Source organism: Camellia sinensis, chromosome 12, assembly GCF_055761805.1.
Source record: "Camellia sinensis isolate YWXY chromosome 12, ASM5576180v1, whole genome shotgun sequence".
Taxonomy (NCBI): Eukaryota; Viridiplantae; Streptophyta; class Magnoliopsida; order Ericales; family Theaceae; genus Camellia; species Camellia sinensis.
Genome location: NC_138972.1, coordinates 149,939,534 through 150,000,481, shown reverse-complemented (window position 1 = coordinate 150,000,481; position 60,948 = coordinate 149,939,534). Strand labels below are relative to the sequence as shown.

General features: G+C 34.7%; 6 protein-coding genes across 11 annotated transcripts; 3 read left to right on the top strand and 3 right to left on the bottom strand.

Moving 5' to 3' along the window:
* The first annotated feature begins 3,184 nt into the window (after positions 1-3,184).
* On the top strand, positions 3,185-8,169 carry LOC114268151 (magnesium transporter MRS2-F). Of its 2 annotated transcripts, XM_028209270.2 has the most exons (6): positions 3,186-4,005; positions 4,707-4,889; positions 5,873-6,001; positions 6,195-6,340; positions 6,679-6,808; positions 7,637-8,169. In XM_028209270.2, the coding sequence occupies exons 1-6, from the start codon at positions 3,643-3,645 to the stop codon at positions 7,916-7,918; spliced, it is 1,233 nt and encodes a 410-aa protein (XP_028065071.2). In that variant the 5' UTR covers positions 3,186-3,642; the 3' UTR covers positions 7,919-8,169. The 2 variants fall into 2 exon arrangements, with proteins under 2 accessions (XP_082756280.1, XP_028065071.2); XM_082900154.1 differs by lacking the exon at positions 4,707-4,889 and having other exon boundaries at positions 3,185-4,005.
* Positions 8,170-10,111: 1,942 nt separating this feature from the next.
* LOC114268153 (kinetochore protein NUF2 homolog) lies at positions 10,112-42,368 on the bottom strand. Of its 2 annotated transcripts, XM_082900156.1 has the most exons (5): positions 41,781-42,368; positions 41,271-41,505; positions 41,037-41,194; positions 40,831-40,926; positions 10,112-10,508 (listed from the first exon to the last, which is right to left on the bottom strand). In XM_082900156.1, exons 2-5 carry the CDS (start codon positions 41,317-41,319, stop codon positions 10,419-10,421), a joined length of 393 nt encoding a protein of 130 aa, XP_082756282.1. In that variant the 5' UTR covers positions 41,320-41,505; positions 41,781-42,368; the 3' UTR covers positions 10,112-10,418. The 2 variants fall into 2 exon arrangements, with proteins under 2 accessions (XP_082756282.1, XP_028065076.1); XM_028209275.2 differs by lacking the exon at positions 41,781-42,368 and having other exon boundaries at positions 41,271-41,748.
* LOC145804863 (protein FAR1-RELATED SEQUENCE 5-like) lies at positions 16,047-28,278 on the top strand. 2 transcript variants are annotated; one of them, XM_082900149.1, is made up of 6 exons: positions 16,047-16,255; positions 22,102-22,201; positions 22,934-23,012; positions 25,163-27,281; positions 27,381-27,679; positions 27,985-28,278. In XM_082900149.1, exons 4-6 carry the CDS (start codon positions 25,168-25,170, stop codon positions 28,005-28,007), a joined length of 2,436 nt encoding a protein of 811 aa, XP_082756275.1. In that variant the 5' UTR covers positions 16,047-16,255; positions 22,102-22,201; positions 22,934-23,012; positions 25,163-25,167; the 3' UTR covers positions 28,008-28,278. The 2 variants fall into 2 exon arrangements, with proteins under 2 accessions (XP_082756275.1, XP_082756277.1); XM_082900151.1 differs by lacking the exons at positions 16,047-16,255; positions 22,102-22,201 and adding an exon at positions 22,207-22,264.
* LOC114271711 (ubiquitin-like-specific protease 1A) lies at positions 29,541-31,495 on the bottom strand. 2 transcript variants are annotated; one of them, XM_082900148.1, is made up of 9 exons: positions 31,230-31,495; positions 31,054-31,153; positions 30,859-30,954; positions 30,683-30,784; positions 30,428-30,565; positions 30,235-30,344; positions 30,068-30,134; positions 29,864-29,960; positions 29,541-29,725 (listed from the first exon to the last, which is right to left on the bottom strand). In XM_082900148.1, the coding sequence occupies exons 1-9, from the start codon at positions 31,340-31,342 to the stop codon at positions 29,691-29,693; spliced, it is 858 nt and encodes a 285-aa protein (XP_082756274.1). In that variant the 5' UTR covers positions 31,343-31,495; the 3' UTR covers positions 29,541-29,690. The 2 variants fall into 2 exon arrangements, 1 of the variants encoding a protein (XP_082756274.1); XR_014347490.1 differs by having other exon boundaries at positions 29,864-30,134.
* LOC145804862 (uncharacterized) lies at positions 31,505-35,652 on the bottom strand. Of its 2 annotated transcripts, XM_082900146.1 has the most exons (6): positions 35,195-35,652; positions 33,740-33,814; positions 33,607-33,658; positions 32,785-33,513; positions 32,538-32,681; positions 31,505-32,446 (listed from the first exon to the last, which is right to left on the bottom strand). In XM_082900146.1, the coding sequence occupies exons 2-6, from the start codon at positions 33,793-33,795 to the stop codon at positions 31,559-31,561; spliced, it is 1,869 nt and encodes a 622-aa protein (XP_082756272.1). In that variant the 5' UTR covers positions 33,796-33,814; positions 35,195-35,652; the 3' UTR covers positions 31,505-31,558. The 2 variants fall into 2 exon arrangements, with proteins under 2 accessions (XP_082756272.1, XP_082756273.1); XM_082900147.1 differs by lacking the exon at positions 35,195-35,652 and having other exon boundaries at positions 33,740-34,706.
* A 2,996-nt stretch (positions 42,369-45,364) lies between the features above and the next one.
* LOC114268162 (uncharacterized) lies at positions 45,365-46,440 on the top strand. Its single transcript, XM_082897375.1, has 3 exons — positions 45,365-45,422; positions 45,515-45,672; positions 46,348-46,440. The coding sequence occupies exons 1-3, from the start codon at positions 45,365-45,367 to the stop codon at positions 46,438-46,440; spliced, it is 309 nt and encodes a 102-aa protein (XP_082753501.1).
* Positions 46,441-60,948: the final 14,508 nt, after the last annotated feature.

Genomic DNA, 60,948 nt, shown 5'->3' with positions numbered 1-60,948 from the left:
TGTGTTAAGAAGATAATTTTTTAGACCCAGTAATGTGTCAAGAAGATGATTAGTTATCATTTTCTTGACACTGAATCTAAAAAATGAGTCTAAAAGGTAAACTTATATATCATTTTTCTTATTATTTATTTGTTTATTGAACTAGGCTATAGATGTATTGTATGTCCTCATTGATCCACCAAATCTCACTATAAAATAACATTTTTATACAAATATTGAAATAATACCTTTCAAACAAATATATATATATATATATATTATGTTGTGTATTTGATTTTAATTTTCTGAAAATTGAGTTTTTTTTTTCGTGTTTTTTTTTTTATTTTTAGTGAATATTTTTTAAATTTTAAGCAAATTTTTTATTTTTTTTAAATGTACCTTACTTATATATATCTAAATAGTAAATTATTTGTGAAAAAATATTTTAAAAAATTAATAAATACACAAAAATATGAAAAATGTACTTTTCTTTTATTTTATTTTATTTTTGGTATTTAGTGAATTTTTTAAGGTTTTCTTTTTCACAAATATTATACTTTCTAAGTATATTTATGTTAGGTGTGTTTAAAAATTAAAAAAAATTATTTAAAATATTAAAAAAAATTTAGTGAAAACAAAAAAATACAAAAAAATAAAATTTTTTAAAAAATAAATTCTAAAAATTAGAAACAAACAGAGTGATAATGTTTTTATTATAATATTTCGTTCAGTTTTCGTTTATATTATAAAAATAACATATCTAGTATAATATACTCATCATTAGTTGACAAAAGTCTTAACTTCAAAATTATTTAGGATGTTTTCTAGTCTGAGATTAGATTAGAGTGTATTGGCCCTGTATGGTAGGGCTTATTTTTAACTTATTTCAGCTTTTAACTTAATTTAAGTTATTTTGATGTATTTAGTTCAGTTTAACAATACAGCTTATAGCTTTTTATAAGTCAAAAAATCAACTTATTCTTTGAGTGGGGAAGGAGAAACTTAATTTGTAAGTAAAAAATCAACTTATATTCATAGTTATAAGCTATAAGCTGTTAGGTTATAAGTTATAATCACTTTCTCACAGTTTTACCAAACGGGGCCATTGTTAGGTTCGTAGGATTTACAGTGAGTCTAATTTTGATAATACAAATAATTCAATGTGTAAAACTCGTCAATTATTTTATTCTTATAAAAAGTCAAGTTAATCGGACATCGATAGACACTTGGTCATATCATTTTTTTTATTAATAGTAAATATGATTTTAAAAATAAATTGTTGACAAAAATATGTAATGATCAAGTAGCTATCAATATCTGATCTACTTGATTTTTCACAGGAATGAAATTCTTGATGATATTTACACATTAAACGGTTCAAATTATCAAAGTTGCACCCATGATAGACCCCACACACTCAAATAATACTGTCTAATTCACAAAATTGACTAGAGACAATCTGTGTCCATTATTTACATCATAATACATAGCACTGTTTTTTTTATATGAAGATTGTAAAGAATGGACTTTGTAACCCATGAATGATTAGGAAATAAATGATTACTTGATTATATATAGTAAGAAAAACATTTTTTTATGAATTCCCATCTAAAAATTAAATAAAAAAAAAACTATTATGCATAATTGAACATCTAAAAGTCGTTGGAGTCATTTATAAATTAAATTTTGTATGATATCAACAAATATTTGAATTTTAACTTTTAATTAAAAAAAAATCTCTCTTCTATATTTTTATGTAAGTTTCACTTTCACTGATAAAATTTCAAGAAAATTTAAGTGCACAGAAAATTTTCACAAAATAAATACATACTACATGTGAACTCATGAATCTCTCACTTTTGACAATTCTCTATGTTTCTTGAATGAGAAATATTATGTTATATACTCGTTCAAAGTTGTGTATTATATATATTTTATAATTTAAAAAAATATCATAATTTTATATTTTCTGAGTCATAACTAAAAAAAAAATGTTATAACTAAAGAACTCATGAGTCATAATTAAAATAATATCATAATTGAAGAAGAAAATTGGTCACAATTAAAAAAGAAAATGACATAATTAAAAATACATATAGTACAACTTTGAAAGCGGTGTGTATGCTAGAATTTCCATGCTTGAATAGTTGTAAAAATTCTAGATGCGCCTGATTCAAATTAAAACAAGGGCGAATTAGACTAACAGTTTGTTTCAGACTTTTTAATTGTAACACATTTGACTCTGAATTTTGAATCTTATTCTAAATAAAGACAATTAAAGATATCATTGCTTAATTTCAAGGGCAATATCGTCAATTTGATAAAATATAAACTATTTTGACAAAAAAAAATGTCAAAAAATATTTTTTAATTTTTAAAAATTTTTCTACCCACCAAATATAAAATTATGTAAAATTGATAAATCTTTTAGACATTTATTTATTTTACCAAATTAATTTTTATTATATGTTTGGATGATGATCATATAATGGGTACTTGTTAAGCTTTTAATATTTAATATATGAAATGTTTTTAGTTTTAAATTTTTTGATTTAATGGATTGGTTTAATAATGATATCAAAGTTGTCATCATATTTGACTTTTGGAAAAATAAAAATTAATTTAACGAAAACAAAAACAACCACCCATTACATGGTTATCATTCAAGCACATAACAAAAATTAATTTGGTAAAATAAATAAATAAATGTCTAAAAGATTTATCAATTTTACATAAATTTATCTTTAGTGGATAAAAACAATTTTTAAAAATTCAAAAATATTTTTTTTGACATTTACTTTTGTTAAATTAGTTTATATTTTATCAAATTGACAAATTTTCCTTGAAAAAATATAATAGTATTTTCAATTATTTTTATTTAGAATAAGATTCAAAATTCAGAATCAAATGTGTTACAATTAAAAAGTTAGAAATCAAAATGACACAAACCCCAAACTATAAAGACCGCCAGTACAATTCACTCTTAAAACAAATAAAAGAGGAACAAAAAAAAAAAATATTATTATTATAATTATTATTATTATTTTTTTTTTGAGCTGAATTATTATTATTATTTTGATAAATAGGAAAAAACCATTAAACCTACCCCAACTAACCATCATTCCCGCCCCCAGATGATTTTTAAAAATTCGTTGACTATACATGTAACTTATATGTATCCAGATCTCACCTGTATCAGCTACGATTACCATTTAAGCCCAAATCCCTATTTCTATTGATGGACTATCAAACCCTTTTCTATCTCACCACCAAAACCCTAGCTCAAATTTGTCTAAAAAATGGCGGATCAGATTGAGCTCAATGGAACCTCTCTTCTCATTCCCATTCCCATTCCCATTCCCATTCCCTCTCAGCTTCAGGCGAAGAAAATGATATATTTAAAAATATATATGGTACAACCTCAAAAAGGGTGTGTATGTTAGAATATCCATTCTCCAATAGTTGTGAAAATTCTAGATGCGCATGATTCTAATTAAAACTACCCCCAACTAACCATCATTCCCGCCCCCAGATGATTTTTAAAAATTCGTTGAATATACATATAATATATATATATATATATATGTATCCAAATCTCACCTGCACAAATCCCTAGTCTTTTCTATCTCACCACCAAAACCCTAGCTCGAATTTGTCTAGAAAATGGCGGATCAGATCGAGTTCAATCGAACTTCTCTTCTCATTCCCTATCAGCTTCAGGCGAAAAGGAAGGGCTCCGGAGTGAGGACCTGGTTCGTCGTCTCAAAATTGGGGAACTCTCGAATCGAAGAGCTTGGGAAGCAAGAGATAATGCGGAGGAGTGGAGTTCAGGCTCAGGATTTGAGGGTTGTTGAACCAGAGCTCTCGAACTCCTCTGCGATTCTCCGAAGAGAGAGGGCTATTGTTGTGAATTTGGAACATATTAAAGCGATTATAACTGCAAATGAAGTTCTGGTACCAAACCCTAAAGACCCTTTTATGATTTCATTTGTTGGCGATCTCGAATTCAAGCTCTCTGATTTTGGTGTAAGTACTTTTCTTCATTTCTATCATGAAGTTAATTTAATTTTGATGTGATTAGTGTGATCATTCTTCTGATGATTTATTTTAGTGGGTTGATCTGTCAATATGTTGGGTGAAATTAGTGTAATTTTGTTTTTGGAATTTTGTGTCAACAACACAACATGAAAAAAATTGAGCAAGCTGAGAAAATTTTTTTTACACTTTTTTACAGGATCAAAAATTAAGACATCCTGTTTTTTTAATATAATTGTTAAAAATTCGAGCTTATAACCATGAGAATGTGGGTTTTAGTGCAATGAACTACGACTTTGTGTAAATAAGAAGAAAAGTTAGATCCATACCAATCCACCCAATCTGGAATCCTCGACTAATGTAGACCAGCACTGGGCAATGGCCATTTCCGTTTTCCTTATTATTGTATATATATATTTTGCAATATAATTGCAAAAAAAGTGATTTTTTTTGGGTGATCCAATTATAATAGTTAATAAACGTAAGTGGACAGATGATAGTTACAAGCCCAAATTGTTCGTTAATTAATTTTTTTTCCTAAATATTGCTAAGCAGAGAATAATATATCCAGTTTATTGTTACTTTGATAGAAAAAGAAAAGAAAGAAAAAAGAAACTTTAGCATCATGACACCACCTAACGATTGATATAATTTAAAAAGAGGTGTATGATTGATTGTGTTGCTTTGTGAAGGCCACTATGGGAAGCGATAAAGCTATGAAACAATCACCCTCTAATACGCCACTGGAGGCAAGTGATAGCAGTCCTAAATCACCAGATGAAGGGTCAAATAGGGGGAACTCAAAGCCATTGCCATTTGAGTTCAGAGCTTTTGAGATTTGCCTAGAATCTGTCTGCAGGGGCCTTGAATCTGAGGTATGACTATTAATATATATATGTCCTAACGCTTTTGCTTTGTATTTCTACTTCTTCACTTGAGCTGTGATAAAAAAAACTAGCATATCAGTTTTAGGGAAATTGACAGTTTTGATCAAGCTTTCATTGGGTAAGAAACTGCATTTACATTATGTCTCGTATTTTCAAAATGGGATTTCTCATTCATTTCAAATAACAAAATCATGGACGTGATGGTAGTTTATTATACTTCTTATTTATGTTTTTCTTTATATTTTCTGTGTACATCATGAAATATATAAGCACCCTGATTTTTTTTGTATCTTAGATGAATTTATGACACCATTAACCACCCCATCATCTTGCAGCAACATCCTCAGATCTTTAAACCATAATTTGGCATCACACAACTTTTTAGGTCTTCGACACCTTTCATGTGTTCAATTTATCCATCAAAAAGCGAGTTAATATGCCCTTTATGGGAAAAGCTGAATTTGCCAATTAGTTTAGCTGGCCAAGTCAATTAACAGAATTAAGAAAGACAGAATTATAATTTCACTAGAAAAATCCAAATAGCTTCTTCTACCTGTTTGGTAAAAAAAAAACCTTTGACACTTTGCCTATTCACTCTTAAACTTGTGCTAACATCCTTCAATCAGCACTAGTACTGGTGTTTCTTGAACTTTTCCAGCCTGTCGTTCTTATCTGTATCTTATCAACAGATAGAACGATAGATTTAAATCTTTCAAACAACGTAAATCATGCATCAAATGCCGTGAATCAATCTTCTTGTTGGTTGTGGACCTTTTACTGAGATACCGTTGAAGCATGCTTGGTCTTTGAATGCATTCACCTTTTTTCTTTTTCTTTTTTCACAAATTATGTTTCACTAGAAGTTGAGTTTTCAGTTTTTAGTTAATGCTTAACTATGTCATCAAAGTGGTCTAATTTCAGTTTCTTTAGAGATGTAATTTTTACAAATCCATGTTGGTGTATTTATCCAGACTTCCACATTAGAAGAAGAGGCATATCCAGCTTTAGATGAGTTATCAGCTAAAACCAGTACGCATAATCTCAAACACGTGAGAGTCATAAAAGGTCGTTTGGTTGCTCTGTCTGGGCGTGTGCAGAAGGTATAGTATTATCGCATTGACTTCTTTAATACTCATCACTTTTTAGTGTCATTAATTGCTTTCCATTTCATCATATTAATTCTTGATAAGGGATTTTTCTTTTCTTTTTCCTTTTTCTATAAAAAAATTTATTCTTGTTCGGAAAAGTAGCTAATTGATCCAGTATAATGATATTATGCCGTATATTTTATAGGTGAGGGATGAGTTTGAACATCTACTGGATGATGACTTAGATATGGCTCAAATGTACTTGACTGATAGGCTTGCCACCTTGCAATTTGAAGGTTTAGAAGATGAACTAGGGAATGATGCAAATGCATTTAAATCGGGCAATGACAGGTAAATTAATTTCCATTTAGATTCTTGTAATATCTTTGCATGTCTTTATTATACACAGATCATCAAGACATTATTGCAAAACTACATTGTCAATGTTGGTTTTGCAGCAACACTGAGTAACTTCCCAATAAATCTCATAGTCTAATTTTTCAATGTTAGTTTAGGTTTGATCTTGGTTTTCCCGATAAATCTCATAATCTAATTTGAACCCTGTCTAGGTATTGATTTTACCTTCACCTATAACTATTAAGGCATTAATAAACAAAGAAGTTGTTCTTAGTTTTTAATAAATTTTAATTCAATGTGATTCATCATGTTTCTTGGTTTTCGATTTTCAGTGATGAGGACGTGAGCAGCAAAAGCAGTACTATAGATGTAAGTGATCTCAAACCAAATGTTGAGGAGTTGGAAATGCTATTGGGAGCCTACTTTGTGCAAATAGAAGGAATATTAAACAAACTATCGACGGTACATTAAACTTCTCTTCGTTTTTACTTTTTAGATAATGCTACCCTACTTCTAACCCCTAAAGTAGATTTGTTTGGTTATTTGGGAACTTTAGAGGAAAAAGAAGAGTTAGGAGGGATGGAAAGCACAACAGAGCAGAGGGTACTCTCTTTGTCTGTCTTGGTTGAGCAGAAAGTGTTACTTTTGTTTCACCAAAATATTTTTACTTATTAGCAAAAGGGTGTTTATTTGAAGGGGGGAAAATGTGAGTAAAATGTTTCCCTTTTTCCCTTTTTCCTCTTCATACATTTTGGGAAGATTGATTTTGATGAAGTTTTTCTTTCTCTACCCCTTTCTTTCCCGCCAAATGAAGGAAACTGTTTCCGTCCTCCCATCTACTTTCCCCGCTTCCTTTTTCCCAATCCTCCCGGGGAAATGATAAGTGTTCCACATGTGGGTTCCACCCTTCTTCTGTGATTGGTTCTATGAAAAATTTATGTGCATATAGCACAGCTGATCTTCTCTTCAATGACGTGTATACCGAAATTACAATGATGTTATACGACTTTAGTGTGCTATATGAAAATAATGACAACTCCTTTTAACTATACAAAATCAAGGAACGTGTCAATATTTCTAGTTGGTTAAATTCTTTATCATGCAGTCCTATACCTCATGTCTTTTGTCTTTGATTTCTTTGTCCTCCATCCAAAAAAAAAATCTTTTTAAAATTTTCAGCAATGAAGACAAAGGAGAAAAAAAATAAAATAATAATAAAGAAGAAAACGAGCCTTCTGAATCTGTCAAGATAATTCTAATGCTGTAATTCTTCTTGTTTGGTTTTTAAAGCTGTGCGAATACATCCACAACACAGAGGACTACATCAACATCGTATTGGATGACAAACAGAATCAACTCCTGCGAGTGGCCGTAATTATTTCTACAGCAACTATGATGATCCACTCAGCAAACGTGGCTTCAGGTTACTTTGGCATGAACATCGGCATTCCTCTCTTTGATTCCGCAACCCTTGGACAGTGGTGTTGGATTGTTGGAGGTATAATTGCTCTTCCAATTATTTTATTTGCTATAGCCATCCTGTTGTACAAGTGGTTAAAGCTTCTTGGCTGAGGACTAACTTCTCACGAGAGGTCAGATACAACAATATCTGCTACAAATATATCATTATCTATCTCCAAAGCAGATACAATTAAATAATCATTGGATCTTGTGTATCATATAAGACGGTATGTTTAGTGACATATGTGAAGTCTGGTGTATTTTGAAATTTATTTCCTTCTCTGTACGGAGGTTATGTATGTAAAAGGATATCGAACCCATAACTAAAATATCTAATTATATGTGTATTCTTTTGAGCTTTTCCTTCAGGTTCATACAACAACAACAACAAACACAAACTAGATCTACAATACAACAGCAGTTATGTATTGTTTGAGCTTTTTTCCAGATCTGTTGATTTAAAAAAAGAAAAAATAGAAACCCAATTACTTAATGTTTGACCCCATGGGGCCATTTTCTAGGTGCATTGAGCTTGAAATTTCTTGGGTAAACTCTGAGTGGCAGAAATTCCTTAATCGATTTAACACGGTGAATAATTCGACGGAGGGTTGCAGAGATTAAGTGATTTCACAGAACAATTTTCCAAATCTGGCTTTGATTATAGTGGGGGTGGTGTTTCTGGAATGGAGCACAAAGAGAAAAGAGAGAACATAGATAAGTGATGGTAGTCTCATCCTCACAGTGTTGTAATATCTTTGCATTTTCTAGGTGTATTCTTTGAGCCGATTTAAGCATCCTTTTTTTCAACGTTGACTGATCTTCCCCGACTGATCCTGTTCTCCTCTTCCCATTTTTCTCTCTTTTCTTTTCCCCTGTTTTTTTCCTTTCGGTATTGTTCTTAGGTGTTGCAGATCTGGACCTTCTCTTCTTTTTACAGCAGACCCAAGTTTCCCTTTTCCCTGTCTTCGTATTTCCGACTAGTTCCTTGACCTCTTGTAGCATTCTTTGGCTTGTTTTTATAGGTAGATATCTGGGTGTGGGTTTGTTGCTGGATGGTTATCTTAGTTTGTTTTGTGTTGGTTGTTTTTCTTACTTTTAGTTGTGTTTGTTAGTTATCCTTTTTCTCTAGTTTTTGTGAGTCAGGCTTCTTTCCTTGTTTTTGTTTTTTCTCTACCTGTTCTCTTCCTGGTGTTCTGGGGTATTTGTATCTACGTTGAAAAAAGGATTCCTTCTCAATTCTGAGTCGGCCACTAGGCAATTTTCAAGGGAAGAGAAAAGTAAAGCTATTGCAATAGACAGTGGTTGTATTGTAGTCCAAACAATAGGAGATGTCTAACACCACATGACATGTTCTTGTATATGGATCCACTTGAAATAGCTTTAATCAAAGATACCCTTTGTGATGATTTTGGTTTTGATTGGGACTCGATGGAGCGATCTCTGAAAAATGGTTCAGATTTTATGGTCGAAGATTTGGACAAGAAGATTGCTTCACCTAAGAAGAGTCAGGCAATACTCTGCTTTGCGAACCTTGGTGAGGGTAGTAGTAATGGTGCTCTAGATGTTGATTATGAAAAAGTAGCCCTTCTTGGCCTCAAGGTTCTGTTGTAGGTAGTGGCAGTAGGATTGAAGGAGATATAGTTAAGGGGGCTGCTCTCAAAACGCCTTTCAAGCAAAGGAAAAAAGTGGTCATGGGAAAAAGATTTCTACTCATTGATCGGAACTTGTGTCAAATCTCTAAAAGATGGTAAATTTCAGTTCTTACATTCAATCAAAAGAGTTTTCCGAAACAGACATGCAAGTTGACATGTCAGAAGTTCATATTCCTGAACCACTTCAACAGCTTTCAGAGGATAATTCCACGTCGGGTCAACACCCATCAGTTGCCCCAAATATTAAAGTTCAGCCAACCATACCTGATCCTGGTGAAGTTGCATCATCGCCATTGCCATCCCCAGTTTCTCGAGCATCTGATGAGCAATTGCAAGCACTGAATTCCTCTGTTGGGCAGTTACTAGCACCAAATTTTAATCAAATTGTTCATATTCGTGCAGGTGTGTCTCTAAACGGATTCAAGCTCCAAGACGTTGCTTTTCAAGTTCCAATGTATTGACCAATACAAATGACTTCCTTAAGCTCCACGCCCCAGATCCTGGCAAGTGCGAAAGAGAGTCGAGAATTGAAGATAGCTTTTACAACCCAAGCCTTTTCCGACCACCTCGGTGCCGAGCTTTTTGATTCAATAGCTCGGGTTGTGCGAACATGCGAGAGTTCAAAAATGGTAATGAATTGCACATTGGAATATACAATAATCAAATTTTGAGCCTAGCTCAAGCTTGAAATTCAATCAAGCTAGACCATTGCAAGGTTCATCCAACTCTGTTCCCGGAACAATTAAAAATTAAGACAACAAGGTTGCTTCTGTACAAAAATCTGAACTAGCCAACGCTCGCTCAACTACACTTTGTTAACAATATCTTAAAGTTCTTCTGACTCTACATCTAGCTGAGAGGAACACTGGGATAGTATGATATCCTTAAATAGAAGAACAAAATAGTATGCTCTGTGCAGTGCAGTCGACCAGTGATTGAAATACATGCACTTGTTTGCTCTAGGTGGATCTGCTCCTTCCATGCTCAAGTCCAGGCTCCACCTCAATCCTCGGCAACAAGCCTCCGATGGAGTTTAAATACTTGTAAAACTACAACCAGAAATAAAAGTCTATAGTACATTTTGTTTAAAAAATGTATGGTACATCGAAAATCAATGGCTCAGATTGAACCACATCATTAAAAGTGACCTGGTAAGCAGGTCCCTTTTTATAGTTATGAGCTAAAATCATATTTGTTCATAACTATAATCAAATTAATCATAACTTAGTTATGAGCTCTCATCACTTATCTCATAACCATATCTCATAACCAGCACCATTTTGTTGATAACCAATATCATATATTTCATAACTACAATCACATATCTCATAACTACATCTCATAACCAATATCCTTTAGCTCATAATCACACCACTCTGATCATAACCACTATCACATATCTCATAACTATTAATCACATATCTCATAACTACTACTCATATAGCTCATAACCACATCTTATAACCAATCCCCCTTTGACTCATAACCAACATTACATATCTCATAATCAACACCCTTTTGCTCATAACCGCATCACTTTGATCATAACCAATATCACATATCTTATAACTAATAACCACATATCTCATAACCAAACACCCTTTTGACTCATAACTACATCACTTTGCTCATAACCAAAATCACATATCTCATAATCAACAATCATATATCTCATAACCATTACCCACATATCTCATAACCAACACTCTTTGGCTCATAACTAACATCACATATATCATAACTACTAATGACATATCTCATAACACCCTTTGGCTCATAGTCACACCATTTTGATCATAATTAACATCACATATCTCATAACCATTAGTCATATATCTCATAATCAATACTATTTGGCTCATAACCATACCACTTTACTTATAATCACTAATCACATATCTCATAACCAACATTCTTTGGCTCATAACCACACCACTTTACTCATAACCACTAATCACATATCTCATAACCAACATTCTTTGGCTCATAACCACACCACTTTACTCATAACCACTAATCACATATCTCATAACCAACATTCTTTGGCTCATAACCACACCACTTTACTCATAACCACTAATTACATATCTCATAATCAACATTTTTTGGCTCATAACCACACCACTTTACTCATAACCACTAATCACATATCTCATAACCAACATTCTTTGGCTCATAACCACACCACTTTACTTATAACCACTAATCACATATCTCATAACCAACATTCTTTGACTCATAACCACACCACTTTACTCATAACCACTAATCACATATCTCATAACCAACATTCTTTGGCTCATAACCACACCACTTTACTCATAACCACTAATTACATATCTCATAACCAACATTCTTTGGCTCATAACCACACCACTTTACTCATAACCACTAATCACATATCTCATAACCAACATTCTTTGACTCATAACCACACCACTTTACTCATAACCACTAATCACATATCTCATAACCAACATTCTTTGGCTCATAACCACACCACTTTACTTATAACCACTAATCACATATCTCATAACCAACATTCTTTGACTCATAACCACGCCACTTTACTCATAACCACTAATCACATATCTCATAACCAACATTCTTTGGCTCATAACCACACCACTTTACTCATAACCACTAATCACATATCTCATAACCACATCTCATAACCAATACCTTTTGGCTCGTAACCATACCATTTTGATCATAACCACCATCACATATCTCATAACCACATCTTATAACTAACATCATTTTCACCAATAACCCCTAACTTTGATCATAACCAACTCAAAACCACTAACCACATATCTCTATTTTAGATTTACTTACTAAATACAATAAAAAGGGTAATATACAAACAATATACATTTTAAAATATTTATATACACATAGACATACATATAAATAATTTGACTAAATTTTAATAAAAAATGTGTTGAAAATTTTTATCTACGATTCACTACAAGAAAAGTGGGCTTATGAGACGGAACTTTTTTGCGACGGCACAACTTGCCATCTCAAGCAAAAAATGTGACTTTTTGAGACGGCATAACTTGCTGTCGCAAAAAAATGTGACTTTTTGAGACGGCACTTTCTTTTCTTTATCTCTCTCATCTCTCTTCTCTTTACCTCCCTCACTTATCTCTCTCTGTTTTTCTCTCGTTTATCTCTTTTCGCTCTTTTCTCTCTCTCTCTCTCTCTCTCTCTCTCTCTCTCTCTCTCTCTTTGTCTATACCTTTTCATCCATTTTTTTATCTCCGTCTCTCTCTTCTCTTTCTCTCTCTCTCTCTTACTCATCACTCTTCTCTCTCTATTTGTCTGTCTATTTGTCTCTCTCTCTCTCTCTGTGTCTCTCACTCATCTATTTCTTCTCTCATTTCTTCTCTTTCTGTCTCTTTCGTTCATCTCTCTTCTCTTTATCTCTCTTGCCCATCTCTCTTCTCTTAATCTCTCTCATCTCTCATCTTTCTCTGTCTCTCTTGCTCATCTCTCTATCTTTCTCTCTGTCTCTCTATCTTTCTCATTGTCTCTCTCGTTCATCTCTCTTCTCTCTATCTCTCTTTGTCTCTCTCGTCTATCTCTCTTCTCTCTGTCTCTTTTCTGTCTCTCACTCTCTATCTCTATCTCTATTTCTTTCTCTTTCTCTTTTTCTCCCTCTCTCTTCTCCTACTATGTTTGCGTTGCTCACTCTCTCCCTCCCGTCTTCTCTATTTACTGAGCTCCCTCTCGATTTATCGATCCACTACAAGAAAATGCACTTTTAGCGACCATTTTGTCTCTCTCTCGCTCATCACTCTGTCTTTCTTTCTCTCTCTCTCTCTCTCTCTCTCCTTTATCTGTCTCTCATTCATCTCTCTCTCACCACCCATCTCCTCTACCACCTTCACCACTACTGCAAACGCCATTCCACCATCACCACTACTTCCATTGTCGCCACTTCACCTCTACGACTACCATGACTACTACCATTGCCACCACTCCACTACCACCACTACTACTACTACTATTACCTCTCATCCACCGCCGCCACTCCATCTCCCATCTCCCATACCACTACCACAACTTCATCACTAATCTCCTTCGCCACCACCACCACCACCACCACCACCTCTTATCCATCACTTTCACCACTGTTGTCGCTCCCTTTCCTCTACTACAAAAAATTTGTTTGGTTATGGTTTTTTAATAGAGTGTTGAATTGAGTTTTGAATTGTATGTGGAATTGAGTTTTGAAAGTTTGATGTGACATGTGAAATAAAAAAATTTGTTTGGTGATGAGTTTTCAAAACTTAATTAAACATATAATTGATAATCAAATACATAACTCATAACTCGATATCCGTATTTTTGATCAACAGTCATAACCAAACTATTTTTAAAATACTCAAATAAAAAAATGTTTTTTTTTTCAATTAATTGTTTTTAAGTAATTTTTTTGAATATTTTTTTTTTCAAATCATTTTTTTTTTCAAACAACTTTTATGTCAATTATTTTCTGTCAATTAATTTTTTTGTCAATTAATTTTTTAAGCATGTATAAACATTAAAAATATTAAAAATATTTAAAAAATTAAAAAATTAAAATATTTAAAAAATTAAATATTAAGAATATTAAAAATATTCCGAAAATCTAAACCTAAAAACCTCAATTTCCCCCGTCTTTTCCCCGTCTTTCCCCCATTTTTTTTCATTTCCTTTTAGGTTTGTAGAGCCCATTACCCATCACTCGCCACCATTTTCCACTACCGTCTTCCGCCACCACCACCCATCCCCTACCACCACCTGCCACCACCACCCACCACCCGCTACCATCACCCACCAGTCACCACCGACCTGTCACCCACTCACCACCACCACCACCCACCCCTCACCACCACTACCACCACCACCACCTACTTGCCACCACCACTCATTACTTACCTGCCACCACCATCCACCACCTGACACCACCAACTACCCACCACTACCAGCCACCTACCACCCACCCACCTGCTACCACCACCCATTACCACCCCCCACCACCACCCACCCGCCACCCACCTGCCACAACTACCCACCATCCACCACCACCACCACTCGCTACCACCTACCACCTGCCACCGTCACCCACCCACCCACTACCACCACCACCCGCTATCCGCCACCCACCTGCCACCACCACCACCACCCACTCGCTACCACCCACCACCCGCCACCGTCACCCACACACCCACCATCACCACCCACCATCACCCGCCATCCACTTGCCACCACCCACCACCCACCACCACCACCACCACCACTACCACTATCACCCACCTGCTACTGCCCACCACCCGCTACCATCACCCACCCGCTACCACCCACCATCCGCCACCCACCTACCACCACCTGCTACTACCACCACTACCACCCACTCGCTACCACCCACTCGCTACCACCATCACCCGCCACCGTCACCCACCCATCCACCGTCACCACTTTCCACCACCGTCTTCCGCCGTCACTTGCCACCACTTGCCATTTCTCACTCTTTTTTATATTTTTAATTTTTTTTAAACATTTTGTCAATTACCAAACACGTTTGTAGTTATGTTTTTCTAAAAAAAAATAAAAACCAGTTTATAAAATTTTTGTAAACATAAACTGAAAACGTAAACGTTACCAAACACAACCTAAATGATTGTCTTAGTTTAAAAATTTGAAGAAAAAACGTAAACTAAAAAAATGAGTTTACGTTTTCAGTTTTCTATTTTTTTTTTCAATTAATTTATTTTCAATTAATTTTTTCAAATGATTTTTTTTGAAATAATTTTTTTTTTCAAATAAATATTTTTTAATTATTATTTTTCAATTAATTTTTTTTTTCAATTAACTTTTTTTTTTCAAATAATTTTTTTTTCAATTATTTATTTTTTTTCCCAATTAATTTTTTTTTCAATTATTTTTTTAATTAACTTTTTTCAATTATAATGTGTGTGATCCCATTGTTATAAATAATAAAAATAAATATAAATATTTTAGGCCTGAACAAACATATTTTTTAGTTTATATTTTTAAAATTTTGTAAACATTTGTTCAAACCAAACGCGTTTGTAATTTATGTTTTTCTAAAAATAAACAAAAACCAATTTATAAAATTTTTGTAAACATAAACTAAAAACGTAAATATTACCAAACACTACCTTATAGTTTCTGAAATTTTGTCTATTATGTTTATGCCAATTTATAGTGTGATTATACATTTTGTAATTGATGAGTAAAATATTTTTTTTATTAATTTTACTTAATAAAAATATATAAGAATTTATATTAAAAATAAATAAAAAAAATTGAGTATAAATTGATAAAATTATAAATTAATACTTTATTTTATGATAAGACTCTAATTATTTTAATTTTTTAAAAAAATTTGAGTATAAATTGATAAAATTATAAATTAATAATTTATTTTATTATAAGACTGTAATTATTTTAATTTTTTTTATTATGATTATGTAAGACTCTAATTATTTTAATTTTTTTTATTATGATTATTACATAATTCCCCCAAATAATTTCGGCCAAAAATTTGAACAAACATCCAAATTTCCAGTGAAAATCAAAATTCCCTCCTCTCCCTCAGACCCTTTCTTCATCCCAAACGTCTTCAAAAATTACTCTCTCTCTCTCTCTCTCTCTCTCTCTGCCCTTGCCACGGCCGAGACCTGCGCCGCCTCATCATCTACCACGGAGAAAAGCTCCCAAAGCTGTTGACAAAGATCTGAATAGGATCTCGCCGGAGCTCCTTCTCGCCAAGCACCGAAGAGTGAGTTTATTCTGCCTTTTTCTTTTCCTCCTCGTTTTAGCAAGCTACATGCCTCAATGTATGTCTCTCTTTCTCGCTCTGCTACTTGTTTCTGTCCCTTTCTCCATCTCCATTCTATGAAACCCTAGACCGAAATCCCCTTCTTCGAAACTGCCCCTTTCACGTGAACTCACTGGGTTTTATAAAATTAGGAAAATATGATTTGAATAGGTTTAGGTTTTTTATGTTTGTTAGTTGTGTTGATTCCATATATATATATACACTTGAAATTTGGCTTGTGTGAAATCTGATGTGTTGGTAATTGAATTTTGTAACCATGTAACTGATATGAGACTAATTTTTTATTTGCTTATTGAAATCTGTTTATTTTTCTAACAATTGCTCTTGTGGTGGCTTGATTTTCCTATGAGAAACAAAATTAAAGTGGTTTGGATGTATTACCTTTAGCAATTTTCTGGGAATTGTATAAACTGAGAAATGAATGGATATTTTGATGTTACTGTATAAATCCATTCAACATACCCTATTTGCTTATTGGACTTTTGTTCTGCAACCCAACTCTGAAGAATCATGATTTGAGGCACCTTACTAGGAACATAGATTACTATTAATTCAAATAATTTGTTAAACAAAAGAAGTGTTTGTGCTATAATCAGTTGAGAGATTGCTAAAATAGGTCCATGAGATATATACCTTTTAGTTTAGGGCTACTTTTCCTTTCTTTTCTTTCTTCCCCCCTCACCTTGCATTTTGAGTTGTCTATGACTCTTTTCTGTTGGATTGATTGTTTAAATTCTGCCTTCTCAACCTTGATTTGACTAAGAACCAAACCCATTTAAGATAGTTCATCTAAATGGTTAGGCCTCCATAATCCAGGCCATAAATTTGTTGGACCTTCGGTGTAGTGTTCATAATCTCGACCTTCTTTAAATTTTTAGCATGTTCTCTTTTGGGATTGGTTAGAATTATCTATTTGTTTTGGTTTTTGAGGGAATTGTAGAGAACTATACAAGAATCGAAGTAATAAATATGTTGGGCAATTTGTGAGCTCACCTATGTCATTAATCTGGCACTGTCATGTGTGATTATCTTCTTTTTGAGATGTAAAAAATGTTCAATACATATTTTCTTTACATATTATCTTCTTTTTGAGACATTTCTCGTTTTGCTTTGTTATGTTTATCTCCAAACAGGTTGCTTGTTTTATTGATTCGGCTATCATCATTTTACTTGTGTTCTTACTTCTATTCACAGGCCCAATTATTATTATTTACCTTTTGCTTTCTGCATATAATGGCTGTAGTTGATTCAAGGAGACTGATTTCAAACATTTTTTCATTTTTTTTGGCGTTTTGTTGTTAATTAGAAGGTTCTCTAACATTTTGTGATCTATAGCTCTTACATGAGGTGTACGGTGCATCTATGTTTGTGTGCATAAGATCAAATGTTCATGGATCTACCAATTTATAAGAGACTTCCATGTTTTGTCATCAATTAGTGGATATTAAATAATATGTACTCAAGATATTTTAGTGACTGTTCTAAACAAAACAAAATGTGATTAGTCTAGTCTAGTCTAGTCTGGTCTAGTAAGCTCTCTCTATCACCAACAAGAAAAGGTTGGTTGTCTGCAAAGTCATCCCAATATATATATATATATATATATATATATATATATATTTACCTACACAAATTTGCTAGCATATATAAACACGAAAATTACTAGTTTTTTAACCATTCCATACACAGAAATCACTTAAAGTATTAAGTGATAAATCCAATTTGAAAATATTATATTAGTGAGTGAATCTATTATAATTTGTTTTTCATAATAATTATAATATTGTATTTTGTGAGTAATTTCCATATGACTTTTATAGTTGACATAAATCATAGTTCTTAAGATACACATTGTTATTATTTTGGAATTTGGGACCACATTGTTATTCAAATTAGCTCCAAGTTGGAAGGTCAATCTATTGGGAAGTTAGGATTCAACGTTAATTTTTGTTGTTCTTTCCATTGAATGGCAAGTAATGTAGGGTACCTTTTTCAATAGTAATATCAGTTTACGTTAATTTCCAACAAAATTTCAGATAAACAAAAGTCTTTTCTAGGATGGTGAATTCTACAGGACAGCTTTTGTCAGGCATTTGATAGGAACAAGCAAAGATAGAAAAAGGGGATTGATGACTCTGATTTGGTCTTTAAAATGGAATCCAATGCTTTTCATGAAAAGGCAACCTCATTTTAGGGTCTAGATCCCTTATGTCTCTTACAAGAATGAGAGACTATCAGATAAATAAGAAATAGATAAAGTAATTGCAAATTTCAAAATTTAATTTTCATTTGCACCGAATACATATCTATACTCTATTAGTATGTAATTATTTTTTCGATTTTCATTCATCTGATATTTGTCCTACAAGAACTGTTATATGCCATTGATGTGTGCAGGCAAAATATAATGCCATGTTAGGTTGATTGGTATAGGGTATGTTGAATGATTGTGCACAACATCATGACTATTGTGCCTATACTCATTAATGTTGGAAAGTATGCATTTTCGACTATGTTACGATATCAATGCTAAAAATCAATATGGGTGGTTGGCCATTTTGGTGGAGCACCATGAAGCTTCTTAGGAGGTCTTGGAAAATGGTTTTGAGATCATTGTCATATCTCAATATATGACCGGACTCTTTTTTCTCTTTTCTTTTCTGTTTTTTTCCTTCTTTTTTTTTTTTTTGGTTGATGTATTACCTTTAGCAATCTCATTCTTTTTGGTTTTCTCCTTAATTTTCTCTTCAATGCAATGTTCCAATCACAAGCATCCTTTTAGGATGTCACACAAAAAGGTGAAACTCACCATTTAAAAAGTTTTGTCATTCTTTTAACAATTTTTTCTTCATGAATTGTTTGTGTTAGTGAAATAGATTTTCTTCTAAACTAAGAAATGAAAAATAGAGAAAAGACCTAAAAATTAGGATACGGGTACAACCAACATACAAATAGATTTGTGTTGTCTTTTTTTATTTGTTTGTTTATTTTAATTGATAGCAGGGCATTGGTGGGTGTGCTATTGAATTTATTTGTGCTATTGAATTTAGTTGTTTATTTTAGAGGGAGATGATGTCACAAGAGAAAGATTGAATTCATTTTTGGTTGAACTCAAATTTGTTGAATGACATGTAAATGTTTGGAAATTCTGAACTGATACTTTTGCTTCCCACCCACGACAAAAATAAACATAATTTTGAGGGACTAGAGAAATGTACATGTTTGAAAAGAAAGAACTCTAGGGCAAAATTTCTTCAACTTTGGTTCGTTAAATTTTCGAGTCAATATCAAATGAGTTTTTCTCAAGCCGACTTGAAGTAGTTTGGTAGTTTTAGATTCATCAAACAGAGCTGAACAAGTAATTGACTATTCAAGTTTGGCTTATTTACTTAACGAACTGAGCTCGAACGAGTTTTTAATGAGCTGAACATAAGTCGAGCTCAAGTTGTTTGGTTCGTTTATCACTCCTAAAGTTGTTGAAAAAGTTGCCAATGGTTGGCGGATGGCGGTAGCTGGCAACAATGGTTGGTAGCGGTAAGGTGGGACAAATAGGTGACACGTGTATAATTAGGTGATATTGAAGAATAGATCTTAACTTGTACAAGGAGGATAAGTCAAAAAAATTCTGTGAATTCTAATTACTATCATTATATATAGTCGAAATAAAATTCATTTTATTTTTATTTGTTTTATTAGTTATTTGCTATCAAAAATTTTATAGCCACATCATTTTAGTAGAGTTTTTTTGTATTAAAAGAAACGGTAAATTACACTCAACTCTCATGAGAATTGAAAAAAATACAATTAGTTCCACACTTTTGATATAATTATATTGGTTTCCCTTGAAATTTTAATTTAGATAACAATTAAGCCCTTTTTTGTCAGTAATGAAAATATAATATTCACTTTTTTCTAACTAAAGTGTATATTTATCATTGTTTATTTTAGTGCTTACTTACAATCTATATTAGTTTCGGTCATTTTAACATTATTAAATGGGACGCCAATGTAATTATGTTAAAAATGTGAGTTAAGCATTTTTTTTTAAAAAAAATCTCAAAAAGAAGTGAGTATAAGTTTCTTAAAAGAAATTATTTGCAAATCATTTTCCTTCTGAGCAACCAAGTTTAACTTATATCAGACATTCAAATTATAAATATTTTTTAATTATTTTTTCTAAGTACGTATCATAACTTTGTAAATTATCTATATAAACTATCTCATTCTCTCAAAAGCATCTTGAGAGTCATAGAAGCTTCCAACAACACACAAACACATCAAAAACAGCAGCTCTTTGCCCTTTAAACTTCAAATATACCAACAAAAGCAAACGGACAGAGTTTTGGTTATATGGGAATTCAGCTTTTTTCCAAGTTGAAGAGTTGGCTCACCGACAACCACAAACTGTTGCCATGACATAGATTTCCTGACCTCCCCTTCACTTTACTCATTTCATACTTTGTACATTGACCAATTGGCTCTGAAAAAATTCAAACCCTTATGTCTTAGTTTATTTTAGGGCTATGACTTTTGGCAAATTTGGTATCTCACTTTTCATGTGAGGTTTGTCTTTTGGATTGGACATAACTATTCAAATTTTTTCCAAAAGTCGCATGACTTTTATGTTTGACATTAGAATAATTAAAGTCTTTTTCAATGTGGGCAAAACTTCCCTGAAAACTCTAGGCATTCAAAACAGTGTCAGGAATATAAAATGTAAAGTGTAGACAGGGCTGGGTCCTAAATTTTTTTTGAATTTTTGAGAGAAACCCAATCCTTCATAAGAAAAATTTGATGAAAGTCCATCCTAAAAGGTGTATAAGGTATTAGATCTAAGGAAAAATCTTATTTGGTTGTAAAGATAAGTCGAAAAAGTCATTGGTGCTGAAAAAGTCGCCGGACTGACGTGTCACATTTCAACAAATAGATTGTTTGCTGAATTTCAATAAATAAGAAAATAGCTTTGGTGAATTTTAACAGATAGGCAAGTTGGATGATTTCAAGAAATGAGATGATTTCAAGAGATAGACAAATGGGTTGATTGCAACAGATAGTTGTCCTTTTGAACAAGTTGTATTATTTTAGTCCAAAGAGATTAGAGATTGGGCATAACGACTAAAAAGATTCAAAAATAAACTTATTGCCTGAGTACCTTATATATAATTGTGTCGTTGTACATATCCAAAACTTTGCATTTGTTAAATTTATAATGTAGTATTTGTTTTGGTTAAGTCACAAAAGTATAACTAAGCTTGAGCAAATTCATTGTTTATTATTGGTAAATCATTTGGGATATTTTTTTTTTTCCACTAATGATTTCAGTCAGTGATTTGAAATCTTACGTGTATTGAGGCTATCATATGTCAAGTTGTTGATTTTGCTTCAGCAGCAAACCAATCTGTGTATTGTGTGTTCATGGCAGCACAGCATCTCAGTATTGTATTACCTTTTTACTTATTGTTGGCTCTTGGTCCAATATTGATAGCTTTTTTAAACATACTCATGTGCATATTAATGTGCTTTGCATAGTTTAAAAATGAGTATTTGTTAATTTCCCTTGAAGTCAATAATGTGAGCTTGAGGTGTTTAAAGCAAAGTGAGGGTGATGAAAACATCTCCACCACTGTTCGACAACCTTGTGCAGTTTAACATGCAATTCTTTTGCTATTAGTCTCGAAAGTGTGTGCATCAGATTGGTATAATGGGCTGGAGCAATCAACTTTGCATTACACGTTATGACATTAGCTCAGGCTTTAATTGGTTTTGGTTTTTGCTCTGTGATGCAGATAGCTCTGTTTGTTTCCTCCGGTGATGCTGTGCAGCCGGGTTGGCTTTTAACATTCCTCAAATGCACAAATCAGAGAAATGTGAATGCATCTAGTTAAGGTTTGTGGCTTTTAACATTCCTCAAATGCACAAATCAGAGAAATGTGAATGCATCTAGTTAAGGTTTGTGGCTTTAGAGTTGAAGTAATGTTTACTTTTGTGCTGCTAGTGTTGTGTGTCAGATTAATTGGTAGGGAATGTGCAGCTAGAAGCTTCACAGTTTCAGCTGATTTTTTATTTCTTAGAACTGCATACAGTTGTTTCTACCTTTTTATTTATTTTTATTTTTTTGTAAGGTGTTGTTTCCAGGTGCTCCTTTGCTCACCTATTTTATATGATTTTCTTAGGTTCTTTTGAATTTGTCTCTTTTCTTAGGTTATTACAAATGAGCATGAGCAGGTTACTCTCAATTTAACATGTAACTTACAATAGTTGAGCCCTGCTCATGCACACATAAACAACCTAGCTGCAGTGTTCATGCACACATAAGAACATTTGTTTATTTAATTTTTTTTGTGTATATTTTTATTTAATTTTTTGTTGAAGTGGTCAAACGGTTGGTTGTGGTACATTTGTTTAAGTGTTTATTTATGTAATGGTTATTGAGACTTTGAACAAAGGTAGTAGACTTTCATCTTTGTTATTGTTTATGCAGTTTGTTAATGTCAAAAGATGTGCAAAATAATATTTTTCGTACCTAGATTCTTTCTTTTCTCCCCACAATCATTAATTTCGTTACGTATTGTCTTCTTTACTAACTCTATTTCAATGTTCTATTTTTGTTTGTTATAGGTCCTCAATTTCTCCATCTTAACGTAGAAGTAAAGCTATACCTCCTCCATCCCTTCGTCTCTAGCGGTTGCATTAGCAGGTGTGTTATTTAATTTATTTGCTTTTAATTAATAGCAGGGCACTGGCGGGTGTGCTATTTTATTTATTTATGCTGTCTTTTTTTATTTATTTGTTTATTTTAATTGATAGCAGGGCACTGGCGGGTGTGCTATTTTATTTATTTGTGCTGTCTTTTTTATTTATTTGTTTATTTTAATTGATAGCAGGGCACTGGCGGGTGTGCTATTTTATTTATTTGTGCCGTATTTTTTATTTATTTGTTTATTTTAATTGATAGCAGGGCACTGGCGGGTGTGCTATTTTATTTATTTGTGCCGTGTTTTTTTATTTATTTGTTTATTTTAATTGATAGCAAGGCACTGGCGGGTGTGCTATTTTATTTATTTGTGCTGTCTTTTTTTATTTATTTGTTTATTTTAATTGATAGCAGGGCACTGGCGGGTGTGCTATTTTATTTATTTGTGCCGTGTTTTTTTATTTATTTGTTTATTTTAATTGATAGCAGGGCACTGGCGGGTGTGCTATTTTATTTATTTGTGCTGTCTTTTTTTATTTATTTGTTTATTTTAATTGATAGCAGGGCACTGGCGGGTGTGCTATTTTATTTATTTGTGTTGTCTTTTTTATTTATTTGTTTATTTTAATTGATAGCAGGGCACTGGCGGGTGTGCTATTTTATTTATTTGTGCCGTATTTTTTATTTATTTGTTTATTTTAATTGATAGCAGGGCACTGGCGGGTGTGCTACTTTATTTATTTATGCTGTCTTTTTTTATTTATTTGATTCTTTTAATTGATAGCAGGGCACTGGCGGGTGTGCTACTTTATTTATTTGTGCCGTCTTTTTTTATTTATTTGTTTATTTTAATTGATAGCAGGGCACTGGCGGGTGTGCTATTTTATTTATTTGTGCCGTGTTTTTTTATTTATTTGTTTATTTTAATTGATAGCAGGGCACTGGCGGGTGTACTGTCTTTTTTTTAGAGGGAGATGATGTCACAAGAGAGAGATTGAATTCATTTTTGGTTGAACTCAAATTTGTTGAATGACATGTAAATGTCTGGAAATTCTGAATTGATACTTTTGCTTCCCACCCACGACAAAAATAAACATAATTTTGAGGGAGCAGAGAAATGTACATGTTTGAAAAGAAAGAACTCTAGGGCAAATACATCACAAGCTGAACAGTTGATTGTTATAACTTGCTTTGATAACTTTAGCGAATTTTAAAATTTGTTATTTACTTGGAATGGTGATCAAAAAATTTGCCCCTATGTTTATGTGTGTTGTAATTATAAGAACTCTCTTGATTCTTATTTACTTGGAATGGTGATCCATAAATATATGGGTCCCTCTTATTTTCATAATTAATAGATCTATAAGATGAAAGATTATATCTATAGTATTTTTGAAAATTCTCATTTTGATTTGGTAATGAATATACTTCGTAGTCGTTTTGTTTTTTGTAATGAATTAATAGGTCTTTTTTTTATGAATTCTCTTTGTTTAAATATTGATTTTGAATTGTACGACATTGATTGATTCTATTTTTCCATTTTCCTGCTATTAATCTAGACCATCTAATTTGAGATAAATGGTATTGATAATGACCTTTTAACCAGTTTTTCCATTGATTTAGTCCAGAATTCCGAAGTTTCTTAGGTCTTAATTCACAATGAATTATTCCTTGTTTTCCAAAACAATCTTTTATTGAAGTCTTAAGACAAAAAGACGTTCCGTGATATTGAAGAATAGATCTTAACTTATACAAGGAGCATAAGTCAAAGTTGTGGGATTTAGCATTAGGAAAGACACGCGAACAATGCAGGCAACAAAGGTTCTTAGTAGAAAATGGGTCTTAATTCATAATGAATTATTCCTTGTTTTCCAAAATAATCTTTTATTGAAGTCTTAAGAAAAAAAGACGTTCCGTGATATTGAAGAATAGATTACAGAATCATTCTCTATTTATTTTGATTTTCAATAACTATGTCATTAATGGCAAGTTATTGAATGTTTTCAATAACTATGCCATTAAATCTATGTACATTATTCTACTATTGTTTTTGTCTGTTATTTGCTCTTTTACAAAATTCTCTTATGTGATTTTAGGAATTTTCATTCATTTTATAAGATAATGTTATTCTTTTCGTATTGTTTTTGATGTAGTTATCATGGATCCTTTTGGATGTACCAAATTTGAGCGCAAGCTTGAAGATGACGAAGTTTGTGGGAATAAAGAAGAATTAGGTTCCCATGCAAATGACCCTATTCAAAGTTTAACCAAGAATGATGTTCTTGAAATGCAATTCAATTCAGAAGAGGATGCCAATGATTTCTATAATCAATATGCTAAAGTTGTGGGATTTAGCATTAGGAAAGACACGCGAACAATGCAGGCAACAAAGGTTCTTAGTAGAAAATGGGTATGCTCAAGGCAAGGCCAAAGAGCAAAGCAACACTTGGCCCGTATTGATCGAAAAAGAGCTGCCAGGGCATTGACTAGAGTTGGTTGTGATGCTCATTTCCGCATAAAGTACAATCTGGATGTAGGCAAATACATTGTCACTCACTTTAACATGGAACATAACCATCCATTGGCAACATCACCATGTGTGCCATTTCTTCGGTCGCATAGGTTTGTAAAGATCCCCGACAAAGCTCAAGTAAAGACTTTGCACGATGTTGGTGTCAAGACAAGCCAGATAATGGATTTGTTGGTGCAACAATCTGGGTCTTTCGCGAACGTGGGCTTTATTCACAAGGATTTGCACAATTATATTCAAGCCGAGCGCAAAGTAGAAATGAAGGATGGTGATGCGGAGTGTGCTTTGGCTTACTTATGTGCAAAAGCTGATGCTGACCCTTACTTCTTTTACAAGTATGACAAGGATCAAGAGAATCGGCTTGACAAATTGTTTTGGGCAGATTCAAGGTCTCGCCTAGACTATGCTGCATTTGGTGACGTGTTGGTCTTCGATACAACTTATAAAACGAATGCATATAACAAACCTTTTGTTATTTTCGCCGGGGTCAATAACCATTTTGAAACCACCATATTTGCATGCAGCTTGCTTGTTGATGAGACAATTGCAACATACACATGGGTTTTGCAGAAGTTGTTAGAGGCCATGGATAACAAAAGACCGGTGTCAGTGTTGACAGATGGGGATATGGCCATGCGTGAGGCAATACAAAAAGTCTTCCCGAGTGCCAAGCATCGTCTATGTAATTGGCATATGCACAGAAATGCCAAGCGAAATGTTCGAGTTGATGGATTCGAGGGACATTTCAAGCATCTCATGGATCTTGATGCGAATGAGGTTGTATTTGAGGAAGCTTGGAGTAAGATGGTTAGAAAATATGGCCTTCAAAATAACAAGTGGGTATCAGACACCTACAACAACAAAGGCATGTGGGCTCAGTCATATTTGCGTGGTCATTTTTTTGCTGGAATGAAGAGCAGTCAGCGTTGTGAGGGTATGCATGCTTTTTTCAATGAGCGCCTCAAACGAAAACTGAAACTATTCGAATTTGTTAGATGTTTTGACATGGCCCTTTATCGGTTACGGAACAAAGAAGCGGATGCCGAGGCAAAAACTGACAACAGTGATCCTTGTCTTACCACAGCACTTCAGCCTCTAGAGAAACATGCAGCAACCATCTTTACCAGACGTTTGTTCTTAATGTTCCGTAATGAAATAATTGAGGAAGCATTGTTGATTTTTGATGGAAGGAAAGAGGAGTTCGATCATCGCATATACAAATTTTCAAAGTACACTGAATTTGGTTCCACATGGGAAGTGTCATACCATCCCGCAACTAGCATAATGAAATGTAGTTGCAAAAAGTTTGAGTTCTTTGGACTTCCTTGCAGCCATATGATTTCTGTGATGAAATGTGAACACATGACTGAAATTCCCCCAGGTTGTGTGATGCATCGTTGGACAAAGCAAGCAAGAAAGGTTGGTGAACAACATTGCCAAGCCCAATTCTCTAGCACTCTCACACAGGAGACACGCTTTGGGGTTCTTTGCTCCTTTTTTACTGAAATGTGTTACTATGCCTCACAAACATCTGAAGGATTTGAAGAGGCTAGGAATGCATTTTTCACTATGACATGTCGGATGAAGCAGCTTTGCATGGCCAAGGGAACTAATGTTGATGAAGGAAAAAGTTCACTACCGCCATTTGGGGTTGGGGATCCAAAAGTAGTGAACACGAAGGGGAATACTGCGGGATCCTACATGGCTAAACCTCGAAAGCCAAGGCGATGCCAATGTTGCAGGTATACATTATATTGTGCTTTGTGTCTTAATTTTTTGTTGTGAGGTAGTCTTGGCATTTTTGTTCTCTTTAATGATTGGTGATTTACTTGACAATGTAGGGTCGTCGGCCACACAAGGAGAACTTGCCCCCAAAACAATCATAAAACGGGACAAGTGGGTAGAAATTTGTTTGAGGAATACGATGATTATGATCCAATTGGTACTCCCACCCCTTTTACACCGAAGCGTCCCAGGAATAATATGAGGCCATGTAAGATTCACCCTGTGAAGAGACGACTTTTTGTCACTAATGTGGATACGTCTCCAGTGCAGTTGAGCAAGGATGTTAATGACTTGCGTAGTTGCGATGCACAAGTTGTCCAAAATTCAGCGTTCACTGATGCGGATACGTCTCTAGGTAATTACTTTTATGGCATCTTTTCAGTTCAAATTATGTTCATTTTGTTTACATTTGCTTTGCAAATTTTATGTGTGGCTGCTTAATTCTAATTTGTTGATATGCCAAGATAGATTTTAGCTAGAACATTTAGATGTCATAACTGATTATGATGTTTACAACTTGATTATGGAAATAAATAATTTACGAACAGAAAATGACAAAAGAGTGTGTAATGACCAATATATCAAAATTCAATTTGTTATGATTTGAATCATAGATTTCAAGTGAACAAACCTTAACGACAATATAATTTGTTTCTGCAGGTGTTGCTGTGGGTAATAGTTGATATGATCGAGCGGGTGATATTGGAAGCTAAACTAAGATTTTTTTTAAATTTTTTTTTGAGGACTTAAATCTGTTAGTATTTTGTATAAATACTCTTAAATGATGGTTGATGGATATTTGTTTTGCTGTATGGAAGTTCATATTTTGTATGCACACTTCCTTTTTTCCTTGAAGAAAGAATTTTGTAAGGAATTATCATTCACCAAACGAGGTTGTAAGAAATCCTACACTGCCTTGCAATAGTAACTTGCTTTTCAATATTGTTGATCTTCCGTCCAGGTTCATCAAAAGACACTTCAAGATGTATATATGTGTGTGGTTTTAATATCGTTGATGGATGAATTCTTTAAGATGTATATATGTGTAAGGTTTTAATATAAATTTTAGACCACAGTTGCACTAGCAAAGGCTATAAAGCCATTTTGTTTAGTGTTTTTGCTCATTTTCGAAGCAAATGCACAACAGCAAGTGCATATAGAAAATTGAAGGTCATTATTCGATCGTTTTTTCCCATAAAATATTCTCTTGAAAATGGCCAAACTGTCATTTGGTATCACACACTGTATTGTTCTAATTTATAGAAGTAGCTGCCTCTGCCATTCTTGACAGCAGATTTTGCGAAGTATCTGAATTTACTCTTGACTGGGAATTTTTTAAATGTGTTTTTGTTATCCATATTTTATCTCTTTTACGTTTATTTTAGGTATGGGATACATATAATTATTTTGTGAAGTGATTGAGATAATATAGCCACGGAAAATTAGAGAAGCCTGAATTGTGATATCTTTTTTGGTTCTTGAATTTGTTAAGGAAAGGAAAAAGTTAATTTTAAAAAAAAAAAAATGAGAAGCAAAAATTTCTTACTGGGGTTTGGTTGGGCTGGGTTTAGGGTTGCTAACGAGCTTAAACATTGAAAATTTTGATTCGGTTCGTTTGCAACCTAGTTGGGTTTCAAGAAAGAATGCATAGGAATTTTTCAAAACATTATTTTTCTTGCATGGTTCCTAGAGAAAAATGAATAGACACAAGCTAAAACACTTTGGTATTGTTTTATTTTAATGTTTTGTATTCTTGAAAATAGAAAAAACGAAAACGAACAACATTTTTTTTTTTTTTTGAAGTATACTTTTTATAAGAAACTTTAATTTTGTTATTTGAAATTTTCAAAACTGTTTTTGCATAATAGTAAAAATGATTAGTTTTATTTTTGAAATCATGAAAAATAAAAGCCGCCCAATGTCCTACCCTAACGGTACTATGACGTCACTATGATATTTAGCGACGCTTTTGAAACGCCGTCATAGATATTTATACATTTTAAAAATCCAACCGTTGGGGCTGGGATATAGGGACGTTTAAAAAACGCTGCCATAGCCTTTTCTTTTCTTTTTAATTGTGCTAAGCTTGACATTTAAATATAGCGATAGATATTTATACCTGTCATAAACGATTATTAAGAACTAATAATTGATGTATATTAAATTAATAAATAAACTAAAGCTTGAAAGCAAAATTCATGTTCAAATTAAAAATTAAAAAAAAAAATGCATTGCATACCCAAGAATAGAAACAATTCATGTTCAAACTTTAAATACATCAATTAAAATCAAAGTCGTCTTTGTTCGCTCCCACAACCTTATCCACTATCTTTCCTTCTTTCAGGATCACAAAAGTCGTATAGCCTCTACTTCCATTTCAATTCACCCCTAGCTCTGAGTTCTGCACAAGGTAGCACACTTGAGAATATAATTTTATAACAAAGGTTGAGTTATAAACTCAAAGTTCACGAGTTTAAGAAATGCGATAACGTCATTGATTGTACGAACTTATGAAAAATAAAAAAGAATAGAGCATCACCAGCTTTATATTGTGCGATATCACCAACAATAGGAGCTGAATTATGCTTGTATATCACAAGATCCAGTAACAAGCGAGCCCTATGCAAATAGTCAAACTACATGCCAAAAGTAGTGAGTACGTAAAAACATCACACATTATAAAATTAGTCTTCATAAAACATAAGATACTGATAAGTGGACAGTTGGGTATAAATGTAAGTACCTTGATTACACCCGAAGGCAAAGGTTTCCCTTGCATATATTTGATGACGAAAAGACCACAATCATAGCTATAGGAATGAGTGTAGTTGTAACAATAGAGTCAACGAACTTAGAGATTATAACATTAATGCTTATTTAAAAATCAAGAACGATAATGTAGTGTATTACTTGTTGTCTTGGCGTGGCATGTCTTCCAACCATTGAAATGCAAACGAACTAACATCTTGAACGTAATCTTCTCCATGCGCATATTGAAGCAGCTTATGCAATGATTGTACCTGTTGGTGGTAGGTAGTAAGGTACATGATCAAGAAACAAAAAAGTGGATACAAGTGGGGCATCATAATGGTTATTCTATTACCAATAATGTAGCTTGATTTTTTCGATCCTCATCGGTGCCAATACATCTGCTGGAGTCGAATAGATAGGCAACCCGTTTTTCCATGTTTACATTCAAGCACAACCAGTGGTTTTCTCTATGGTTGAAGGGCATGTAAATCTAAAAATATAACGTCGAATGTACATGCAAAAAATAAATAAATACATAACATGGATCAAATGTTATTGTGCATGGTAAATTTGGAAATTGGGTAATAGTAGTATTTTATCATGTTACCTCCTCACAAGCATGAAGGGGGCCAGTGTATCTGTAAATTCCAAAATAATCTTCTACTATATCTTTCATTGTGTCATCAGAAGGTTGACACAAAATCTTTTGCTGCATATTCAATTTTAACATATAAATAACTTGTGCCTAAATAAAAAAAGTCTTTAGGTATGGCTAATACTTACCGATACATGGGTCGGAAAGTACCAAACCTTGTGATCCTTATTTGGAAACTTTTTCCTTTGTTTATTTGTCAATTTCACAACAATGAGATTTATAATCTGCAGTGCAAAATATATGAAATTTATGAATAGGCAAAGTAAAGTAACTTGGATGATGGAATGGTAGCAAATAAAATAGGAGAAGGAGAAAAGTCTTACACACGAGGATATCCACTGATATGGTTTCAAGGACCACAATTCCTTCCGCGTGGCAGATTGTACTTCCACGTAGTGCAGTTTCATTCGTACAAGATATTCCCTAGCACATGGATAACTATGTGAGTTAGAAGGTATAGTACTTCATACATAACAAGTTAAAGGTAGTCAAATTGTACCCTTCTGAAAGAGATTCATCAAATGCATATCGTAGAACGAGACTGTCATAGTCATTTAATGGGTCTGGCAAAGGCACGGATGACTTGTAAAGGTATTGAGAAGAATAGTGCATAAAACAAATCAAGCTTGGTTAGTGTATGTTAGCGCAAAATAACCACATATACAAAAAATACTATAATAGTTAGTTCCAAACCTTTGGGATTTCAGGAACAACATTACCCCCAAGTTGATCAAGTAAATTATCAAATAGCTGATACAAGTAAAAGAAAAGTAAGAAACAAGCACTATTTGTTACACATATATCAAATATGTTTTGAGACACAATCATTTAGTTTAGTTCATCGAGATTGTCATGAATATTATTGTCAATGTTGTTGTCAGTTGACGATGGCTTCAACTGTGGTCTTTTCTTCTTTACATCAAATTTCACAAAAGGTGTACGCAACCACTGACTGGCTTTGCAATTCTGGGTCCCTCGAGTCTGAGGACCACGAACAACACTACATGATGATGACATTGTTACAGCATTCATTTCGACTGCCTTTGTATCGCTCTTTTTTGCGCGCAATCTCCCCTTTTGTGGAATAGAAAGTTGTTCATTATTTAATGCTTTCCCACCAACTAATTTGGCTCGTTTCTTTGCAACTGCCTTTGCATTTGGTGGTGTGAGGATTGGTTTTGTTTTTCTCAAATGCAAAGTTTCCATTGGTTTTTTGTCATTCATATTCCTTATCTCATCCTCATCTACAAACTTCGGGGAATTGGCTGCAACCTTTTCGATACCACTATCATCGAGACCAACCATTTCAATGTCAATTCGATGCTCCTCATGTAGTTTGCTTGGTGGTGTTTTAACATTTCCACCATCAACTGGAATGCATCGTTCTAACAACTCAAGAATTTGACCAACTTGGTTCTCCATTTTGACCAGTCGCTGCTCCGCAAGTAGTTTGGTTGGTGGTGTTTTAACTTGTTCTCCATCAACTGGCATGTGTTTTTCTAACAACTCAAGAATTTTTTCAACTTGATTCTCCACTTTGGTTAGACGTTTGTCATCCTCATCTTGCCTTGTGTCCTTGTGGCCTTGGACCAAAAGGGCATGAATTTCAATGACTTGTTTCTCAACTTTAGCCAATCGGGAGTCATCATTCTTGTCAATTCTTCCCTGGCTAAGAGTTACTGCATTGGACTTTTCACCAATATTAGGCAAAGCCACCTATTCACAGATATACAATAACTTGTTAATGTCATAGGTGTAATGTAAATTGAGCTATAATTATAAAAAGTCATGTGTTGTAAATATTTACCTCAACATTTAAATATCCTCCCAAAGCTTTAATTTGATTCAAACCCTGCTTAATTTCTGAATTGCCCCAATAGGATAAGCGAGGAATGGAGTTGGAAGTAGCCACCAACTCCCTTTTGCGAGCAAATTGTTCCAAGTAAAATAACTACATGGGAAAAAAAATCAAAAAAAGAAGTCATTTTAATGTGTGTTAGACAATATACAATAAAAAATAATAGATGAAATAATTACACATCAAGGGGAAGTACCATTAGAAGAAGCAAACAGCCGCACATAGCAGACCGCTCTTTGACCTTGGCAATGGCAATGCGGTCGACAAAAAAATCAAGGGTGTGCTTTGCCCAATTGAATTGACTGATGGACTCAACATTTTTAACCATTTTAATGAATGATTGGTGTACGCCTGCCTTTGTGGTGGGGCACAAGAGGGCTCCAATGATGTATAAGACAAATTTCCTTTTAAATTCAGTTCCAGCATCTTTTGTTTCAAGCAGATAAGATTTCAAAGATGTGAGCGGAACAAATTTATTCTTCATCACAATTTCATCACATAGGTTTGTAATTTCATCTACGGACTCTGTTAACTTCACAGGTAGACCATTGGAAGGTAATCCCATCAACTCATGAACATCTTCTACGGTGAGAAGCATTCGAAGACCGTGGACATTCAATGAATGAGTTGAAGGATCAAAGTTCTGAACTAACCAATGACACAAGTCATGATCTATGTGCGTGCACCTAAGGCTTAGGATGCCATGAAACCCCATATCACTCACTGCTTGTTGTTGTGCTTTGTCCAACCTTCTAATAATCTTACAAATTGATGTAAGCTCAATTCGGGTTTGAATTTTTACTTTTGGAGGCTTTTGTTGGACCACAGTTTTTAATTGGGCATATTGTTCAGATTGTAGCTTTCCCATTTGTATATACTTATTTTTTTCTTCTTCAGGAAGTTGATTCCATTTGTCCCCAATATCCTACATTACATGCATAAAATCATATGAACAATTACATACAAGCTTACAAGTACAAAAGGAATACTACAAACAACAAGAATACGTTGCACTTACCTTCACGTCTACTTTCATTTGGGTTTTTTTTAACTCCATTGATTGTTCTTGGCTATAAACATATGAAAATGAATATAAGAATTTGTATAATGGAAAATATATAACTACATACAAATAGATATTAACGAAATACCAAAAGAAAATGAATGGAGTGATCGGGCGCTTTGGAGGATCAGTCGGCTTATCCATTAGGCTTCAATCAGAATTCCTTGTAAAGAAAGACAAGAAAAATAAACTCATAATATCTTTGATTAGGAAAAAAAACAAACAAACAAAAATCTTAAAGGTTATAGTACATTCATCAAATGCACGACATGCACACATGAATGGATTTGTTTTATAATAATGTAGTTAACAAAGACTATGTTTCCAATGTAAAAAGGAAAGACACTAAAAAAAATTCTAATCATAAACAAAAAATGATACCCCAGTAGCTTAGGTCACATTAGCATAAAAAATAGATTAAAGAAGTTAATTTTTTTGGACAAAATTTGTAATTTGGTAAGGAAATTTTTTTGTCGCAAAAAGGAGCCAAATATTTTGGCACCATACGAATTGATAATAAAAACGACATTGTTTTTTATTTTATTTTATTTTTGGGACTATTGTAGAAAAAAAATAAAAAACGATGTCATGGTTATGTATAGCTCCTTTGCTCCTTCAAGTCTCACTTTAGGTATACAGTCAGAAGGTTGAATATCTTTATTAACTGGTTTTACTTGCTTTGGTTTTAGCTATGTTGTGGTTCACTTTCCCATATTTTATCTTGCTAATTTTTTTTTTATTCTCTGCATGGGTTTGGGGATGGCTTGAACCACATAAAGCACTTGAAAATTATAAATGTTTAGGAAAGCAATTTGTTGGGATTCTGATATTGTGCAGTTTGTTTGGATGGGTCTCCCCCGGCTTACCATCTTGATAAGGGGTTTGGAGCAGGAATTAACAATTGGTTGGTTCATTTTGAGGTTGGTCCTTCATTTACCATTTTGTTTTACAATACAAAAAATGATTTGTTTGTTGTTAAGAAGATGATTGAAAAGAAAAATAAGAATTGTGAAATCATATAAGATACCCAATTTTCTGCAGTTTTATTGGAAATTGAATTGAGAACTGATTTTGATTTTTTTGAAATGCCAATTTTCTAGTGTATTTGGGACATGAAAATGTAGTCTAATAAGGGGAGGGGAAAATGTAATCTCTATTACACCCTTTGTTACTTGTCACTAAGTAGATTGATGGTGGAAGGAAATGAAGTTTGTACAAAGTGCTTACAATCCCTCCAGATATAAATGTAGAATATACATCTTTTATCTATCTATTTGGGATGATACAGTAGGAGCTTGAAATGTAGATTTAATGAATTTGGATCCATACCTGTTATATTAGCAACCTATATATATGTTTGCATATAAAATTTACTAAAATTAAAAACCGAAGAAAAAAATGGGAGCCAAACAGGGGTAGTTAATATCAATATGCTTCAAGAATTATATAGAAGCTTAGCTTCAAGGATTATATACTGTCTTATACCAGTATAGAGAACTAATTATAGAAGTATAGTAGTCTGTTGAATATTTTCTAAACTAACCGAGCAGGATGTCGAGCAGCCGAAGTGATGTCGCAGCCGGAGTGAACAACGGTAAGAGTGGTCAGAGTGATCCACGGGAGCTCTGATGAAGGCAAAAGCTGAGAGAGGAAAAAAAAAATTCAAGAAGAAGTTAATAATACTTTTCCATATATCTATAGATTGGTCTGTGCAGAAGTTAAAAAATTCAAGAAGAAGTTTAGCTTATTTTATGTTTGAATTCAAGTAAAAGAAAAGAAAAGAAAAGAAACAAAGTGCATGTACTTAGAAGCTCAGCCTCAGTTTCTGCATTGAAACAATAGGTGATTTTCCTATCTCAGAAATTGTGGTAAGAGAGTTGCTCGGATTATAAAGGAAGGGTTGAGATTGAATTGCCGTATTGTGAGTCCTTGCATAGAATGAATATAGACAACATTTTGATATTTATAAATATAATAAACATGTAGTATTACTAAATAATAAAAGGCTTATCTTAGGACGAACTGGAAAATTGAAACGTTTAAAGTTTGACTTCTTTTGGCGTTCTATCCGTCTTAATTAATACGTGTAATTTGTAGGTAATTACCGGTATATAAGATTTACTACTTGGTAAGGTTCCAAAAAATAAAAAAATAAAAATCCCATTTCCTCTATCTCTTGACACCTTGCTTAAATCCAAAGACTATCACATTCATTACACACAAATCTCAAAAAATGAGATGAAGCAATCACAATCTCTCTCTCTCTCTCTCTCTCTCTCTCTCTCTCATATTCTTGAAATGTCAATTGGCATGGGAGTTGTGTATCTAATTATACTATCACTGTTTCTTGGATCAACCAATATTGTGAAAGCTGCTGCTGCTCAACCGTGTGATGACGACAGATGCAAAACTGGATCATGCAACAGCACTGGCTACTGTATTTGCAATCTTCCAGACCCTTCCACCATTTTAGATGGTGATCGACCTTTCCAAGGGTAAATCTAACTTGCCTGATTCATTCAAACTCATATATATATATATATATATATGGTTTTCAATGGAAGTTTTCATACAACACTTAAATCATTCTTGTGCTAGACACCATTATAAGAAAATATTGAAATTCTTTAGCAAGATTTAAAAAAATAAATAAATAAATGGAAGAAGAAGAAAAAGAAACAAGTAATGCTACGAACACAATTTTTTCATAGAAAAATGTACAACATGTAGTATTGCCAACATTACGTTTATTCTAGTATAATTTCATCTAGAATGAATGCAGTGCTGCCAACACTATATTTTGTGCAATTTTTGAAACTATTTCTCAATTTATAACCATATGATTTTCAATGGAAGTTTTCATACCAACTTGAATCATTAATGTACCAAACACCAATATAAGAAAATCTTGAAATTCTTGAACAAGCACTTTTTTGGTATGATATATAATTAATAATGTTATAAACATAAATTTGTCATACAAAAGTATATTGAAAAAATGCGGCCTATATCACATTCATTCTAATAGAGTGTGACTCCTTTCAAAATAAATGTCATACTATCAGTATTAATATTGCATTTATTTTGATAGAATGTGACTCTATCCAAAATAAATGTAGTGTTGTCAGTACTGTATTTTATTAGTTTTTTTTTTAAAGAAAGAATTTTGTCTCTATACTTGATGTTCATTGTTTTTTAGTTGATTAGATTCATGGAATTGAAACATCATGGAACTTCTTGTGTTCTATTGTTTTGATTAACAGGGGGAGGTTTTGTGATGAGGAAATGACAATGTGTGATGGGACTAACTCATTTTGGTGTGGAAATGGAGGGACTTGCGAGGAGATAGTGCAGGGTGAGAGTTATAAATGCCAGTGCCAAACAGGGCATAGTGGAGAGCACTGTGAGCTTGCAGGGGCACCATGTGGTGACATTTTCTGTTTCCATGGAGGTGCATGTTTGGTTGAGAATGATGTCTGTGACTGTCCCACTGATTAGAAAGGAAGCATTAATTGCTCTCTCCCAACCACAACCCAAATAGGTCCTTGTTTCTCTGCCTTCTCTATCATTTGTTGCGAATTTAATTTTTTTTAAGTTGTGTTTGAATTTTAAATTTTGAAAAGATTTGAGAAGAGAATAGAAAAGAGAAAAGAAATTTAAAACTTATATTTAATTGGCATTTCACTTTTTTATTTTTTCACTACACAACAATTTTCAAGATTCTTGTGTTTTGAGATTTTTACGAAATTATTCAAAAGATTAAGGACTAAAAAATACTACTGATATAAAATAAATCACATAATCATATACAAATACTCACATGTTTATGGATCTCACACAAAATGGGAGCCACAAACATGCGAGTGTCTATCCATCATGCATTAGTAACGTTTTTAAAATTAGAACGAAAATGTATGTTATTATTATATATTAAAATGTTATGATTTGTTTTTCATGGACATTAATTACAAACCATTGCAGATTCTACAACAAATTCAATTGGGTTGCACCAAGAAGAAAGCAACAGTGATGTAAATGTAAGTATATATGAGGCATACATAAACATACCATGAATTTGCAAGAAATAAAAGGATTTGTGCAAAGATTTGTAAATGAAAAGAAAAAAAAAAATCTTCACAAAAAAAAAAAGAAAAAAAAAGGGATTTGTGAATGAAATAGAGAATGAATTTTTTCACAAAAATCTCTTCCTTATTATTTTCTCTCAACAAATTGCTTCACAAATTCAAAATCCAAAAATAGTCCAAAATGCAAAAAGACCCCAAAGAGATAACTAAAGCATGCACAAAAGATTTTCCATGACTGCCAAAAAAACTTCAATATTGTCGAAATTTTAAAATTGACAATAATATTTTTTAATTAATTTATTTATTTATTGTCAGACTCTTCCATCATACCTTTGATTTCAACACACTCACGCACATCTTCTGTGTGTGTGTGTGGCTAACGAGAAAGCAGAGGAAAATACAAAAGAAAGGAAAATTGAAAACCCCAACCCATAAAACACCATAAAATCTGCAAACCGTATAACTCAATAAGCATTCAAGATCCAATAAAATCTGCACAAACCATCATAACTCAAATCTGCACACACCATAATAACTCAAAAATAAAATCTGCACACACTAAAATCTGCACACCATAATAAAATCTGCATAACTCAAACCATATAACTCAAAAACACAAAAACAGAGCAAGGAAGACAGATGTTACACTGAGAGAGTGGTGGTCCCGACGCCAACGTGTGTAGTGATTACTTTCATTTTAAGACTCAAACATGGTTAATTATTTGCAGCGAACTATTTGTGAAACATAATCGTTGGTGATTTTTGATTGTTTAGAGATAACTACTTTTACCTAGATTTCTATACTCTTCGCAATTTCTGTCAAACATAGAGACAAGTCACAATTCGAATTAGAGTGTAACCAGATGGGTACATTTTGAAACAGTACATTGCTGAACTGTGATAATGATGCATCATTTTTAGTGTTACTTTAATGGCTATTGTGTGGATATTGTGAGAGAGAGGAAACATATTCAATGCAACGGTGATAAACACTTAGTATCACCATCCGATGACATGTTACCGTCTAGAGCACCGTGTATATGTTACGGTTACTAAATTAGTATGAAAGATGTAATATCTTAAAAGTGGGGTTTACTATCCATATGTAATTGTATCATTAGTTGGTGATGACACGTGCCAATAGAGCAAAATGGAAATCTAACCACATATGCATGCCCACATACTGCCACTAATCACTATGTGCATGTACTTTAGCCTTTGGGAGTCCTCACCAAAACCAATATAATAGATCACATTGTTAGATTCTCATTTTATTTTCAATTTCTTCTCCATCCTCACATCAATCCAATCACACAATTGGTTTTGGTTCGATTTTCGCTAGAACCTGTCAAATTACTGAAAAGATTTTCTCTTTGCATTAAAACATGTTATGAAAAAGTTAGTGCAATAGCATAATCTTTCTGTACCTTTGAAGATCTTTACTAGACAAACTATGATGGGCAGTTTAAGGTCATTACCAGGACCATAGGGGTATGAGGGTTGTAAATTTAATTCAATCAAACTAAGTAGCATGGACATGGAGGGAAGCCATGTTCATATCAGACATGTAATGGGGACTAACACTTCTTAAACACTTCTAAAAATGTATCCATCATAACTCAAATCTGCACACACCATAATAACTCAAAAATAAAATCTGCACACACAAAAATCTGCACACCATAATAAAATCTGCATAACTCAAACCATATAACTCAAAAACACAAAAACAGAGCAAGGAAGACAGATGTTACACTGAGAGAGTGGTGGTCCCGACGCCAACGGGGCTGGTGGTCTTCGGCAATGGCTGAAGCTCCAGCTATGGTGGAAGAGAGGAGGGAGGAGAAGAGAAGAGCAAGAGCAAGAGCACGACCCAGAGAGGGAGGCCAACTGGCTTCGGGACTGTTGGACTTCTGACTTTGCTCTGTTGGGTTTGGTAACCTGGTACACGACTGAGAGAGTGGTGGTCCCGACGCTAACGGGGCTGGTGGTCTTCGGCAATGGCTGAAGCTCCAGCTATGGTGGAAGAGAGGAGGGAGGAGAAGAGAAGAGCAAGAGCAAGAGCACGACCCAGAGAGGGAGGCCAACTGGCTTCGGGACTGTTGGACTTCTGACTTTGCTCTGTTGGGTTTGGTAACCTGGTACACGACTGAGAGAGTGGTGGTCCCGACGCCAACGGGGCTGGTGGTCTTCGGCAATGGCTGAAGCTCCAGCTATGGTGGAAGAGAGGAGGGAGGAGAAGAGAAGAGCAAGAGCAAGAGCACGACCCAGAGAGGAGGCCAACTGGCTTCGGGACTGTTGGACTTCTGGCTTTGCTCTGTTGGGTTTGGTAACCTGTTACACCAGTTGCCTAACTTAAGAGAAAAATTATTTAATAACTTAGTTATGACCTGGTTATGAAGTAATATGGTATAAATAAATAATTAAATATAACTAAGTTATGAGTTAATATGGTGATAGTTATGACTAATATGGTATAGGTTATGATATAAAATCATATAAGTTCATAACTAAATGTATGGTACACCAAAATGTACCATAGCATCACCCCCATTTTATATCCCAAAACATTTATGATTCCATCTCAAGGGCAAAACTAAGCAAGAATATAATCCAATGTACCCACATTTCGGTATTGGGCCATTGGTCAAAAAACAGATTCATTGAAAGCATGTAATTCAAAAGATGTAGCAAATTGGCTGAAATTTTCAAATCTGATATAGCGGGAAATTTTTATCATTTGGTTCGAAGGCCAGTGGCCTGCCCGGCCCGTTGGGCAGGCCCTTGATTGTTAGAAAATATAGAAAAATATGAAAAACAAAAAAAATTCAAAAAATAGACCTTAAATCTCAGCCTGTTGGCCTACTCATCAACCTGACCCGAAAGCTCATCTGGGCCAAGCCCGCAGGCAGGTTTGGGGGCCCAGCTCAATGTCAAACCTTATATCCCACGGACAAAGAAATCAAAAAAGAAAATAGAGAGATGCATTATAATTTACAGCTGGTTGAGTCAAGCATGGAAGCCTAGTTTCAATACCAAAACTGAGAAATATGCATACACGGGGAATAATAGACAAATGTCGAGGGAAGCTCACCTCTCTCTGAATCTCTTCACATTTATGACCTAACTCTTGCCAGGTGACTGCCCCAGATTCTTTTATCGAATTAATCTTCATATTGATAGTATCAACCTAATAGACGGAGGGCATAAGAAAACTCAAAATACTGCCACTTCTGATACAAATATATATATATATATATATATGGTGTAACATTAGAATTTAAAACAAAAAAACACTACCTCTGCAACCACAGCTGCAATCTTGGCTTGCCTTGATTCGAGATCACGCCTCATTGATTCCACTTCCAACTTCACATTATTGAGTTCCTTTGTGGCGGCCTCACACCTAAAATCTCTTTCCTTTTCTAACTGCTTTCTTATTTCATCCAGTTGTTCCACTGGGATGAACATTTTCTAATTTCAGGTTTAGGATAAATTGTAAGAACATGAACTCTCCAAGTAGAGAGAAAGTACCTTTTCCTTGCCGTTCAACAAGCTTAGCCTCAAGCGACTTATCTATCATTTCTTCATCACTCTGCTTAACTTTTAGAACCTTAACATCTTTTTCGATCGTTTTGGCAGAATTCACCAGTTAAAAGTGCCAGTGCAACTTTAAATTTACCCATCTTGATAGAAGCAATTACTAGCATGCCTGGTTGAAATAGGTCATCACAAAGAGTTGGTGCAAGGATAACCTCTGGAGGTAAACCTGATTGAATAAAATGAACATTCCAGGCTATCCCATGTAAAGAATGTTGGATCAAATAAAAACAAAGCTTACAGGAATTTCTCAGATGGATATAAAAATATAATAAACAATATTGTTAAAAGAAGTTAGATTTTAGGGCATAAAAGAAACCCCATATTTTGTAACACAAATTTCATATCATGGACTTGCCGAACAAAGCAGAAATTCTAAGTGAGTCTCTAAGACAAGCCCATGCAAGCACAAGGCACAAGGAGATGGCTATTATGTAAGCAAACCTGTTCTTGTATAGTCTGCATCTGAGCGAGGTTCTTGGACATTTTCTTGCAAGCCTGAGAATTTTGAAGTAAACAAAGACGCCATCAATTACCTTTTCAACTAAAAATATGGTGATTCATGCACTCCAGAATGTACACACATCATGATGTTTATTCAGATTTGATTTGTGTTTCCATTTTGGGGCTGGATGGTAAAAAGTTATTTGAGAAGCAAAACGTGCTTACAAAATTTAACCGATAACAATGCATGAAAAAGCTTAATAGTTTAGCAAAAGTAAAATAAATAGCTATAAAGGGGTGTAATCTTTCTGCCAATCAACAGGAATTCGGAGGTATAGCTGTAAAGCATGAGGTGGGTTTCTTTGTAACACTTCAGGAAGGTGAACTCAGGCGAGCCCCAGCAACACCAAGCTAAGCTTGCAATGGATCAGCCCTTTCATTAAGGGCTTTGATGAGTTGACGAGGCAAATAACAAAACAAATGGTCAAATCTTTTATTTCCCTAAACCTATGGGTGTGGTTTTTCAGTTTAACGACAATGTCTCGATTCTCAAGGAAACAAGCTACATGATCAGTTTTACAGTAACAATACGAGGACATTCCGACATGTTTTTGTCAAGCAAGTTGAAAAAAATGATTTATCTAATCTGCCAATTAACAAAGAACAAGGGAAACAAATACAAATATATGCATATACATAAATATATATATATATATATATCTTGTGTATATGTACACATACACATACACATACACATATTTCTATATATGCATGTATTACAATTTTTTTGGGGTCATATTGCTGCTTGGGGTTAAAAAAAAAATATTGCTCATTTTTACAACTTAGACGTTTCAGTGAGAGCACTGGATGATTAAATTTACAATCATGATAACATAAGAGATAAAGTGTTTAGCTTCTATAGCTAGTTGATTTTAAAGTGTTCGGCTAAAACTGGGCAAAATTATCCCATCCGCACCTTATTTCTTTTCGCAAATCATGACATTGTATTGTACCAATGTCCCTTTGTTACTGCAAGGACTACAGTTATAGTCAACATAATGTGTCATAAAGCTTTTATGCACACTGAAATCAGATTCATTGCTCTCCAGTCACCACCACAACTCACAATTATCCAAGTTTCATTGATGTAGATATCTGAATATGCTAAAAAAGAACTGGCACATATTGGCCTCTGTAGCATAATGAAACCAAAAAAGTACCTGTAGCTTGGCTGGTGACTGAACAATTTCAGTGTAAATTGGCATTTTCTTGGACACTTTGTACCAGTACAAACTCTGCATTGGAAATATGGGGAGAAAAACACCAATGGCAGTAAAAATCGTTGGTTCAAACATAGAAAAACATATTTAAATGACAAATCTGTCTAGCAAAGCTACAAAGAAAGTCTATCTAAAAATACAACTTAAAAGGCGAAGAAACTGAGCAGTCTGGTCGCAAAAAATAAGGAGCTAAATTCTTCAGAAACAAGAAAGAGGTACCAGATTGGATGATAATTGTTGCAGGACTTCCATAAATCTAAAGTTAATACAAGGTATGATGGATATAGTGACAGAACACATGGTTGCTAAAATGTCAATAATTTAGTAAAATGTCAATAATTGAATCAAAAAAGGATCTCTCTTTATGACGGGGAAATGGCCGCACTAAATTTTTCTACAATTCTTAAATATGGTTCTGCTAGAATGTCAATAAAAAATTTAAAAAGAAAAAAGAGGACAACTCTTTAGAATGAGAAGATTGCAAAAGATATAGATTATGTTACCATTTTACATATGTAAATTATACTAACAGTAGTGGGAAGGAAAGGTAAAGCTCATAAGCAACAATTAGTTACTGAGATTCAGGGCCGGCCCTGGCCTAAGGCCAGTAAAGCTTGTGTCTTAAGTCCTAAAATTTTGGCCTAAAAATAGGGTTCCAAATTTAGTAAAATGTTTTAGGTCCAATTTTTTTTTTTTTTTTTTTTTTTTTTTTTGATTTTAGGATCAATTTAAAGGGCCCATTGGGTCCATGTATAGTTTAGCCTATATTTATTTATAAGTATAGTTTGGCCCATATTTATTAAAATGAAAGTATATATAAAAAAAAAAAAGTGTTTGGGCCCAAGAAGAACAATACATACAATATATGGGCCCTAATTTTTTTTTTACCTTCTTTATTTATTAGATTTTAGTGAAATAAATAATTTTTCCCTAATTTTTTTACCTAGGTCTTTATCAGTTTTAATTGAATAATTTTTCCCTAATTTTTTGCCATAATTTTGTTTCATTAAATTATTTTGTTTATAATTTTAATGATTATATATGTAAGTAAATTTTTTTGTAACTACAAACAAATAAAAAAGTTGTAACTTATCGTTTTATCCATGAACTTTTTTTTTTCCCCAACATAAGAGGGGCTCCTATTTTTGAAATTTGCCTTAGACCCCCTAAATCTTAGGGCCAGCCCTGCTGCGATTATTGTCTAACGTTATGTTTGAATTGGGTGATTTGGAGAGAAAAGAAAAGAAATGGAAATATATGTATTTTTCTTACTTATTTGATAACTTAAGTGGAGAGAAATTGGAAGAAATTGAGAGAAATGAAGAGAAACTCATTTCTCTTATAATCCTCATTTTCAATCTCCCCAAAAGTAGAGAGATTGGAAGATAAAAGAAACTAATATTTTCATAATATCAATTTTATCCCTGTAAAAATAAAAGAAATAAAATGATTGAAAATATAAAAATGTTATTTTGGTAATATAACGTAAAATAATTTCTTTTATTTTCTCTTATGAAATCTAACCAAACAAGAAGGAAAGAAATCCTAATAATTTCTTTTCTTTTATTTCTTACTTATCCAAATAAAAAGAAAAGAAATCACAATCATTTCTTTATTTTTCTTGTCTCTTAATCCTTTCTATTCTTTTCACTCATAAGTTTCCAAACATAGTGTAAGTGATTACCTTTATTCTCGATTCTCGAATACAAGTCAACAACAGATCCTTTTCCCCAAACATCATATCTATCATATACAGTTAAATGATTTCTCGTTTTGCCTTGATCAATAATTATATAGATGACTATTGCATTCACGTTAATCATGGCAATCTTTATAATTGAAAGAATCAATGAGCAAAAGGGAATGGTGTCCATTCTTCCCATACTCTGGGCAGGCGTTTAAGCATATTGTATTGGAGGTAAGCATGTGAATCTTTCCTCAATTATAAAGGATTTTGTTTTTCTATTTTAGGTGATGAAGTTCATACTTGTGTTCGGGAGTTCATACTTGTGTTTGGGAGAAAATGGCCAGAATGCGACAGTGCCCTTGGATTATATAACATTTTGTTGTACTGGATTTTGAGTCTTCAATAAATACAAATGTTTTGGTGTTTGAACTTCTCCCAAGGTTCAAATGATTCACATCTAAAGTTAATTTTGTCTAGATATTTGCATGAGCATGACCCTACAATTAGAAGCAAACATTTATTGTATGTTGACTTGTGCATTGTAACGTGCAGGTTTTTTTGATGACCGCTGCCCATATGCACTGGTTTAGTTTGTTCCTTGCATTGTGATTCCGATAATGGCTATCTTGTTGCCTCCAATGTACACACATTCCACATACTGGCTTTGGGCTGCAGGTTTGTATCTTTCATCATATGGGCTCTCCTGTTTACTAAATCTGTTAGTTTTTTGTGCCATTCTGAGTAACATTTAATTGCATAACATGCAGGATTTTATCTTGTAGCTAAGGTTGAAGAAGCTGCAGATAAACCAATTTATAAATGGACACATCATATTGTCAGTGGGCACACTCTTAAGCATTTGTGTGCTGCAATGGTTCCACTCTTCTTGACGCTTATGCTTGCAAAGCGAACTGTTGAAACAGAGGTATTCTTTTTTTTTATTCTTCAACTTTGTTTGACTTCCTTCTATGACACTTGGTTTTGAAGGGATTTTCAATAGGATAATTATGTTTAGGCTCTAATATTTTTGGGCACAATAATTAGGGACATTAAACTACTTAAAGATCATCTTGTTCGAAAACTATTTTTGATTCAATTATATGTTCTTAAAACATATCAAGTTTCTGTGGATCCTCTGTAAAGATCACCTTTCATTGATTTCAAGATTGAGAGTGAGGGCATAAGACTGACACTCTCTTTTAAAGAAAGATCCTAATATTGAGAATTCTGATAGTGGGAGATTTTTATTATGACTTCGTCCTCGTTGAGAGGCAATACCTCTACACCCTCTTAGGGCACTCATCCTTGCAAAACTCTCTTGTAAGAAAATCAGGAAGGGAATCGGATCCCTTTTTTTATATATTCAATTTGATGCATTGACTTTGGTTTGCTGTTATCACTTGCTAACTTCTAAACACATGTAAATTGATTGTGTATTAAATGCTTTTTTGTTATAATTTTCTTAAATAATGAATGAACAACATGAGGTGGTGTCAAGCATTTGAATCCAAATCCAAGTTGGGGATTGAACCTCATTGGTGCGATGCATGTGCACCATCCATTCTCTCTCATGTGCATTTATTGTTTCTTCTGGATGCAGGCAAAGTTTGCTCTAGACTTTGGACCAAAGTTAAGAGGGAATGAAATGAAGGTGGAGAGTTACTCAAATGTCCCTGTTGAGGAATCTCCTTAAATGAGTACATGCATACTTTCCAAGAAATTATTTGGTAGTCCTGGGACATGGCCCTGTTGGCACTAAAATTTATCTTCTCTATCGAATAAGCATAACAAATACAAAGAGTTGATCCAGTGGATGCTAGGAGTAAAGGTCACGAGTTTACAATGGGAGATGGATCCCAGAATGCAGAGCAAGTGGAAGAAGTGAAACAGTTAACGGAGCAGATATGGCAGTTGCAGTTTTCCGGTCGATTTATCTAGTTATGCAGTGAGATGTGACCAAATGTGGCCCAGGTGTCAAGCCATGAAGATAGGCATGCAAGGGATGCAGGATACGTGTCTTGTTTGCAAGAGAAAGAGGATGCTGCAGCAGAGAAGCAGTTACCAGCAGTTATGGAGATCATGGACAATTATACAGGAAGTGGAGGTAACTTGCTCTAGAATGGGACACGTGGCAGCAGAGAAATAGCAATAGCTTCTGTCCTTAAGAGTAGTTTGTTTGTAATTCAACCTCTGTTGTTAAGTTTTCAGCCTTTGTTTGGAATTCAGCCTCTGTTGTTAAGTTTTCCTCTGTCGATTGTTATGTTCATTAAACTTGAAATTTAATTCTTGTAATTAAGTGGCAAGTTTACTTGTTGTAATTAAACTTGAAATTTGGGTCCAGTTGTGATTAATAAAAAAGAAGTTAAGTCCCAGGGGAAAAGTTTGACAAATGAGTTCAAGGCCTTTGTTGAGGAAGGTTTTAAGTAGATGGGCCAGGAATTGGCCAAGCCAAGCCTAATGCAGAAGTAGAAAAGGTTTGTGATAGAAGAGATTGCTGAAGATCAAGAGTAATGTAAGTACAAGTGACAGAAGAAGACAAGCTGGATGAGACAACTAATGTAATTAGATCTACTTTTTCTAGGCTCTTTTATTTCTTTTTAGAGAGTAAGTTTAGCCCTAAGTGTTTGCCCAATTGTTCTTAGGTAGAATGTGTTATTGATAGTAGCCCTATGAGTTATAAAGAGGTGCAACTGGAACATTTGAAGATTGCTCCTGCTAAACTTGACGACCTTAAAGTAAATGTACAGAATCCTTTGGAAGAATATAACTTAGGGAGTAAGGCCTGTAAGAGGCCCGTCTATGTAAATGCTAATCTATCTAATGAATGTAAGAGCAAACTAGCTGGTTTGCTTTCTGAGTATGTGGATTGTTTTGCATGGAATTATGAAGAAATGCCTGGATTAGATAGAGCATTGGTAGAGCATAGGCTCCCAATTAAAGGAAATTTCCTTCCCCATAAACAACCACCAAGAAGGATGGCCAATGAAGTCACCTTATCGGTCAAGTAGGAAATTAAAAGGTTGCTCAAAGTGGGTTTTATTAGAACAGCCAGGTATGTTGAGTGGCTGTCTAATATTGTCCCAGTTATGAAGAAAAATGACAAGTTAAGAGCGTATATAGACTTTAGAAATCTGAATCTTGCAACTCCCAAAGATGAATATCCTATGCCGGTGGCTAACTTGTTAGTAAACTCAGCAGCCAAAAGTAAGATTTTGTCCTTTATGGATGGTCATGTTGGGTATAATCAGATTTTTGTTAACCCAGAGGATACACACATAACAGCATTCAAGTGTCCTGGTGTTTTAGGGACATTTAAATCGGTAGTCATGCCTTTTGGATTAAAAAAATGCAGGAGAAACATACCAGAGGGCAATGAATTTTATTTTCCACGATTTGGTTGGAAAATATTTAGAAGTCTACATAGATGATGTAGCCATCAAATTTGATAGTTTTGATAAACATTTGGAACATTTGCAGCAGACATTTTAAAGAATGAGAACTTACAAACTCAAAATGAATCCCCTAAAATGTGCATTCGGGGTATCTGCTGGAAATTTTCTAGGCTTTTTAGTACACCACAAAGGGACAGAAGTGGATACTAATAAGGCCAAAACAATTTTAAAGGCAAAACCCTCAACCAACAAAAAAGAGCTTTAAAGTTTTCTTGGAAAGATTAATTTTTTGAGAAGTTTCATAGCCAATTTGGCTAAGAAAACTTTAGCATTTTCTCCTTTGATAAAAATCAAGTCAAATCATGAATTTAAGTGGGAAACATGCCATCAAGAAGCTTTTGATTTACTCAAAAAGTATTTGGCAAACCCTCTAGTGCTTATGCCCCCAGTAGTAGGAAAGCCTTTAAAGTTGTACATTTCAGCTTTTGTCGTATCGATTGGTTGTTTATTGGCCCAAGAAAATGATATGAGTCATGAACAAGCCGTTTACTACTTAAGTAGAAGGTTAAATGATACTGAGACTAGGTATAACTCTGTCGAAAAGCTATGTTTGGCACTTTATTTTGCAGCCATTAAACTGAGGCATTATATGTTGCCCACAAAAGCGTTTGTGATAGCACAGACAGATGTCATCAAATACATGTTGTCTAAGCCGATCTTGAGGGGCAGACAGGGTAAATGGATTTTAGCATTATTTGAATTTTGTCTCAAGTATATGCCATAAAAAGCAGTCAAAGGGCGAACTTTGGCTGATTTTCTGATAGAACACCCTTGTACATTTGTTTATTTAGATTTATATGAGATCAATATAGCCAAGAATGAGCCTTGGAAGTTGATATCCGATGGTTCAAAGACAGATGAAGGAGTTGGAGCAGGTATTGTATTGATTGCACCAAATAAGCAAATGTACCAATTTGCATATCAGTTGAAAGCACAACATATTCATTCTTGTGATCAGGCTAAGTATGAAGCTCTGATAATTGGCCTAGAGTTGGCCATAGAATTCAAAATTAGAAGTCTTCAAGTTTTTGGGGATTCACAGTTGGTCATCAGACAAGTTTTGGAAGAGTTCAAGTGTGTAAGTGGTGCTTTAGAAGAGTATCTGGTAGAGGTCAAATGGTTAATCAGCTTCTTTGACCATGTCACATTTATACATAGATATAGGTTGGAGAATAAGGAAGCCAATGAGATGACTCAAGCAGCTTCTAGTTTAAAAATTCCTAAGAGAGCTCAAGAAAAGGTGATTCGAATTAAGAGAATAAACTTTTCTACACTTAGGAATAGGTGTAGAAATTTCTTGCCCATTTTTACTTTGGATGTGATAGAGGAAGATTGAAGGTTTCCTTTAATAAGATACCTGTCGAATCCTAGCGAAGGAAGTAATAGGCAAGTAAGATATCAAGTCCTAAATTATGTTGTCATGGGAGATAACTTATTTAGGAAGGCTCATGATGGTTTGACTTTCTTCATATTGGTAAGTCAGACCAAATGAAAGCCATGGCTGAAGCACACGAGGGAATCTGTGGAGCCTATCAGGCTGGTGATAAAATGAGATGGTTGATTAATAGGTATGGTTATTTTAGGCCATCCATTATAAAATATTGCATAATGTACGCAAAAAGATGTCAGAATTGCCAGAAGCATAACAATATTCAAAGAGTTCCAGCCATAAATCTTTATTCAATAGTGAAACCTTGGCCTTTCAGAGGATAAGCCATGGACTTGATAGGGCAAATATTTCCATCCTCTTCAAAAGCACATTCTTACCTATTGGTGGCTACTAATTACTTTACCAAATAGGTAGAAGTAGTACCTTTAAAAGTGGTGACACAAACTCAAATCATTGAGTTCTTAAAAAAGAATGTGATCCATAGGTTTGGTTTACCCCGATCTATTACTATCGATCAAGGCACAGTGTTCGATGGGGATGAGATTAAGGAGTTTGCCATAGAATATGGCATTCAGATATTAAACTCCTCATCCTATTATGCTCAGGAAAATAGGCAATTTGAGGCAACAAACAAAATTATTGAGAACACTTTGGAAAAGGATAATTGAGGATAATCCTAGAGATTGACATAATCTCCTATTAGAAGTACTTTGGGCTTACAGAAACTCAAAAGGAAATAGCACAGGAATAACTCCCTATGAGTTGGGGTATGGGCATGATGTTGTGTTGCCTCTAGAAGTAACAGTGAGGTCCAATCGACTGGCCAGGCATTTGCATATTCCTATGGACGAATATGCAGAAGCCATGTCGATTGAGTTATAAGACTTAGAGGAAAAAAGAATTATGGCCTTTAATCAGTTGATAGCTCAGAAAAATAAAGTTAAGAGAAGCTATAACAAGAAAGTGAAAAGTAAAGTGTTTTCTGAAGAAGAATTAGTGTGGAAAACCATTTTACCAGTTGGTTTAAAAAGCTCAGAATATGGAAAGTGGTCTCCAAACTAGAAAGGTCCATTTAAAATACATAAGGTCCTTAGAGGAGGAGCTTATCATTTTGCTTCTTTGGAAGGTGAACCACACAAGAGAGTTATTAATGGTAGATACCTAAAGAAATACTATCCAACTATGTGGGAATGCATGAATAAGTCATAAAAGCATAAGAGTAAATATATGTGACAAGCCAAGAGAAACCAGAGTAACTAGGAGAGATCTTTCATTAAGGATTGTGTCAAGAGTATAATCAAAATAAATACATTTGGCCTAATCTTTTTGAAAGTACATTGAAAGTCTACCCCATGTTTGAAGGGCAATTTGGTGCCTAATTTTATTTTGCCTAAATCTGGCTTGAGCTTGTTTCATGGCAAGTGGGCCACCTTCTGCTTGAGTAGGAAAAGTTGGAATTTGTTGAGAAAGGTTGGCTTGTTCTTGTTCAACAGCAACTTTTTGAGCCCTCACAAGTGCTAGTTGAGCTTCCAGTTGGGCTTCTTCTACGGTGAGATTGGCAAGTTGAAGGCTAAGGGCCTGTGATTTGGTGGAGGCTTCAGTCAAAGGAGTGACTATTTTTTTTCAGTTGATCCCTTTGAGTTTCAGTAGTTTTTGGCTCAAATTGAAATTGATTGATAGTTGCTAAGCATTGTGGAAGTTCTGAAAGGAAGTTTTGTAAAGCTTGCACTTGGTCTGGGTCAAAGAGTTGAGGCACTAGAGGTGCAATGGCCTCCAAGCAGTGAGTTAGAACTGTGGTGTAAGAAAGAACTAGATCATCTAAGGGTTCATCAAGTAAGTTAAGGAACTGATCCACCAATTTTTGATCTTTACCAGTTAGTTGTTTTACTCTTTCTTTGACAGAAAGATTGGCAACAGTTTCTTGTACAGTAGAAAAGCCAGTCTTTAATTGTGGAAGGAAAAACAACTGCAGGTTGTGACAGTTAGAAAGTGAAGTTAACATCTGAAAGTAACATATAATATAAAATATAAATTAATTTGAGGTGTAGTTACTTCTGTTGAAGGTATGGTGGCAGCTCTAATATAGGGAAGAATAGAGATGGTCAAGGCCTCTCTTGAAGGACTTTGGGTTGGTGTGGTTTGCATCCCCATTCAGCAGTCAATGATACCTGGGAAGATATAGTGGCCTTGCAAGACATTATAAAGAAAGATTATTAGGCAACATAGAAAATATGAAACGATAAGGTGTATATTTGGGCAAGACCCCTTGACTCATAGGAATTTCAGTATGAACTGGTAAGGGGGCATCTACTGGTGAAGGTGGATGGAATGAAAGTATTTGGATAGAGGTAATGGGGAAGTGTGAACAGGTTGTGTAAACAACTCATGAGGAGTTCTCATGTCACTTGAAGTTAATTCATTGTCCAATACCTCAGTGTCAACTCTGTCAGCCTCATTCTCTTGGTTGTAGAATGAAACATGACTATTTTGATGAACGTTATCATTTTGTTCAGAGACAGGGTCATGGATAGGGAAACTTCGGTCGACAGGAGCTATATGGCTATCAGGGTTATCGGTTAAGTCAATAAGAGTCTCTCTGGCATGACCTAAGTTAGTTGGAGTTTTTCTGGTATGGCCAAAGGTTTCTGATTCTTCTAAGGAGAAAGAAGCCACACCAGGGAAATTAATGACTTCATTGTTCCATGGCGCACCCCTCTAAGAGAGAAGGCCATTAAGTCTCCTAAAGTTATTCCTTGAGGAATATCAGACACAATTTGGGCTAGTTCAGGGGCCAATTCTCTTAGGCTTGCTCTGTCTTAACCAATTTGTTCTTCATGATAAGGATATTGGTGTTCTAGGTTTGGTTGAGGAGAGAGCAGTTTGGTCTGGTCTACAAGCATAGAAGGGGAATTGATCTAAGTTTTAGGTAACTCTTCATTCTCAGGCGAAGAAGGGGGTAGATTGGTTTGGGTTTCAGGCAATTCCTCATGAGACGAGGAAGATGCAGCTGGAGAGAGAAGTCTTCTCCTCTTGTATGTCTGAAAGTATGTCTGAAAGAGAGGAAGGAATATGGAATAGAGTGTCAGTACATTAAACATAATGTATAGTGGTTTAACAAAAGCTTGAGTGAAAGTTATACCATTATAGAAAGAGAGGAAGAACTGTTAGAAGAGGAAGAGGTTGGTGCAACAAGAGTAGTGGCTTGAGGAAGAACTGGTTGTTCTTGTTTTCTTTTTGACCTCTTCTCAAGGGCTGCACCTCCCTCCAATCGTGGCTGAAAAGACAGAATTTCCTGAATTTCCTCTTGTCTATTCTTAGTCCTTCTTTCAATCTCAACACCTTGGTTGTAAGGTGTAAACCTTTCATAGCTAGTTGTGTTCAAAGGATTGCCTTTGGGTTTTTTTGATGGGTTCATTGGAGCCTTGCCTTTGTCTCTAAGAGCTAGAACAGCCTGGGTAGGCATCTCTATGACCAAAGGAGTAACCTTGACAGGAGACTTGGTTGCATGAGAAACATGGCAAGTCAATACCACTATACATTCAAGGAAAGCAATTTTAATAACAGGTATAAGGAAAAAAAGAGCATAAGTGTTTAGCAATGCTCATTTCCACTCCTTTCTTGTTGTCAAGATGCACATTCTAGAGGTAGACTTGAACTTCTTTTCCAAAAATTAATGCATTCATGAGAAGCCACCATTCTTTGAATCTTGTAGTAAGGTAAGATGTGGTCTTGTAGTAGTAGAAGTTAAACTGATCAAATAAGTTTTGATTCTCAACTAAGAGAGCCTCCACATCTGAATGGTCTTTAAATTGAAGTCTGGCCCCAACTTGTTCATGAATTGTGGGATGGAAATAGGGGCAAGGAACAGTTTGATATAAACCCATTTGCTTGGCCCATTGGCAAGGGTTATAGCTCTCAAAGCTGCAGTTTGAGAGTCTACTGGTGAAGATAGACCCTCCTACCAGAATATATCTAAAAGTAAGGATTTGAGCCCAAAAGCTTCTTTGTTTTTGTCTCCAGTCATCATCTAGGGTATGGGGCTCAGCATTAATATATATGAGTCTGGATGAAGTGAAGTGGAAATGTTAAAAGGGAATGAAAAGTTGAGGATCTCTGTCGATAGGTAGTTCATAGAGAGCGGTGAATACCTTGGTGAAGGAATTAGAGGTAGCTGGTCTAAATGAGAGAAAAAATTCAACATAGCTTTCACATATTGAGAGGTATGAAGTTTGGGTAGTGGGCCTGATTTCAGGAAAAGCCAAAAAGGGCCACCATAGTTATGGTCAATTTCTTTATCAACTAAGGAAAATAGACCTCTGTACAAGGTACCTAAAAGAAAAAAAACAAAGGCCAATTCTATGCCTTCTTGGATACATGTGGCAAGAGCTAAGTATTCCTTGGTAATTTTAAAACCAGGAACACACAGAAAGTGTTGAAAAAGCCACAATAGGCAAAAGGTTGTTCTTTCTTCGTTTGAGGGTTCAAGGCCAAACTTTTGATACTTAATCTGTAATTTTCCATAACTAAGGTCAATATCAAGTTTGATAGGTGTCTTTGGGGTTAAAAGTGCACTGATTTGTTAGCTAGAAGTAAGGAGGCCAGTTAAATAAACGACATGAAGAATGGTGGGAGAAATCATACCACATCTCAGGATAAGGAAGTTGCAAGAGACAGACCAAAAACGGGCAGCATCACTAATGGCCCATTTGTCCATGTATAGAACAAAGGTTGATAGTCTAATGGCATCATAAATACCTAAAGCCCTCCAGAGATCAATATCGTATACCATCATTTGCAGGACCCAAAGTCTCCAGTCAAGGTTAGGTTTTTGCCATGAGTGCAGAGGGTTAAGGCTTGAGTCCCAATGATGCCAGGCCATCTTCGCCTTATTGAAGAGCATCATTTTGGTGTCTGCGATAGGATAATAATGAGTAAGTTCATCAGGAATGGTTGTAGTGAAAGTAGGGCCCAATTCTCCTTGTGCAGAACTATCGCGGTGAGAAATAATGTAGCTATTGAAGATGTGTTAACGGAGTGGCTGCTAGAACTCAATTGGGAAACGTTGCACTGGTAACGTTTCTGCTTGTTTCTTTTCTTTGGTTTGAGCTCGCTTGGGTGCCATTGGAGTGTATGAGCAAAAAAGGGTTTCGAAGCAGGAAGTTTGAAGAGACAAAGAATAGAGTAAGGCAGAGGGAATGAGAGTAGTGAAGTGATGATTTGAATTCTGACTTTCAAATAGCTTATGGTGGACCATCTTGATTGAGTTTGGACCTGTTGATAATTGGGCTTAACGGTTAGGCCTATTTAATTCATGTTTTGGATCAATTTTAGCATCTAGATGTTATTATAAGTATTTGGGATTTAAAATGTGTGTTTGTTTTTATAAACCTAAATGAACTGCCCAAATACATAAGTGTCCAAACCTTATTTTGTCCTTTCTGACATTCATTCAAAACAAAAACATCTTTTTATCTTGAATAAGGGGGCGTTGTTGGCACTAAAATTTATCTTCTCTGTCAAATAAGCATAACAAATACAGAGAGTTGATCTAGTGGATGCTAAGAGTAAAGGTAACGAGTTTACAGTGGGAAGTGGATCCCGGGATGCAGAGCAAGTGGCAGAAGCGAAACAGTTAAAGAAGCAGATGTGGCAGTTGCAATTTTCCTGCCGATTTATCTAGTAATGCAGTGGGATGTGGCCAAACGTGGCCCAAGTGTCAATCCATGAAGATAGGCATGCAAGGGATACATGAAACATGTCTTATTTGCAAGAGAAAGAGGATGTTGCAGAAGATAAGTAGTTAGCAGTGGTTATGGAGATCATGGGCAGTTATATAGAAAGTGGAGGTAACTTGCTCCAGGATGAGACACGTGGCAGTAGAGAAGTAACAAGACCAGCAGCATAAAGGCTGGAAATTCGAAGAAAAGAGGATCTGCAATCAAATTCACAATCTATGTGGAATTAGAAGTAATTTAACTTAGTTAGCAATAGCTTCTGTACTTAGGAGTAGTCTGTTTGTAATTCAGTCTCTGTTGCTAAGTTTTCCTCTGTCGATTGTTATGTTCATTAAACTTGAAATTTAATTCTTGTAATTAAGTGGCAAGTTTACTTATTCTTCAATTGATTTTCAGTTTATTCATACTTGTTTCTTCACATTACAACCTCCAAAGAAGTCCTTGAATCTGTCAAGGCATTAGCACATTCAAACCACAATTGTTTGACCTGTTATTTGTGAGATTTTGGTTTTTCTGTCAAATCACCTCTGTCGATTTGGCCCAAACCAAATTTTTGCTAACAGGCCCCAATGCCTTTAAGAGCCATAAAATCACATGGGGTTCTCCCCTAAATGCGGGGAGCCACATGATCATGTGGCTTTTGGAAACATTGGGATAATGCTCACGAGCACCAAACAAAATTTTCTCCTTTCCCTATAATAAGTATGCTTAAATGTTTGACAGGCATACCACAAAGGCTGTTATGTCATTCACAAAACATTGGTTCGGCATACAAAAACGAATGATTTTTTTTTCCCCTTTCAACAATGTGTACAGAACACCTTTCCTTTGATGATGTATATAGAAAGTATTGCATTTAATGCTTATTGGTGTAGTTTGTTTACCAGATTGTGACATCCACTGTTTGTTGATCACGGAGGCAAGCAATTGAAATAAAAATTTGTGTCATTAGAACTGGAAGTGTAGTAAATAAACTAATCGGCCAAGGCGTCAACCAATATTTTCAAAGTTTAAATATGACCTCCTTTTAGCCAACAACACCAAGATTTTCTTCAGGAAATTCTTTGTTTTCAGAACTGCATTATTTCAGAACTGTATTATTTTCACTTGCTTTTTATACAAAATAAATAAATCACTCAGTACACAAGAATTTTACTATAGTAGGGTCTGGATAGATGGACATGTTGCTCTTCATGACTATTTTCTAAAGTAGTGCCTGGAGTAGTTTTACTCCTATTTCTAAAGTGGTTGTTTTTCAGGTAGGCCTCCTCTAAATATTAATGGTAAAATCTTACACAATTCTTTCATTTTTCTTTTTTATTTGTGTACCAAAACAAAATTTGGTTAAGTTGTTGTTGAAACATAGTTCATGATGATAGTAATCACAATAAGTTGTTAGGTATAGCTGGGTAGAATGAAGGCTTTGCTAGTGAATTTAAATTAGAATGACCAATATATTATGGAATGAATCCCAAAGAAATTATAAAATGTAGGTTTCATATGCATATAAGACACTAGCATTTGTATTTTATGTTACAAAAAGCAACTGTCTTAGATTTATCAGTCTATAATTTTTTGGATGAGGTATTTATGTGGTGGAGATTGAATTAGTATAAACCACACATTAAAGTTTTTGAGTAAGTCTGGGATAAAATATACTTGAATTGTAGTATTACTATTTATATTTTGAAATTTTAAATAAAAAGTCACTCTGTTCAAAACTCCAATTTTAAATTTTTTTGAGACAAGATCCACACTCAAATACCCTTTATGCTTGAAATGACCAAATTACCCTTCTCACCCGTTTTATCTTTAGAAACCTCCACTCCAGCATCGCATGAAATCCGCGGTCACATATATATAGATTACCACGCATAAACCCTCACAAACCCTCTCTCTCTCTCTCTCCCCCTCCCTCCTATTCTCCTTCTTTCTTCTCTGTTCTTTCCGATATGAACTAATCGGAGGAATTTTCCGATGGCATACACCGCCACCGCCACGACCACAGAAGCCTTTATCACAGACTTTGGTGTTCAAAGTTGGGGTTTCAAATCTGTAGATCCAGATCCAAATCTCTTTAATGGTGAGAGAGAGATGCGACGGCAAGACATCTTGATTCCACCGTTGTCGTTGTCGTCGTTGTCGTCGGAATAGATGAGCTATAGAGGTGTTGGGATACAAGATGAAGTCGTTGGACATGGTTAGCATGGCGCAAAAGCTTGAACAGCTCAAGATGGTTATGGCTAGTGCTTCGAATGATGGGATTGCTCACCTGTTCTGTTATGTGATACTATTCACTACAAGTCTACAACCCCTCTGATCTATCTGGCTGGGTATGTTGTGCCTAGGAGGGAGAAAACGATCACACACAAGCACACAAGCAAGAACACACAAAGATTTACATGGTTCGGCAAATTGCCTACGTCTACGGGCAACGAATTTCACTATATTTGGAACAAAGTATTACACACTCTGTTTTTCTCTCTTTATGTTCTGTATTCTCTCTTCAACTCACCACATAAAACTCCTCTCATTCATTACCCGTTTATAGATCAATGAGAGAGATAAGCTGCCGACTTCATTTATGGCAACCATAAATCGGCATTTATGGCAGCCATCAATCAGCAGCCATCGTTGAAAATCTAAGCCAATCTTTAACAAATCTCCACCTTGGTGAGGATTCTCTATCCAACATAGTGATCGATCAACACTGCCATGCACCCGAAGGTGCTCAGTTCTGAGAGACGTTGACCAAGTCCAAACAGTGTTGGAACTTGATCCAAGAAACTACTTTTGTGAGCATATCGGTCGGATTATCTGCAGTGCTAATCTTTTGAAGTAGAATATCCCCTTTATTCACAATTTCTCGAACTAAATGGAAACGGACATCAATGTGCTTGGTACGAGAATAATGAACCTGGTTCTTTGCCAAACAAATGGCACTTTAACTATCGCAATACACCTCAACGTGCTTCTGAACAATACCCAAGTCCTCAATCAACCCATGTAGCCAAATAGCTTCCTTAAAGGCTTCTATCACTGCCATGTACTTTACAAAGCCACCGTTGACTGAAGCGTTGATCTCCAACTCACCAGCCCTTTAACAAGCGTAAATAAATACCCTGTTGTTGACCAGCATTTGTCTAAGTCACCAGCATAATCTGAGCCCACATATCTAACCAAACTCTATCCAAGACTATGATCTCTCTCGAACTTCAAACCCATATTAACTGTTCCATGTAGGTACCCTTAAGATCCATTTCACTGCTTGCCAGTGACCTTTCCCTGGATCATGCACATACCTACTTACCATACTCACAACATGTGAGATGTTAGGCCTTGTACAAACCATAGCATAGATTAATGCACTAACTGCATTTGCATATGGAGCCTGTGCCATATGCTTTCGTTCTTCTTCTATGCGTGGAGACATCGAAGCACTAAGCTTGAAATGAGAGGCCAATGGCGTACTCATAGCTTTTGTTTTCCCATTTATTCCAAATCTGTAACAACCCTCACACTGTTTACCGACTAAACACTGTTTACCGACTAATGACTGACTGATTACTGTTAAACCGAATTGATCATGACTGATAATTGAGTTGATTAAAAGTACTGAACTGACTGACTGGAGTCTGGAATTAATTGACTGACTGTATCTGTTTAAATGCATAACCTATCTGTTTGATTGTTTGATTATCTGTTCATGTTTTATGTTTAAACTGCTAATTGAAGGCCTTATCGGCGGCCGAACCGGGAATCGATTAATGTTTTATAATCCTCATAATTAATGTGAGTTTATGGTGTATTTACCTGAAAACTAATTAGGTATGACTAAATTAGATTAAAACAAGCTAATTAAGGAGTTAGGCTTAATTACCAAATTGCCATTGTTAGTGGGCCTCTTATTATAACATATTAGAGCCTTGTGCACACTTGAAACAAACATTTCCTCGGCCTTGTTTGATGCTCTAGCCGACCTTAGAGAGAGAGAGAGGAGCTAGAAGAGTTGAGTTCAACTTGTTTCATGGTGAATTGGCTAGAATTGCTTAAAGAATTGAAGGTTGATTACTAATTTGAGCTCCCTCACTTCTAATTCTACACCTAAGGTAGATCATTCATCATCTTAATGGTGTCTTTGAGTTGTTCTTGCATGATTCATGCTTCATTGTAGAACTAAGTCATGAATTGGTTCATTGTTGTTGAATTAAAGCTTAATGGTTGCATGCATGTACATATATTGAAGTTTTGAGGTTGTAGCTCATAATACCTCACATGCATGTCCATCTTTTGGTCATACTCCATGAGTTCATCTTGTTTTTGAAAGTTTGAGCTCTTTTGAAACAGCACTAAAGCTTTGAAGATGATTTAAGATCATGCATGTCACATTTGAGTTGTTGTTCTTGAAACTTGGTTTGAAATCATGTTTAATTGAACTACCTTTGGGCTTTGATTTCTCAAATTGATCTTTGAAACATGCTATACTATGAGTTTTGAAGTGTTTTCCAGAAAATTAGCCCAAAAGGATCGGATTTGATGCATTGGAACTTGATTTGAGCATTGGAGTTCAAATCTGGATTTTCCAGATTTTGGTCTCCCGCTCGAGCGGGGAAAGTGGCGCTCGAGCGGGGAATTCGAGCTCCCAGCATCTTGCACTGTTTTACAGTCCGCTCGAGCGGAGTAATGTACGCTCGAGCGGAGGCCTTTGTTGTATGACCGCTCGAGCGGGGAAACTTGAGCTCGAGCGGGACTCTGTTTTTCTGAAAATGTTTTAAATGTGCATATTTGCATCCTTATCCCATTCTAGGCGTTCTTAGGCCTAGTTTAAGACATCTTGTTGAGGATATAGATGTAGAACACGCCGAGACATTAGGGATTAAGTTGTTAATCTTTCCCAACTGTGTAGCTTAGCGTGTGTTCAATCTGTTAACTGTGTAGGGTTGGCGACTGGGGAGACACGCTCTAGCTTACTATAGCCCAGAACTCTGTGAGTAACATTTGTGTAAAGATATGTTCAAAATGATTATCTTCTGAACAATTAAACTGAACTGTTTCTGAACTGTTATTGTTAACTGAATGAATGAATGTATGACCTATATTCTGAACTGTATTGTGGCATCCTTAGCAACTACTGCTTACTGTTACTGTTACAGAGATCTCTGTCGGTTCCCATGTTGGAACCACTACTGTTTACTGATATGATGGCCATCATTCACTGTTTGGTCTATTAAGACCCGGTCTGTTAAGACCTACTGTACTGTTTAGCTATTGGATGTACCACATATGACTGTTATAATCTGTGAAACTTGGAGCAAAGTGCTGCACGGAACTAAGTGCTACAGAGTGAGCCACCTCTAGAGTCTGTGCGAGACACCTCTTGAATCCATAAGAACTGTACTGTTTTCTGAAATGTTACTGTACTGTTACTGTTACTGTACTGCTACTGTACTGTTACTGTTACTGTTACTGTTACTGCATGTACTGTTACTGCACTGTTACTGTTACTGTACTGCTACTGTACTGTTACTGTTACTGTACTGCTACTGTACTGTTACTGCATGTACTGTTACTGCACTGTTACTGTTACTGTACTGCTACTGTACTGTTACTGTTACTGTACTGCT

Excerpts from the sequence above, each read along its gene's own strand:
- LOC114268162 (XM_082897375.1), top strand. The coding sequence starts at position 45,365 with ATGGCTATCTTGTTGCCTCCAATGTACACACATTCCACATACTGGCTT. Across the intron at positions 45,423-45,514 it reads ATACTGGCTTTGGGCTGCAG|GATTTTATCTTGTAGCTAAG; the intron begins GTTTGTATCTTT and ends CATAACATGCAG. Across the intron at positions 45,673-46,347 it reads AGCGAACTGTTGAAACAGAG|GCAAAGTTTGCTCTAGACTT; the intron begins GTATTCTTTTTT and ends TTCTGGATGCAG.
- LOC145804862 (XM_082900146.1), bottom strand. The coding sequence starts at position 33,795 with ATGGATAAGCCGACTGATCCTCCAAAGCGCCCGATCACTCCATTCATT. Across the intron at positions 32,682-32,784 it reads GCTGTTTGCTTCTTCTAATG|TTATTTTACTTGGAACAATT; the intron begins GTACTTCCCCTT and ends TTTCCCATGTAG. Across the intron at positions 32,447-32,537 it reads GAGGATATTTAAATGTTGAG|GTGGCTTTGCCTAATATTGG; the intron begins GTAAATATTTAC and ends ATCTGTGAATAG.
- LOC114268153 (XM_082900156.1), bottom strand. The coding sequence starts at position 41,319 with ATGATAGATAAGTCGCTTGAGGCTAAGCTTGTTGAACGGCAAGGAAAA. Across the intron at positions 41,195-41,270 it reads TGTTGAACGGCAAGGAAAAG|TGGAACAACTGGATGAAATA; the intron begins GTACTTTCTCTC and ends TGTTCATCCCAG. Across the intron at positions 10,509-40,830 it reads GTGAAGAGATTCAGAGAGAG|TTTTACAAGTATTTAAACTC; the intron begins GTGAGCTTCCCT and ends TTCTGGTTGTAG.
- LOC145804863 (XM_082900149.1), top strand. The coding sequence starts at position 25,168 with ATGGATCCTTTTGGATGTACCAAATTTGAGCGCAAGCTTGAAGATGAC. Across the intron at positions 27,282-27,380 it reads AGGCGATGCCAATGTTGCAG|GGTCGTCGGCCACACAAGGA; the intron begins GTATACATTATA and ends TTGACAATGTAG. Across the intron at positions 27,680-27,984 it reads TGATGCGGATACGTCTCTAG|GTGTTGCTGTGGGTAATAGT; the intron begins GTAATTACTTTT and ends TTGTTTCTGCAG.
- LOC114268151 (XM_028209270.2), top strand. The coding sequence starts at position 3,643 with ATGGCGGATCAGATCGAGTTCAATCGAACTTCTCTTCTCATTCCCTAT. Across the intron at positions 4,890-5,872 it reads GCAGGGGCCTTGAATCTGAG|ACTTCCACATTAGAAGAAGA; the intron begins GTATGACTATTA and ends GTATTTATCCAG. Across the intron at positions 6,341-6,678 it reads TTTAAATCGGGCAATGACAG|TGATGAGGACGTGAGCAGCA; the intron begins GTAAATTAATTT and ends TTCGATTTTCAG.
- LOC114271711 (XM_082900148.1), bottom strand. The coding sequence starts at position 31,342 with ATGCACTATTCTTCTCAATACCTTTACAAGTCATCCGTGCCTTTGCCA. Across the intron at positions 31,154-31,229 it reads GATGAATCTCTTTCAGAAGG|GGAATATCTTGTACGAATGA; the intron begins GTACAATTTGAC and ends TCCATGTGCTAG. Across the intron at positions 30,785-30,858 it reads ACTTTCCGACCCATGTATCG|CAAAAGATTTTGTGTCAACC; the intron begins GTAAGTATTAGC and ends TTGAATATGCAG.